General features: G+C 39.5%; 4 protein-coding genes across 4 annotated transcripts; 1 reads left to right on the top strand and 3 right to left on the bottom strand.

Annotated features, from left to right (window-relative positions):
• The first annotated feature begins 18,497 nt into the window (after positions 1 to 18,497).
• On the top strand, positions 18,498 to 22,228 carry LOC109167006 (UPF0415 protein C7orf25 homolog). The gene is made up of 3 exons (XM_019315900.1): positions 18,498 to 19,552; positions 19,951 to 20,117; positions 21,828 to 22,228. Exons 1-3 carry the CDS (start codon positions 18,578 to 18,580, stop codon positions 22,033 to 22,035), a joined length of 1,350 nt encoding a protein of 449 aa, XP_019171445.1. The 5' UTR covers positions 18,498 to 18,577; the 3' UTR covers positions 22,036 to 22,228.
• Positions 22,229 to 24,362: 2,134 nt separating this feature from the next.
• On the bottom strand, positions 24,363 to 27,607 carry LOC109167005. Its single transcript, XM_019315899.1, has 3 exons — positions 27,442 to 27,607; positions 26,927 to 27,286; positions 24,363 to 26,841 (listed from the first exon to the last, which is right to left on the bottom strand). Exons 2-3 carry the CDS (start codon positions 27,271 to 27,273, stop codon positions 24,567 to 24,569), a joined length of 2,622 nt encoding a protein of 873 aa, XP_019171444.1. The 5' UTR covers positions 27,274 to 27,286; positions 27,442 to 27,607; the 3' UTR covers positions 24,363 to 24,566.
• A 733-nt stretch (positions 27,608 to 28,340) lies between these two features.
• LOC109166972 lies at positions 28,341 to 32,556 on the bottom strand. Its single transcript, XM_019315872.1, has 6 exons — positions 32,375 to 32,556; positions 32,016 to 32,290; positions 31,365 to 31,541; positions 30,417 to 31,254; positions 30,036 to 30,256; positions 28,341 to 29,950 (listed from the first exon to the last, which is right to left on the bottom strand). Exons 1-6 carry the CDS (start codon positions 32,554 to 32,556, stop codon positions 28,341 to 28,343), a joined length of 3,303 nt encoding a protein of 1,100 aa, XP_019171417.1.
• An 18,351-nt stretch (positions 32,557 to 50,907) lies between these two features.
• Positions 50,908 to 58,606, bottom strand: LOC109167007 (phytochrome-associated serine/threonine-protein phosphatase 3-like). Its single transcript, XM_019315901.1, has 10 exons — positions 58,282 to 58,606; positions 57,101 to 57,247; positions 56,919 to 56,986; positions 56,347 to 56,404; positions 53,290 to 53,400; positions 53,134 to 53,184; positions 52,755 to 52,898; positions 52,587 to 52,682; positions 52,423 to 52,494; positions 50,908 to 51,414 (listed from the first exon to the last, which is right to left on the bottom strand). The coding sequence occupies exons 1-10, from the start codon at positions 58,360 to 58,362 to the stop codon at positions 51,331 to 51,333; spliced, it is 912 nt and encodes a 303-aa protein (XP_019171446.1). The 5' UTR covers positions 58,363 to 58,606; the 3' UTR covers positions 50,908 to 51,330.
• Between the last annotated feature and the right edge of the window lie 13,483 nt (positions 58,607 to 72,089).

Consider the following 72,089-nt stretch of genomic DNA (forward strand, 5'->3'; position numbering starts at 1 on the left):
CTGCCCGGAACAGTAAAAACCGGCGGGCAGCCGGCGGGTGGCCCACCACCCACCGGCTACCCGCTGGAAATTCGTCCCACTTGGGACCCCGGCTTCCCGGTTTGACGTTCCCCGTTCCCCGTGGTGTCCCAACGGACCCCGTTTATCGTGCCTATGTCTAGTTTGATGTTTCGGGTACCGTTCGTAGGTTTATGAGTCTATTATATTGCATGCTAGTTGAATTGGTATCTCGTTGACCTAGGTGGAAGAAGTATGAACCCCTTAGGACTATTCTTAGTATGTGATGGATCACGCATAGGTTTGTTATACGCTTCATCCCCCTTCCCGATGTGTAACGTGGGTTGCATGTGCTTGCTATGTGTTATGTGTGTGTGTTACCCCAATTCGGTTGCGATCGGATTGGTTATCCTGAGCTGCGGTCAGATGACATTCTCTTGGGCTGCGGTCCACCGTTTGGTTGCGATCAAACGTTTCTATACGAGCTGCGGTTCGTCCTTTATCCTGGCTGCGGTCAGATGACATTCTCTTGGGCTGCGGTCCACTGTTTGGTTGCGATCAAACATTATGATGAGCTGCGGTTCATCGGTCGGTTGCGATCGACCTCCCCGTGTTGCGATACGGGCATGGTGCTGCGGGGCCGTGTCAGAGCTATATGCGCTGACCCTCATGTATGGGCATGCGATTGGTCCTGTGGCGCCAACAAAGTGTGTTATGTGTTGTGATATGGATGAGTTGTGATTAAAAGTATCTTAGGGGATGTGACCAAGGGATTTACATTGGGGATCGTTCATGTTGGGTTATGATTATTGTTTATGCTTTGCCTCATCTGCCTTATCTGTTGTGAACTGCATATGCTCGTTATAACTGTTACTTGTGTCTGGCCTTATCTGTCGAGTCATTCCCGGTTTTAAAAGCTAGAGTTCGTAGGATATATCTTCATGCTCATAATGGTTTTCGTATATCTATATATATCTCTATATGTATTGTATTTCAACGCGTTGGAGTGGGTTACCAGCATCTCTCGCTGAACAGATATATTTGGCTTTCAGGCACAGAGGACTAGAGCACTGGAGCGCGCTAGAACTGGAGCGTAGAAGTAGAGTAGCTTCCCTTTCGGCCTGCGTGCCATATTATGCATTGTGTTTCAATGGATATTAGTTAGACAGCCTGTGCACCTGGGTTCTCTAGCCCAGGTGTGGCATAGCACCCCGTACACTTATGATATACTTTGGGATGTAATGAGATATTACCTTTATTATATAAGCTTAAAATGTCTTGAAAATCTGGGGTGTTACAGTTGGTATCAGAGCCTAAGTTTGACCCTAGGAAAAGACTCTTAAGACCGGACTTTAGGACATTAGGCTTGAACTCTAAGTACCTAGGAACATAGGACTCAGGAATCTTAGGACGCGCGGTGAGATTGTGAAACCTACACATAACTTCCCTACACGTTGCCCTTCCCCATTCTAAAACCCTTCCCCACTTATCACTTCACTAGAAGTGCGTCGAACTCTAACTTAACATTCTTATAAACACTGACTAGAAAGACGATAGCATGGCACCGAACAGAAGGCAATCAAGGACTCCGGAACCCGCCACCAACGACCCCTTGACCCAAACCCTACAGCAACTAACACAAGTCGCGCAGGCGTTAAGCGACGCGGCCCTTCGCAACGCCAGGCCCCCACCGCCTCCGGTGAATACGAACTCTGACGTCGCTCGACAAGTCTCGAATCACCGACCACCCACGTTCTTCGGAGAGGAGGACCCCGCAGTCCTGGAGGAATGGATTCGGACTCTTGACAAGATTCTAGGGGTAGTAGAATGCCCAGAGGAGCGTCGTGTAGAAATAGCTTCGTTCTACTTCGGACACGAGGCCGACCTCTGGTGGATCCACGAAGGACCCACCCACCAACAAGAACCAGGGTTCGACTGGGAAAGCCTCAAGGCACGATTACGTGAACGGTTCTACCGAACCCACATAAAAGCATCCATGTATGAAGAGTTCCTTCATCTAAGGCAAGGGACGGCCACCGTCGTGGAGTACCATAAACGATTCCTCGAACTGGCGCGCTTCGCACCCGAACTTGTCCCCACCGAGGTGACCAAGGTAGAAAGATTCGTATCGGGCCTCAACTTCGAAGCCCGGAAGGCACTAGTAGTAAGTAGGCCCCGGACCCTCAACGAGGCTTACGTCAGTGCCGCGAACCTCTATCGGATCCAACTACTTCAACGCGGAGCTCAGGAACAAATGCAAAGAAGGAACACCGGAAGTGGGGCACCACCGATGAAAAGAACAAGGAACGACATCGGCACGAGATCAAACAACCCGACTAACCCAAGACCGCCCCCGGGAAGCAACGAAGCGAACCCAAGAAACTTTCCTTGCCCGAGATGCAACAAAAGTCACAGAGGCAAGGACTGCGCAGGCAACCCCTGGCGATGCTTCAACTGCGGAGAGGAAGGACACAAGGCCTTCCAATGCACTCGGCCCCAAAGACCGCGTCCCACCACCACGGGCCAACACGGGGGTACCGGTCACCAAGGGGACTACGGCGCTCCCGAAAAAGTATTCGTCATGAGCCAAACGCAAGCCGACCTCGGAAACGAAGAAGGCCTAGGAGGGGAAAACCCAATCCCTGAAGACGAGGACCATACGGACCCCGCCGAAGAAAACCCCGAAAGCGAATTCTGTCTAGGATAAGCCATCACCCCCTTGTAACCACCCCCTGTATCGTATAGACCACTTATTTAGTTTAATTACTTCGGGAGCATTATGTCTACTTAGCTTAGCTACTTAGAAAGTATTATGAATAAAGACTCCTTTTCATTCAAATTCTGATCCCACTACGAGAGTAAAACACAAGTTATGCCATCCACCCAACCCTTCCTCACTAAAAGACGAAACAAGGAAAAGGACAAAAAAAAACCACACCATAAAGAAATGCCTAATGTCACCATTAAGAATTGAACCTTAGACCTCCTATTTACAAGTCCAAGCCCCTAACCACTAAGCCATGAGTGTTTCTTGAAACCTCAAGGGGACACTCCCTTGATAAACCCCTCTAAATCCCTAAAACCCACAAAATCCCCAAATCAAAAACCCTTCTTCTTCCTCTTCTTCTCCCACACTCCCTCTTCCTCACCCTTCCTACGCATCTCACCACCCCGTCGCCCCATCACCGGTCCCACGAAACCACCGCCGCCAGCAGCCGAGCCACCACCGACCGCCCAGGCTGCACCCCACCGCACGCCGCCATCACCGCCGGAGAGGACCCGCGACACCGGCACTGCCCGCCACTCGCCTGGGGCCACCCGCTGCCACGCACTGCCCAACTCCACTCCAAAGCCGCCACCTCCCCTCGCCGAGCCATCACCGGAGCCCAGCTCGCCGCCGCCTTCCTTGCCCACGAAGAAGAACGCGCTGCCGGAAAACACGCCGGAGCGCTGCCCACCTCGCCGGAAACCTCGCCGGAAAATCCACCGGAAAAGTACCACCTATCGCGATGCCAAAGAAACCCCTCGGAATCCGCACCCCGGAGTGGAACAATGCCGATTACACCGTGATCGGAGGTAAAGCACTTGAACCCGACCAATTCTCTCCGGAATTGGTTGATATGCTTAAACACCAAGGACTTTTAGATACGTATCTCACCATCAAAGGGGATACGTACCCCGAATTGGTGAAGGAGTTCTATCAACACCTTGTAGCCACCAAACGGGGTGACAAGGTAGAAATCACCACCAAAGTCCGCAGCAAGGAAATTGTGCTTTCCGAAGGCCGTTTGACCAAGCTCTTGAAATTGACCACCACGGGTGTGTCCGACTATGACCGGAAGGGGTGGATTGGCACCCAAACTACGGGATACAAGGACTATCTCGGGTACTTACTCGGGAAAGAGGATGGGTTCACCTCGGCCACCCGACCAAACCGGAAATGGCTATCGGCGGAGCAAAAGATATTGGTTATGATTGTAACTGATAGCCTCTTGCCCACCAATAACAAGAGCAAGGATGTGGGAAGCTTGGAGTGCACCTTTGCGTATCTCCTAAAACATAAAATCAAGTTCAACCTGCCGGCACTCATGCTAAAGCACATAGAGTTCTGCAAAACAAACAACCGGCTTAGCCTACCTTACGGGATGATCCTAAGTTGGATCATGGAGAAAAAGGGGGTAGACCTAACCCACACCGAGGTCAAAACCGCCAATGGCATGGTTTTCAATGCCCAAAACCTCCGCCGCAACGACATCTACTTCATCGAAGGAGGACACTATCTCACCCTCGAAGAAATCTGCCACAAACCCGATGAGGAGCGTAAGGAATTGGTTGATCGGTTGGACATCTCCAACAAAAAGCTCAAGCGGGCCATGCAAGATTGCGGAGGCACGGAAGAAAATGAAGGACAAGAGGAGGAAGACGGGCCTAACCCGTCAGTACACCCACAGCCAGGAGGGAACCCGAGGGGGCAAGACGAGGGTTCGGTCAACGAACGCATACTCGCACAGCTCGACCGACAGAATCAGATCATGGAAGAAGGGTTCTCATCCCTGATCCGCACCACACACGCACTCGATCAAAGGGTAGCAGCGATCGAGGCCGCCTTGGGCACTCGCGGTGCACCCAGTTCCAGCGCAGGAAACCGAGGTACAACCGAAAACTTCCCTATCACAACACCATCAAAAGTTCAGCCTACCCCAAGCCAAGACAAACGTAAGGCCGCAACCCTAAACAGGAGGCCGAGCTACGAGGTGTCTAGGGGTGAAAGGGTGGACTATAACACCGGGCTTCGGGGACGAAGCCCCTTGTAAAGGGGGGAAGAGTGTAACACCCCGTGTTACGGCCCCTAAAACCATTTAATTAATCAATCAATAAACCCAAGAGAAGGAATAAATCATAATGATCAATTAGGGAAAAAGGCCCACCATAGTCCATGGGCCCTCATATATAAACCCAACCCCTAAACCCAATCCTTAGTTCCGCGAGAAATAGAATTAGCAAGCCTATAGTATTAGTTCCTAATTAGGACTCCTAAATATATAAATAAGGGACTTAGGTGACACCTAGAACTTCCCACACGCCTAAACGCCCCACCTCCCCAAGAGAGCTCCAAGAATTCCCTTAGAAGAAAGCAAGAAAGCTTAAAGAAAGACCCTTCATAGCCAAGGAACTAATTAAGGCTAAGAGGTAACCCATGTCTCAACAAAACCTATTTTCATAGCTATGATTTCCCCCTTAGGGTTTCCCCATATTATTGTGTATTAATGACTTGTGATAATTATTGTTGATGATTGATGTGATGATCCCATGGGGGATCTTGATAATCTTGATATGGAGAGATTCTTGATAATTATGATACTCTTGATAATTATATGGGGTTCTTGATGATTATGTGTTGTTCTTGATAATGGTGTGATGTTCTTGATGTTTATGTGTTATTCTTACCGAATCTTGCAATTAGAAGACGAACCGTATTCTTGTTGATATAAAAGTGATTAGAACCCTAGGTTGTATCGTATGATCTTATTCTTGGATTATCGGGTGGGGAAATCGCATGTTTGGGTGTTGATTATACTTAGAAAAGCATGATAGGTTATGTGCCGTTAGTTCCTTGTATTTGATTCGTTAATTGTCTACGGGTTGTCGTTAATTGTGTTGTAAAGTGTCTAAGCATGGTTTCGGGTTCCATAACGGTTCCCGGGGCGTAAAGTGTGTGAAAAGAATCAGTGGGGGGTAGGTGGGGGGTAGGGGACCCGCCACCTACCCATAGCCGTAAACCACCGCCTGGCAGCGGGTGGCCGGCGGGCGGGCAGCTGCCCGCCGGCGACCCGCTGCCCGGAACAGTAAAAACCGGCGGGCAGCCGGCGGGTGGCCCACCACCCACCGGCTACCCGCTGGAAATTCGTCCCACTTGGGACCCCGGCTTCCCGGTTTGACGTTCCCCGTTCCCCGTGGTGTCCCAACGGACCCCGTTTATCGTGCCTATGTCTAGTTTGATGTTTCGGGTACCGTTCGTAGGTTTATGAGTCTATTATATTGCATGCTAGTTGAATTGGTATCCCGTTGACCTAGGTGGAAGAAGTATGAACCCCTTAGGACTATTCTTAGTATGTGATGGATCACGCATAGGTTTGTTATACGCTTCATCCCCCTTCCCGATGTGTAACGTGGGTTGCATGTGCTTGCTATGTGTTATGTGTGTTTTTTACCCCAATTCGGTTGCGATCGGATTGGTTATCCTGAGCTGCGGTCAGATGACATTCTCTTGGGCTGCGGTCCACCGTTTGGTTGCGATCAAACGTTTCTATACGAGCTGCGGTTCGTCCTTTATCCTGGCTGCGGTCAGATGACATTCTCTTGGGCTGCGGTCCACTGTTTGGTTGCGATCAAACATTATGATGAGCTGCGGTTCATCGGTCGGTTGCGATCGACCTCCCCGTGTTGCGATACGGGCATGGTGCTGCGGGGCCGTGTCAGAGCTATATGCGCTGACCCTCATGTATGGGCATGCGATTGGTCCTGTGGCGCCAACAAAGTGTGTTATGTGTTGTGATATGGATGAGTTGTGATTAAAAGTGTCTTGGGGGATGTGACCAAGGGATTTACATTGGGGATCGTTCATGTTGGGTTATGATTATTGTTTATGCTTTGCCTCATCTGCCTTATCTGTTGTGAACTGCATATGCTCGTTATAACTGTTACTTGTGTCTGGCCTTATCTGTCGAGTCATTCCCGGTTTTAAAAGCTAGAGTTCGTAGGATATATCTTCATGCTCATAATGGTTTTCGTATATCTATATATATCTCTATATGTATTGTATTTCAACGCGTTGGAGTGGGTTACCAGCATCTCTCGCTGAACAGATATATTTGGCTTTCAGGCACAGAGGACTAGAGCACTGGAGCGCGCTAGAACTGGAGCGTAGAAGTAGAGTAGCTTCCCTTTCGGCCTGCGTGCCATATTATGCATTGTGTTTCAATGGATATTAGTTAGACAGCTTGTGCACCTGGGTTCTCTAGCCCAGGTGTGGCATAGCACCCCGTACACTTATGATATACTTTGGGATGTAATGAGATATTACCTTTATTATATAAGCTTAAAATGTCTTGAAAATCTGGGGTATTACAACAAACTCGCCCCAATGCCTATCTACTCAACACACAGGCCGTGCCCACCCTCTTCGAGGAAATCAAATCGGGACAACAACAGGAACTGGAACTAGATAAAATCCGCCACGACCTAACTCGAGGGAAAGAGGGCCCATTCGAAGCACACCCAGACGGCAGCCTCCGCTACAAAGGGAGGTGGTGTGTACCCTCAACGCACCCCCACTTGAAACAGCGGATCTTGGAGGAAGGACACAATTCCCCTTACTCCGTCCACCCAGGCGGTGACAAATTATACCAAGACGTAAAGAAATCGTTTTGGTGGCCGAATATGAAAAAGGAAATCGCAGACTTTGTGGCCAAGTGTCTGAATTGCCAAAGGGTAAAAGCCGAACGATGCAAACCCAAGGGACTCGTACAACCCCTTGAAATACCACAAGGAAAATGGGATTCCATATCCATGGACTTCGTCGGAGGGCTGCCCCCAACGAAAATCGGTAAGGATAAAATCTGGGTCATAGTGGATCGACTAACCAAGACAGCGCGATTCATTGCCATGAAAGAAACATGGACAATGACGCAACTAGCCCAAGCTTACGTAAACCGGGTAGTGAAATGCCACGGAGTTCCCTGAAACATTGTGTCCGACCGAGATTCCAGGTTCCTCTCGCAATTCTGGAAATCACTACAAGCGGCGTTGGGGACGCAACTAAAGCTAAGCACAGCCTTTCACCCCACCACAGACGGCCAAACCGAAAGAACCATCCAAACCCTCGAAGACATGCTAAGAGCCTGCACGCTCGACTTCCGAGGGACGTGGGAAGAACACCTAGACCTCATCGAGTTCTCATACAACAACAGCTACCACGCGAGCATTCGCATGGCACCCTACGAAGCACTATACGGTCAGAAATGTAGAACCCCCTTGTGTTGGGAGGAAATGGTCAACCCGGTAACACTGGGCCCCCAATACCTACAAGACACCATAGCCAAGGTTAAACACATCCGGGAAAGGATGAAGGCCGCCCAAGACCGCCAGAAGTCTTACGCCGACCTAAAGAGGAAGCAAGCCGAATTCAACCTCGGGGACAAGGTCTGGCTAAGGATCTCGCCCACACGAGGAGTAATGAGGTTCGGAAGAAAAGGAAAACTCAGCCCCCGATTCATCGGACCTTACGAAATCGTGGAGAGAATCGGAGAATTGGCCTACCGCCTCGCCTTACCCGTCGAGCTAGAACGAGTCCACAACGTGTTCCACGTATCTCAGCTAAAGAAATACATACACGATCCAAGCCACGTACTCCAACACGAGACCGTAGATCTCGACGAGTCACTAGTGTACGAAGAGAAACCCGTAAGAATCCTGGACACCAAAACAAGAAATACCCGGAACCGAGTCATAGAAATGGTGAAGGTCCTCTGGACCAACCACGGGACCGAGGAAGCAACATGGGAACTTAAAGACACGATGAAGGAACAGTATCCCGAGCTGTTCACTCCAGGTAACTAAGAGAAAACTTTTTTTCTTCTCACCCGGGGCCAAGCTTCGGGGACGAAGCTTCCTGTTAAGGGGGGGAGAGTGTAACACCCCGTGTTACGAATCCTAAAACCAATTGATTAATTAATTAATTAATAGCCCAGGAGAAAGAATAAATTATAATGATTAATTAGGGAAAAAGGCCACCGTAGCCCATGGGCCCAAATATATAAACCCAACCCCTAAACCCAATAGGATTAAACTCTAAATAAACCCTTGGATCTATAAATAGAGAACTTAGGGAGCACCTAGAACCCCCACACGCGCCTAGACGCCCCACCACCCCAGGAGAGCTCCAAGAATTCCCTTAGAAGAAATCAAGAAAGCAAGAAAGCTTAAAGAAAGATCCTTCATAGCCAAGGAATTAATTAAGGCTAAGAGGTAACCCATGTCTCAACAAAACCTATTTTCATAGCTATGATTTCCCCTTAGGGTTTCCCCCATATTGTTGTAAAGTGGCGAATCATGATGATTATTATTGATGTTGATATAATGATTCCATGAGGAATCTTGATAATCTTGATATTGGGAGTTTCTTGATAAATATGATGTTCTTGATAATTAATTGGGATTCTTGATGATTATGTATTGTTCTTGGTAATCATGGTGTTCTTGATGATTAATTGGTATCCTTGGTGATTATGTATTGTTCTTACCGAATCTTGCAATTAGAAGACGAATCGTATTCTTGTTGATATAGAAGTGATTAGAACCCTAGGTTGTATCGTATGATATTATTCTTGGATTATCGGGTGGGGAAATCGCATGTTTGGGTGTTGATTATGTTTAGAAAAGCATGATAGGCCATGTGCCGTTCGTTTCCCGTATTTGATCCGTTAATTGTCTACTTGTTGTTGTTAATTGCATTGTAAAGTGTCTAAGCATGGTTTCGGGTTCCACAACGGTTCCCGGGGCGAAAAGTGATGAAAAGAGTCAGTGGGGGGTAGGTGGGGGTAGGGGACCCGCCACCTACCCGCGGCATTCTCGGGCAGCTCCGGCAGCGGGCAGCTGCCCGCCGAGCACCCGCTGCCCGGAACAGTGGCAGCCAGCGGGCAGCCGGCGGGTGGACCCCCACCCACCGGCTACCCGCTGGAAATTACACTACCTCGGGCTCCCGGTTTCCCCGTTCCCCGTGGTGTCCCAACGGACTCCGTTTATCGTGCCTATGTCTAGTTTGATGTTTCGGGTACCGTTCGTAGGTTTATGGGTCTATTATATTGCATGCTAGTTGAATTGGTATCCCGTTGACCTAGGTGGAAGAAGTATGAACCCCTTAGGACTATTCTTAGTAAGTGATGGATCACGCATAGGTTTTGTTATACGTTCTCTCCCCCTTCCTAATGTGTAATGTGGGTTGCATGTGCTTGCTATGTGTTATGTGTGTGTTACCCCAATTCGGTTGCGATCGGATTGGTTATCCTGAGCTGCGGTTCAGAAGCTGGCTGCGGTCAGATTGATACTCTTGGGCTGCGGTCCACCGTTTGGTTACGATCAAACGTTTCTATACGAGCTGCGGTTCGTCCTTTTTCCTGGCTGCGGTCAGATGACATTCTCTTGGGCTGCGGTCCACTGTTTGGTTGCGATCAAACACTATGATGAGCTGCGGTTCATCGGTCGGTTGCGATCGACCCCTCCGTGTTGCGATACGGGGCATGGTGTTGCGGGGCCGTGTCAGAGCTATATGCGCTGACCCTCATGTATAGGCATGCGATTGGTCCTGTGGCGCCAACAATGTGCATTACGTGTTGCGATATGGATGAGTTATGACTATGAGTGCCTTGGGATGTGACTATGGGTTTCATATTGGGGATTGTTTATGATGGGATTATGATTACTGTTTATGCCTTGTCGTAACTGCTTTATCTATTGTGAAATGCATATGCTTGCTATATCTACTGCTGGTGTCTAGCCTTAACTATTGAGTCATTCCCGGTTCTAAAGCTAGAGTTCGTAGGACATATCTTCATGCTCAAAAGGGTTTTCGTATATTTATATATATTGCTATATGTATTGTATTTCAACGCGTTGGAGTGGGTTACCAGCATCTCTCGCTGAACAGATATATTTGGCTTTCAGGCACAGAGGACTAGAGCACTGGAGCGCGCTAGAACTGGAGCGTAGAAGTAGAGTAGTTTCCCTTTCGGCCTGCGTGCCATGTTATGCATTGTGTTCAATGGATATTAGTTAGACAGCCTGTGCACCGGGGTTCTCTAGCCCAGGTGTGGCATAGCACCCCGTACACTTATGATATACTTTGGGATGTAATGAGATATTACCTTTATTATATAAGCTTAAAATGTCTTGAAAATCTGGGGTGTTACACCTGCATTCTTATTTTCCAGTCATCAAATTTAGCAAGACTAAAAGCAAGCTGTTTGGAGCGGTTAGCATGATCCTTTTCCATTTTGCAAAAATTCGTGCAAAGCTGAAAATGTGCAGATTCTCAGAATTTTGATAGGGGATCTACCAGGCAGTAAATGCAAAGCCTTTACCGTTCAAGTTATTTGGCTCTGATACCACTTGTTGGTCCCGATAGAGTTGTAGGAGAGTCTAGGGGGGGGGGGGTGAATAGACTCTTTTCGTGTTTTGCCCTAAAAACGACCTTTCGGTGTTTTTGACGCAGTGGAAATGTTAACTTCGTTTATTTACTTTGCACGTTTTTGGTTATAACGAGAGTTTTGGTGATGATGCGAAAGACGAGATAATGCAGAAATTGAAAGCAAAAGTAAAGCGATAGGGAGACGATATTTTTATAGTGGTTCGGCCAACTTTGCCTACTCCACTCTTCTTCCACAACTTATGGAAGGATTGCACTATCACTCGTTAGTACAATTACACAAAGACTTCCTTGATCACTAAGCCGGACAGCCTTCGTAGGTTTTTCAACTCCTCGAGTTTACTCCGCCTCTATCAACTTCTTCTTCAGAGTTGAGGTTGGTAGAAAATGATTTCTGATTTCTCCAACGTGATGAAGTCTTGACTAAGAGGAATCATTGCTTCGTTCAAATGGCAAGACTTCCTTAAGGTGTAAGATGAGGATCAATGAGCTTCTTCAAGTATCTTTCCACCTTAACACTGGTTTAGAAAAGCTTGAGAGAGCTGAGAGCGTTTAAGAGCTTTTGCGTATGGATAGATCGAGTGATGAGAACCAGCACCTTCTTAATTGGTGAAGGTGGGTTTATATAGGTGATGAAAATTCATCCGTTGGAGGGAGATGAAATTTTCGAACCTTTTATCCAGTGGATAAGGACCGGGGAGCTTCATGCATTAAATGCTCCATTAATGAGGTTGTACCATGTAGCCGTTGAAGGTATGGAGAGCATTAGGGTTTTGTCCTTTAGCTCCAGGAGATGGTACATCTTCATTAAATGCTCCTTGTAAACGTGTCCCACAAGTTGAGGTCCTTATGTTCCTAGGATGTTGTCAAATCAGACAGACAAAACATTCTTCTCGTTGTTGAGGAGAAAGAATGCTTGGTGAGATTTGTCTTTAATAAATCTGTCCTTTCGAGGTAGTTGACAACTCCTGATGAATTCTCGTTGCTGTTTATCATGCCTTGTGTCTTCTTTCGTCTTGGAGACCCTATCAACTAGACATAACTCATTTTCGTGTGTTTGTCTAGCTTAACACGAATTACAGGGGAGTTATGGCAACTTTCGTCTAGGACGAAAGTAGCGATCGAAAAAGATAATAGTATATGTGTGTGTGTGTGTGTGTGTATATATATATATATATATATATATATATATATATATATATATATATATATATATATATATATATATATATATATAAATTATTATTAATGTATCAAGAGGTTGAATTAATTAGCTTAACTGGAAAGAACTTAAATTAAGAGCAAACTTAATTTAAAAGTCTTTTATAAATTTTAATTTATCAATCTAACAAAATTTAGTGTGTAAAAACTCAAATGAAATTTATAAACTATAATACATTTTATAATATTTATAAGTTATCAAATAATATTAACTCTCATATAAATTGGATACTAGTACAAGACTACAAGTTTAAATGATGTTAAAGTCATTTATAAATTTTAATTTAGTAGAAAATTGTGTTAATTTTTAATTTTGAGATTAATTAATTAAAATCTTATTTTTAACAAATATATCAATTTTGAAAAAGTGTGTACTACTATAGTGTGTAATTGTGTGTGTGTGTGTGTATATATATATATATATATATATATTAACAATTATTAATATATCAAGAGGTTGAATTAGTTTAATTGGAAAGAATTTAATTTGACAACACTAAGATTAAGGGTTCAAATTTCATTTCAAACAAAAACATCTCAATTTATAACAATTTATATATTTAAAAATATATATATAAAATTTCGGGCCTAACCCGAGATCGGCCCACAAGAGGCCCGGGGCAGGCCCGGCACGGGACCAGCCCTGAACATTATGGGCCGGTCCCGAGCTATGCTAACCGAGGCCCCGGCACGGGACCGGCCCAGGCCCGGGTTTTGGCCACCTCTAGCTCACAATGTACTCGGACGATAATTGTTCCAACTGTGCACTCCGGAAAACCACGAACATGTGCCGACAGACCAAGCCCATTCTTCGGAACAAGTTGCAGTTGCTTGACGTTCCAAGACCACCCGCCTTGTAGTGCACGGTCGAAATAAAGTTGCAGTCACCCTCAATGTCGTAATGAGTGTTATCTCCTTCGTGGTGTACGCCGACCACAAAGCAATAAAAACAAGTTGTTTCTATTTCTTTCTATAACTCGTAAAAATTAGTGATGTTGAATACCTGTGCAATATGGCGCTCGAGTGCTAATGGCGTTTTAAACTCTGGCAGGTTACCTTCGCACTCTGCATTCAATTTATCTTGCCGGTAGCGCTGCGTTCCCAACACGCTCTGGAATTGCATGTAGAACTCTACCAGACTGGAATGGGGGCTTGTGAATTTTCCGTATACACCGTTTTCTGCTTCTGACCGCGATGTGGTTCGCACAACCCACTCATGGGCAAATTTGTAAAAAAAAGTTGGGATCCAACTCTCACGTTCAACAAATATTTTGCAGAACCATTGATGGTTGGATAGCTTGTATTCATCCATTGATAGTTGCCATTGCGCCTCAAACTCAACACTGCAGATTCCCTCGTTCCAGACGATAGCATTTAGTTTCTTGCGAAACTCATTGTCCTTAGCTAACGCACTACCGAGCTTTTCATTAACCTTTGTCGTGATGTGCCACATACAGTATCGATGGTGTCACTCTGGTAATACTCGTTGGATTGCAATTCGCATAGCTGGGTCTTGGTCCGTCACAACGCACATTGGACTCTTGCCCATTCCACATGTAAATTTCTCCAACAGCCAGTTGTATGAGTCAACGTCTTCCTTAGTGAGCAAACCGGCCCTAAAACTGATGCATCGCTTGTGGTTGTCCACACCAGTGAATGGCACAAACACCATACTATACCTACACAATAAAAAAGGAATGCGTGATTTGCTAGGCGGCTAATACTACCATCAGTTGGTGTATAGCTACAAGGCAGGGGGGAAAATTAGATGGTGCACATGTGCCCTCATAGCCAATTCGTATGTACCACCCGTGTGCATGCAATACAAAAAACTGTGCAACAAAGCACTTTTCTTTCAAAGGAATGCAAAAATGAAATAAGATGTACGAGTCATGATTCAACTTAACCTATAAAGAGCTCAATCTGAATGAATTTGGCCCATACTATTTCATTGAAAGGCCCCATTGTGGGCTGGAGGCTTCACGACCGTCTAATAGAATACAAAGAAAGGAAGCAACCACCCCGCACAACAAAGGTCTGGAATAGGTCTGATTAAAGTACACAAAGGAAATGGGAAAAACGTGAATTCATTAATTCCAGTCTGGTTATTTTTATTCGGAAAAAAATTGAATTCATTACTTTTAAAAAAAAAAAAATCATAACTTTTGAAAGGAAATATAAAAAAAATTGAATTCGCATGTACTCTATATGAATATACTAATATACTCTGTGTCATAACTTTCAAAACAATGTTGCGAATATACTAATAATTACAAGGGGGTTGGGAATCGAATTGCAACTACATACCTCTTTGTTCCATAGGTTGCATCGAAGGAAATATTATCGTCATAGCAAGAAAATATCCGCCTACCGAGGGGGTCAGCCCAGAACAGACGTGATAGCCGGTTTTCCTCATTCAAATGGTAATAAAAAAAAAAAAAAAAAGGTCACTACAGACTTCTTGCTTGGCTTTGAACGTTGCAATAATCATCTCGCCATCAGCTACATCAACATACGTTTGGACGTCTCGTTTAAAATTGTGGAATTCCACGTCCGTTGCACCAACATTTGCATACGATCCAGTGGCCTCCTTGCAAAACCGCAGCCCGGTTGAAGCACCAATGTTAGCCTTAACACAATTACCTAAAAACACTTGTTGGACTAGATTGAGCCATCGATTAATCCGCATAAAAATTTTAGACTGCTCAGACCACAGCTTGTGGGTATGTTCCTCAACAAAAACAGTCACAACGAATTCCCCAGAGCTTTTTTTCTTAAATCCGATCCTGACTTTGCAGTTAACTCTATTAGAAAGCCGACGGCAGCGCTCTCGCTTATCTCCTGCATCTACACCCCGGTCATAAACACGGGGTATCCTACCATCACCTTTGACCCCTTGCCGACTGCACACCAAATAACGCAAGTAGATTTCTCCGTCTCGGTCGCGCTTCACGGAGCTGCAGCGAACATCAAACCCGACGGTTCGAGCGTAGTTGATGCAGCATTGGATACCTTCGTTTAGTGTTTTAAATACACGCCCCGCTACCGGCAGTACGGGAACATCTACAGCGGGGGGCAATTGTTGTTGGTCAGTCGGCGGTAACCTCATTGCATAGCTGGTGGCGGACTCTGCTTCCGGGATCAGCACTCGCTCTTCTACACAAACACAGGTTAGATGTTAGGGAAAAAATTAAAACCACACCGTACAGCCATGCAGCGCGAAACAATTTAGGGGGGGGGGGGGGGGGGACCTGTGAATCCACCGTCGTTGGATTCGCTCATCATCACCTCTCGTCGGTATGGCCTCACTTGTGTTACGGATGAGACTCCAGCAGCGTAAACGACCAAACAAATAAGTGGTGTATGCACTCTCAAACTCTTTTCAAATAATATGGAGAGCTAACTTTGGAGCGTACGATCCAATAGACCAATGCACCGGATTGTTCCGCTAGTTCGCACATTAATAATGATTTGCACCTGAAAAATAGCTTTTATATATATATATATATATATATATATATATATATATATATATATATATATAATAAAGCTATATGGTCTTGTGAAAATTAAATGGTGATAATCAACATTTAATTTTCACAAGACCATAATAATATTGTTATTGTGAAAATTAAATGTTGATAATCAACATTTAATTTTCAAAAAATCATAATAATATTGTTAATTATAATAACAATACTAACAATAATAATAATAATAATAATAATAATAATAATAATAATAATAATAATAATAATAATAATAATTGCAATAATAATAATAATGATAATAATTTTCACGGACAGTTTCTAATATATATATATATATATATATATATATATATATATATATATATATATATATATATATATATATATATATATATTTATATTTATTTATTTATTTATTTATTTATTTATTTATTTATTTATTTATTTATTTATTTATTTATATTTCAATTTCTACTGGCAAATTATTGTGTGAACGATGGTCCACATAATTGTATGGATCATGAATATCAAATACATTTTTAATATATTAAAAATACATTATTTTTATATTGAAAGTACCTTACATATATATATAATGTACCCTTAGTATATTTAAAATATACTTTTTATTGCATGCAACCCCAAAGTTCATAAGTTTGAAATTAATATATGGCATAGCTAGGCGGCCTAATATTTAAGATTGTTGATGTGCATATTGAGGACTACGGAGACAAAGATGCGTTATTCGTGGATTCATCGGATACTATCCAACAACACTCTCCAACTTAATTGACGTGAAGTGGCTTAGTAACATTAAGATTATATTCTCGAATTATTAGTTCTCATCTTTTATTGATTACACGCTAATTTGATAGTATTTGGAAGAAAAAATCAATGTTCGAACTAAGATTGTGATTTTGGTCCTTAAAGGTCAATTGTATGTTGCTACATCTAGAGTTAGAAATCTCAAAGGTCTAAAAAATTTGATCCGTGGTGATTCTAAAATTGTAATTCAATTACTATTGTAGTTTACTAAGTTCTTAAAAATTTGTAATATTAAATACTATGTACTAAATTTTTAATATAGTTTAAGATTTGTAGTAATCACCCACCTTAAATATTATTTTAATTGTAAATATATTTATGTTCATAATTTGATTATAGGAATTCACACATAATAATTATTAAATAACAAAAAATTTATATATGAATAAACCTCATATAGAGTATATTTTTATAACATATTTTCCGTGCATCGCACGGGACAAATACTAGTATATATATATATATATATATATATATATATATATATATATATATATATATATATATATATATATATATATATATATATATATATATATATATATATATATATATTAGCGCTCAAATGCGGCAGTGGCTTTAGGTGCGGCGGTGCGGCTATATCAACATCGTCAATTTTACTTAATCTAACGGCAACGGCTAATTTCTGAAGATTTAAAGATTTAAGCGCGTCCTGATAAGTGGGGGGTGTTATGGTAATTGTAGTGGTCATTTATATCGGCCGCTTCTCAGAATACACCAACAGTGTTAACAAAAGACACCAATAGTGTTAGGAAAAAGCACCACAATGAAATGCACAAATACACCAAAAAACACACAACACACTCAAAAAATACACCATATAACTCACCACCCCAATGGTGTATTTCTGAACACTGTGTGGTGCTTTTATTCATACTTAATGGTGTGTTCTGGTGATGCATATCTAATTTGTGACGTTTTTTTGGTGTGCATTTCTAACATGGATGGTGTATATTTGTATAACTATTAGTGCACCCGCACTGACCGCATGGGAAGGCGCCGGCGCACCTAAACTTGGCACCAACACGAATCCTCAAATACACCACAGTAAGGTTAATAATGCACCAATAACGAACATAAAACACACAACACTATGATTTGATCTATTCAGGTGCCCAATGACGACTTTAACCTTGCAGTTCGCGTAGTGTGAGAATGTGCGCGAAAATATCGGAAAAGCCTGGATGAATGTGATTCGTTGAATTTATCTAATCTAATGGCCTACATTTAACCGCACCGCCGCACCTAAGCGCACTGCCGCACTTGAACCTTCCTCTATATATATATATATATATATATATATATATATATATATATATATATATATAGAGAGAGAGAGAGAGAGAGAGAGAGAAAGAGAATTATTTCCAGCAATAGTCCTCCGACTATATTGATTTTCCAAAATTAGTCATTGACTTTTAATTTGGACATTTTACATCCTTGACTTTCAATTTCTTTTCAATTGAGGTCCTTTCGTCATATTACGATAAAGTAAACTTTAAATGAAAAGGTAAATAATCATTTCATCTGCTTAATGTATAATTTTGATATTTCTTCTTTGTATACGTCACTTCAGAGATGAGATTCTTAATCTCTAATAGCATTCAATAATAATAATAATAATAATATATTTATAACAACACCAATATTTTTTGCCTAATTTTATTATCTCCTAGACTCCTAGTAGATTAGTAGATATATAATATACAAAGTTGATTGTTCATTGTTGGAACACCAAAATAAACATAATCAGTGAAGTTTAGAGTGGACCACCGGTTCGATCACGCTCGGGTCCTCTAACTGCTGCCCACAAGAGAAAATGGAGCGGAAGGGAGAAAGCGGCGGCGACAAGGTGGTGGAAGCGGCGAAGAGGAGATGCAGAGCCCTCACAAATCGAATCCAAACCTTACCCAAATCACCCTCATTGTGGAAGACCACTCTTCTGCGCCTCGTCAACTCCGAGCTCTCTTTCCTCCACCGCCTAAACCATTCCTCGGTCTCACCTCCCACCGCTCTCAGCCTCAACATCGGCCACCTCGAAGCCGTCTTCCACGTCCTCCGCCACCCATCCGTCACTGCCGTCGTGCGCGTCTGCAAACCCATTCCAACCTCTCCTCCACAAACGCAGAGAACGGGTAATTCTAGTGTATATATAGACATAGTGTGTTCTCTCAACGGAAACCCTGTTTGGATCCTTGTATCAGATCGAAATCCCAAGCACAATGACTTCAAGGAGTTACGCGGCCGGATTCTTGAAGTTCTGGTCGCCGCCCGTCAGTCGAATTTAACTGTGAGGCCCTCTTCGGTCATCCTTTCGTTCTCAAATGGCCTCCGAGACGACGTTATCGAGAAACTCCGTGATGAATTTGGGGCCATTGACTTGGCTGGGTTTGGGGATTGCCCTCCATTTGAGCACGAATTGGAGGAGGGACCTTGTAGATCTTTTGAAAGGGCCTGCATTTTGGAAATAAAGATTCAGGCCTTTCATCCCAGTATAGAAGTTTTAGATTCCAAGAGGGAAGAAGAAAAATGTGGGGATGATGTAGAGCATTTAGAAATGGATAGCAATGTTGTTGGGAATTTAGGTGAATCATTTTGTTCTCTTGTGTCTAAAATGAAGAGGTGGTCTGATTGGGATGTTGAAGATAATGCTGAATTAGTTAACTTTGATACCACAGCTCTGATTGCTGCTGTGTCGGGGATCAGTAATGGGGTTACCGGGAAACTTTTGGATACTCCGGAGAGTGATTTGAGGGCTCGGTTCAAGGGAAATTATGAGTTCGTGATAAATCAGGTTGGGAGTCTAAGAATCCTCTGTTTACTTGCCAAAGTTTCTACATTTCTGATATAACTTATGGTCCTTTTAATTGACTGGAAACCTGCATAGGACTAGGCCAATTACTGTGATAAAGTTCTGAATAAGTAAACTGACTTAGCTTTGAATCTATTAAATCCACTGCCAAACTGGAATGTGTTATTTTACGAATATTTGCAGGTCACTTCGGTGCCTACAAATCTAATTATGCTTATGTTAGTGCTCCTGAAGTTTTAGCGGCTGGAAAATTCTTTGCCATTAATTAGTGCCCAACAAAAGGCACTTTCTTGTATGCTTGTAGTCATGTATTAACATTGCCCAGAAATTCCTGATCTCCAAAGTTATGGGATTAATGTTTTTATCTTTATACCCAACAGGTGAATTCTGAAATTACACACCCAATCCATGAGGATATGGCTGGCGTAATATCTGGGAAGAGAGGAATTATTTGTAAAAGCGTTTACTCAGAGTTCCAGGAGCTAGTATCAATGTGTGGTGGGTCGAGGGAAAAGTTAAGAGCACAGCACTTTCTGAAGCGACTTAAGTGAGTTCCATGCTAATTTTATGCCCTCTTTGTCTTGCAATTAGTTTAAATGATCTCAAACATGATTGCAATAATGTTCACACATTCAAGTTGACATGTCAGGTAGACAGCATTCCAACCCTCCTTTGATACTAAAGGAAGAAGAATGAAATAAAAGCAAAACCATAGCAGAAAGATAAATTGTAGAATTGCATGTAACTTGTGTGTGTGTTGCTTTTGAGGTGTTTTTTGGATGCTGGAGATTAGAGGAGAAGGATTTTGCATTTGTGAATTGTTACAACTTACATCATTGTGGCCATTCCAAGTACCTTGTGATTTGATGGCATTACTATGGTCATTCTAAACGAAAGCTCACAGGTTCGAGTCCCATCCCAATCAAGGATGTTGGCATAATCATGTTGAGCAAATACTACGGATATGTTAGATCTCGAATTAAGTTTGAGCTTTAAAACGATCAGGATTATTATTATATTAGTTATTTTCTTTTTCCTAAAAGGCTAGACAAGCAATCGAATCCTAGACTTATTAAACGTACTCACTGTTACTTTACGTATATTCATTTGCATGGTATAAAGTGTAACGCAGATCATGATATTTAACTTCCTAGGAATTTTTATGTTTTTACCATTCAGATATCTATCATTGTCCATATGAATGCTGACTGTCTTAAAAGACGAGCCTTTCTCGTAGCTTTGATGGATATTGGCATCAAGGGAATGCCAGACAGCCAGAGTTTAGACTTTTCAATGTCTTCTAGCATACTGCTTGACATTTTTAGCCGTATTTCTTGTAGCTTATGTCTAGGGTACAAAATTCTTTAATAATCCCGCCAATTTTATCTTTAGCTAGATATCAATTATTAAGTCTGCTATGGTTCTTTAAACTGCAGGTGGGAGCTGGTGTCATGTGTGATTGTTCTTGTAGTTGTGTTGTCTGTCCCATAGTAACATTTTGTCTTAGAAAGGAAGCTTGTTAAGATTTGATATGTGAATATTCCACTTGAATCGTATGGTTGTAACCACTGTTGCAAAAATCGGTCTAGGCGCTAGGCGCCCGCCTAGACGACCGGCCGACTTGACCGCCTAGACAGCCGCCTAGCGTCTAACGTGGTCGAGTTAACTCGTCCATTTTGGTCGAGTTAACCCGGTCAGCTCGGCCTTGCCAATTTTTTTTCATTATATATATATATATATATATGACATATACATATATATATATAATATGACATATACACCTGTAGACTAGTTTGATACTTTGAATCTTTGGATGATTGAAGTATTTGAGTATTTTTAATTTTTAATATTGTTTTGATGTTATGACTTATGAATTATCATTATTTCATTTATTTGAAGGTGTTATTTGATTTATTGTTGAAAACATCTTCATTAAAATTGTCAAACTGCAAGTCTGCCACTGTTTTTTTGGCTCCCGCCTAGCGCTGCCTAGATTCTGCCTAGGCGCTGCCCGGGCGCCCGACTAGCGCCTAGCGCCTACTGCAACCATGGTTGTAACAACCACAAAAATGCCCTTGCAAAGTATTAGTTGCTTTTGTGATTGAATTTCTCAAAGTTAGGATTAGGAATTGTGCTTGTATGCAAGTGTAAGTAGTCTTGATTTTCGTTCCGAATGCATACATAATTATGTCTTGAGAAGCTTTGAATTTGTAATCTAAAATTTTGAACTCTCATTATCATTATTCATACGATACAGGGTTGTTCCCGACTGCCCATCGGAACGCACGATGAGCCTTCCAACCACCAGAAAGCTGGCCTTAAAAAACAAAGTTGTATTCGGGACTGGTGATCACTGGCACGCTCCGACCATAACTGCAAACATGGCTTTTGTAAGAGCTGTTTTGCAGGCAGGGATGTCCCTTTTTACGGTCGAGCACAGGCCGCGGGCACTAGTTGGTCACTAATTAAGCCAGGGGATATGTTGTAAACTCCCATTGTCATGTACAATGTTACATTGCTGCTTATAGAATGACCTTATACTATTCAGATTTTGCACTTCCATTATGGATTAGATATGTAAATGAAAAATGTGAGATTTTGCCATTTTACATTTGCAGGCTAAATATTTTATAATAGTGATCTCAGAATGTTGCCCTTGTTGGTTCACGGAATTTTGGAATATTTCAAAGTAATTTTAGATTATCTAAGGGCATTCACATTTGTAATTTTTTCTCTGACAAAACTAACGTGCGGAGTTTTTAACAAATGGAAAGGGAGGTTTTCTGAGGATTTTTTTTTTAAACTACAAAATCAAGTTTTTATCAATTCGCGCATAAGCAGACGTTTTAAAATTTTTTTTTTTTTTTTTCTAATTCTTGTCGGATTTGCTCTTTTTTGTTTCTATTTTCTTTTTCTCCTATTTTTCTCTCTCCGCTCTTCTAGTTAGGATGACACAAAATCTAAAAATCATGACAAATGAAATTGCTCTAACAGGACGTTTGGTTGAAGGGGGAAAATTATGTATGGGAGTTGAATTACTGGGAATAAAGTGAGAATTTAAATTCCAGTGTTTGGTTGACAGGAATAGAATTACTGAAAATTTTAATTCCAATGTTTGGTATACATGGAATTAAGTTAAAAAGGGAAGGGGTAATTTTGACTCATCACTATCTTTTTTTTCCCAAGAATTAAAATTTCAGGGGGGACATGGGATTTTAATTCCATGAAAATGAGGGAATTGCAATTCCCTCCAACCAAACTACGAAATTTAATGGTCTTTGGAATTATGTGGGAATTAAGTGGGAAGGGAATTTAAAATCCCTTCAACCAAACGCCCTGTAAGGGTTTGTTTGGAAACTTGAAAAATGATTTTTTAAGTTTTTGATGTTTGGTTAGGCGGGAAAATGAGGGGTCAAAGAAAAATAAGATCTGGTCAATGGAAAATGACTTTCTCTTTTTTTTTTGGGAAAGTCATTTTCCATCCTTTACTAGACACGCTGCTTCAACTCCGCCTCCCCCTTCAACATTTAGCCGAGAAAATTCTACAACACCTCCTCCCCCAAGAATCCCACAACCACAAAAGCTTCACCAACAAATCTCTACCAACACTAGAAAAACTATAGAGGTATGTTTCATACTTTTTCAGTTTGAATTTTTTTTCTCTGAATTTCATAGATGTAAAAAAGTGTAGTTATTTTCCGGTTGTGCGGAGAAAAACCCACAGCCGGAAGAATGTTATGGTGTTCGTCACTGGTTTTCAAAACTGGAGTCTTGTTTGCAGGATTTTATTTGTGGTCGTAAGCGAAAGTCAGTTAACTTGAAGGTGGATGAAATTGCTGAACAACTCAGTAGTATTGCCATGAAAATTAAGTCTTTGAATACCGATGTTGATGAAAATCAGTTGTTTAAGGATGTGATGAGCATAAGTGATGGCTTTCATGAAGATGACATATGTAAAGCATTTGAATACTTGATGACAAATAAGGATTCAGGCACGGATTTTCAAGGCCAAGAATGTAAGTTTGAAGAGGAAATAGATTGAGAAATTTATTTCTTCTTCGGATTAAATTATGTATGTCTTTTTTGTTGGTTAACATGGATGTTAAGACTTGGACTGTAATCTTTAAGACTTATTTTTATATGTATGTTTTGTAGTTAGTTATATTGAATCCTAATACTTGGTTATATTGGATCCTAAGACTTTGTAGACTTTATTTTTTGTTGATTCCTTTATGTTGTTTCTAGCATGTAATTGTGGTTTCAAATTTTCATATTGTGATAATGGTTTTAGTAATAGAAAGATAGATTGAGAGCAAAGGCATTATGATTAAATACAACCAAAATTTACGTTGCATGGAATTTGAAATAAAAATTGTTATATTCTAAAAAAAAAAAAAAACAACAATAAAAATATATTTTTGAGTATATAACAATTAAAATGTTGAAGTATACCATTCTGTTAATTGCTGTTCATTTTCTGGAAAATGAACCAAACACAAAAAGACAATTTTCTATTGTGCAGCCAAGCCAAACACAGGAAAGGAAAATGTCTCATTTTCCAAAAAATATTTTCCAGAAATCATTTTTCTACTTTCCAAACGGACCCTAAAAAAATGGAAGTAATCAAATTACCTTAAAATATTACCGCCATGTCAACTTTAAGATAATATACCATTATCAGGTAATCTCATAATTTGAACTAAACAAAGTAATATAACATTATCATGCTCACATTACCTCTGTAATCTAAGATTACCTGAACCAAATGTCCCCTAGCAGTATTCTGACAGTATTTGACTAAAAGGCAACAATTGCTTTCATTAACTAATGAGGGTTAAAAGAAGTTTCGATTACATTACACAGGGAGAATTACTGCTTTTTGCAAAGGCAATCTAAGTTATTTCCTCATCATAACTATCAATAACAGCACAAGCAAGCTAACACTATAAACTATGAAAGCTGTACATGATGCACGAACTACTAGTATGGCTATGAACTATAAACTCACCTTGCATGAAGCCTTATTATGTCCTGGTTCCTTGCACTTGCTGCACATAACCGTCCTCTTATTTGGGTCTATTGTCTTGGTCTCTTCTTCCTTTTCTTGAACTGGAAACCGAGAAGGAGAAGGAGAAGGAGGGAGCACATCTGCACTTTCAGAATCCACTTCGTCCTCGACAGGCTTCCCAATACCAGGAATAGGATTAATGGGCTCAGAATATGCAGAACGAAAACTTTCAACAGTGAACCATTGTGGACAGTAGTCATACACACTCTTGGAAGATGAGAGGAAAACAGCAACAGCATGGCAACAAGGCAGCCCACTCAATTTCCACTCCAGGCATGTACAATCCTGATTTTCAATGTTCACAACATGTGTCAAGTCATCATGAACTTCAAAAATGACTTCAGACGAGAACAAAACTTTCAAGCTTTGTGCTTTAATAGCTTTTTCTCGTAGCTGTTTCTCTTTTGATGGAGCAAGTTTGGTAAAGCAATTGCTAGACTCTTCCCTACGATGATTTATCTGGTCACTCAACATACATATCAGGGCATTTATCTTCTGCATTATGGTCGATCCCCTCATCTCCTCAATCAACTTGGAGTACGTTTCTGCTGCATTATGTGTAATATAATTATAGGGTACACCCTTAAACAATACCGTTGTCCAATGCTCTGGCTCAATCTGGATAACCCAGTCATAGGTGGTTGAGGAGATCTGTTTAATTTGCTCAATGAAGATTTGAAAAGCATCTAGTCGGACAGCATGAGCAGCAGCCAGAAAAATACCAGGTATAACTCCTCGGCCGTCACCTTGAAATGGGCCCTTCATGTTTTTCTTCAAGCTCTCCATGAGGTGAAAAATTGAATAGCCATGATAACCATTCTCAAACACCTCATGTACATGGTTCTTCAAATTCTTCTCTCGGTCTGAAATAAATGTCACAGGTTGCAAAGTTGAAATTGCTGTTTTCAGTTGTTCCAAAAACCACCGCCAACTATCATCATTTTCAATATCTACTATGGCAAAAGAAACTGGAAAGAATCTATCATCTGCATCAACTGCACTTGCAGTCAGCAGAGTCTCTTTGTACTTTGATCTCAGAGATGAAGCTTCAAGAAAAATAAGTGGTCGGCAGCCATTTTGAAAGCCATGTACTGCAGCACTGAATGAGAAAAAAAGGCGTTCAAACCTTTTCTCCTCATTAACCATGAGCTTAGTGACACTACCAGGATTTGTCTCTTGTACTTTTTCACAGAACCAAGGCAACCGATTGTACGACTTCCTATACGAACCTTGAAGTTGTTCCTTCGCATCCTCAATTCCTCGCCAAACTTGTGTGTACTTCAGTTTAATTCCAAAGTCACGCAAGATGCCTTTAGCAACATCCCTCGGTTTTTCATTTGGAGAATCTCGTATCCTTTCCTTAATGATGCTCACCAACCAATTCCTTCCCGGATGAGCAGACTTCCAAGATTCCCCTCCACATGTATGTTCATCATTGAACTTCCTGATCCTAAATGCTTGATCAGCATGAACCCAGGACGCATGTATCCTCCAAGAACAGCCTTCAATCACACACCTACCACTTGCACGGTTAGTATCATTCTTCTTCAATCTGTACACAAAACGATTTGCAATGGCATACTTTTGCAATGCCTCCCGGAACTCCTTGACACTTTGGAAATCCTGACCAACACCAGTAATGCCTTTCTTCCAAGATGCCACTAGCTTTTCAGGCAAATCTTCTTCACCATTCAGATCTTCATCTGACAGCATAACAAATGCCCTGCTCTCTTCCAGGTCATCCTCTATAACAACATTAGTCAAAGACCCATCATTGCTTTTCTTGCGCGACCTTTTCTTCCCAGAACCAGCCAAAACTTTGTTTGAACCAGTAGTGCGTCTCCTCTTCTTAACCCTTTCAGCAGGGGTACCACAATCATTGAAGTCACAATCGCTATCCGCTTTTGCCCCAGACATGGCCTGTCTGCGTGGAGCATAGTCCGAATCTTCACCTGAACCATGGTCAGAAGACTGGGCACTCGATTCAGTGCAGGAATTTTCTTCTTCTGCAGAATCAGCAGGAGGGACTGACAACAGTTTCCGGCCACCACTCTTCTTCCTTGTCTTCCTAGCACCACCAGCAGCAGCAGGAGGGTGTGACGCATAATTCACAGCAACTTCAAACATATTATTCACGGCAGCAGCAGGTTCTGCAGGCGAATCATTATGATTTACAGTCTCAGCCAGTTTTACGCCCATTGCCCTGAGAAGCTAACACCGTATAATCGAAACATTGAAACGAAAGGAGAAAACAACAAATGCAAACATACTCCATGAATAAGAAATACCTAATGGGGGAGGCGCTGAGGACACTGCGATCAAACCCCGGATTGCCACTGACGAAAACCTCGGCGGTAACGGAGTTGGCATGAAAATCGAGCATTCTCTTCAGGTCCCTATCGGACTTCAAGTTGATGAGAGTCCGATTATTCCCGGGGAGGAAGTACTTGACTGAGACGGACAATAGGTCAAGGTCGCACACCTCGGCCAGCTTAAGCTTGAGATCATCGAAAACAGTCTCCTGTGTAATGTTCATGGCATTGGCCTCACCGCCGGCGTAGGTCAGGCTGCCGTCGCCGTTAGTCGCGAAGCTCCCGCCGGACTGGCAGATAAGTATCAGCTTCCCCTTCACCATAGCATCCACCAATCTTCCTTCGAATTGAAAGAACAAAAAAAAAGTAAATAATAAATAAAATTGCAGTAAATATTAAATACACACGCACTGAAACATGGATGAATGAATGAATATATGTGATGTGAAGCGTTGACTGGAGAGAAAAGAAGAAGAAGAAGAAGTGCTTACCTGGAAAGAGAAATTGGATGGGTGTGAGGGGACTGGGGAGGAGAAAACCCTAGAAATGGATGGGTGTGTTTTAATATTTGGGGAAAAATGGACGAGGGCTTCTTCGAAAGGACTTCTGGGAATCGGGGAAATAGGGCTTGGGAAAGAGAATCGGGGAAGGGATCTGATCATAAATTTATAACCATTCTTGGGGAGTCATTTCGAAAGTTTGATAAATGCAGGACCACTCAATAATTTTTTCACTTAGGAATACAATAACTATTTTTTTTTTAACTAAATATGTGTAGACTAAAATAGCATCTCAACAAATAATTAGTCTTCCCCAAAAGGTTCACTAAGCATTTGAGGATATACGGTGACTCAATGGCTCAGTGGAATGTTTCCACATTGTTGTGGGGTTAGCTCAGTGGTGTGTTTCCACACTGTCACGGGGTTGGTTCAGTGGTGTGTTCTCACACTGTCACCGAACATTGGTCTCTTCTTTTAAATACTGTATACTGAACCATTGAGTTAAGTCTGTGCGAGCAAAAAATTAGTCTAGTATGTTGTAGGTAGAGTGTGATGCTTCTTAGCTTAAGGTTACGGAGTTTGATTCTTTCTAACATTTTTTTAGTTGAGTTTGTCCCACATGATTCTTTCAATACAGTTTAGAGGTTCCTATGTGATTTATGGTCGCTATTATACAAGAATGAAGTTATTGGGTACACTTTGTAATATTGTTCGTTGCACTTATAGATTTTAAAAGTTTCAAATATTTATCAAACTAGTAGTTGCACCCATGCGGTGCACGGCAATATGTATACATAATTATAAAAAACTAAATGGATAGCGAAGTTGTTGAAATTTTATTAAACATTATTGAATACTTCTTTGTATACTACATTTGTAGTGGTTTTTTTTTATTTTACATTTTCATCCCAAATAAGAATTTTTAATCCCTTCGGATTACTCACTCTTGACACTGCTACATACAATTGACCATGATTAAAAACCGGTCTCTTCAAAAACAAACCCACGTTGGAGAGTGTCTGGCCTTGGCTTTTATTTATTGTCATTGCATATGACAACATTAGTGGGAATTGCTTCCTTTGGAACTTAAAAGGCAATCTTGGATCAGAAGGTGTTAAGGACATTCTTGGAATTAGGACTTTTGTACCGGCACTTGCACCGCATAGTATTTGAGCTTCTAACACATGATCTGCCAACTTTGTAATTATCATTCTTGTACCATTGCACAACCCCAATGAGTGATCAATATTCCTCAGAAGCATAACTGGAGACCCAACTTTTAGAGTCAATGAGTGATTTGGCACTCCTGAACACCTTAATCCATTTAAAAATTCAGGAGTGTGCAAATCAGCAAGCATGTCAACATTTGAATCTGATTTACAGACCGAGTCACAACTGAGATACGTCCTTCCTTCTGAATTATTGTAGTTATTCATGTATTCATTTACTGCATCCACAATATCCAGTGTTGGTGCCAAAATAGCACGATCTTTTAGATATTGAATATCACTATGACCTCTGCGAAACATAGGGAATATGCTATCAACCATTGTAGAAATTGGATCCTCAGCACAAGTTAGCACAAATTCTTCAGGAATATTTATCTCACATTCTCCATGTAAAGACTCACCAATTGTTCCATCACCGATATTAGCAATCCACTTTGCAAATTTTTCAATCTGTTGAACATCAGTTTCTGATTGCAATGACCTTAGCCTGAGATTCTTTGTTAGCCTAAATACTTTACAGCTTCTCCAAAGATATGATGCATTGACACTTGCTCCAACAATATCTTGCCTGGTGCCCTTTGGAATGGCTGGTAGAATCTGTCTGAAGTCTCCACCTAACACCACGGTTTTCCCACCAAAAGTCATATCCAAGCTATTTGGATTTTTGGCACGCATGATATCTCTCATACTACGGTCTAAAGCTTCAAAGCAAAACTTATGCATCATCGGTGCCTCATCCCAAATGATCAACTTACATTGCATTAACAATTTTGCCAAAAGACTGCTTTGACTGATGTTGCATGTTGAATCTTCATTAACAGCAATTGGTATTGAAAATCTAGAATGCGCAGTTCTACCTCCTGGTAATAGAAGCGATGCTACACCACTTGATGCCACATTTAAAACTATATCACCATTTGACCTTAAAGCAGACGACAATGCTCTCCATAAGAACGTTTTCCCAGTTCCACCGTATCCATAAACAAAAAACAGCCCTCCAAGATCGTTCTCGGCATCTTGCAAAACATTTGCATATATAGCCCTTTGCTCTTCGGTGAGTTGATGCACCAATTTTTCATTCTCTTCCTTCATGACATTAATATCATATGCTAATTCCTCTTGTATCATACGATTGGTGGTTCTATCATGAATCTCTAAATCCGGCATTAGCATCAACGGAAAGTCTTTCAAACTCTTTCCGATAGCAGAAAGCATTATTTCTATCTCGCGAAGTGCGAAATTCTTTTTCTCATCTTCAGATAAAATCAAATCTGTGATAATATAATCAATCGCATATTTTAAGTATGTGTATACAATAAATCTGTACAAAGTGAAATTACAAATATAAAATTTTACCTGTAATCCCCAATTGAGCTCTAATTTTGAATTGTGCATCCTCAGCCAAATAGTGCCACGCAGCTTCCCACACAATTTCAGGTTTAGCCATTGAGTTTGACATTAATAGTGTGACAAACAATCTTCTCAAATTAACACCGGTCGCCCATTGACTTGCTTCTACTATAGCATGAACATACTCCTTGTCGTCGTCTACTAATCCCCTGGCAGAACACGCATCCCTAAAAGAATCATATTGCACACCATCTACTTTTTTTTATGTCCAAAAAACTCGTGGACCCTTTTACTTTATTCAAAAGACATCTCAAATAAAATATCTCCCCTGTACCAGGTGGCACATAGAAAAGTCTACCGATGATAAATCCTCTTTTCATTGGTTGCCATTTCCTAACATCTTTCTTCCATACAAATTTAGTGGGCATCTCGGCATATGTAAGTTGTTTTGCATCTGGGTAGGTTTTATTAGCCTCAAACCATTCTAAGAACATGCTCTGCAAAATTGTTGGACGGCTGAGAATGTTATCAACAGGATCGTCATCTGCGAATATAACACTTTGTTGATTGGGCAAGTGAAAGCTCAATCGCTCAACAGATGGTGTCCTTAATTGTATATCAAATCCAAACAATCGCCAAGCTACTTCACACGGAGAAATATACCGACAGTCATAGAACATATTGATTTCATCGATCACTTTTGGACTTTCATCATCGCTGTTGGATTTGTAAAACTCTGCGGTAACCCTATCATGGCCCTTGTTTACGTACTTGAACAAATACTTGATTGACCGTGATTGATTACACCATTCCACATTAATATGAGCCCTATACTTCAGTAACAAATGTCTGCTGTGTGGTACTACGTACCTATTATCCAACTCAATACCATTGCGCATGACAGACCTGCCATTGTCTCTTCTGCGGTATATAGGATACCCATCCTCGTCCACAGTTGATGTATTAACAAACTTCTTGGGAAAGTGTTTAGTACACTTACCATTTGCCATACATGGAGAAGTCATCCGTGCTTTCCCGCAAGGTCCATGCATCATAAACTCCTCAACAACTTTGAAGTATTCTGGATCTCTTTCTTGGTCAGGTAATTCAGCTGAAATGATGTTGTCCAGATTTATCCCACTTTCTGCTCGATTGTTTTTATCCAGAAACAAAAGTATATGAGCATGCGGTAGTCCTCTTTTTTGAAACTCTATAGTATAGATCACTGTTAACAAAGAAATTGCAACATTCATCATATAATATATGGGTAAAATTGTGAAATTTGTATGGATTAAAAACTACAACATTAAAATAGTATATTATTTTGACACGTACCTCCAATGACTGGGCCAAATAACTTGTTCTTTCGGCATTCTGATAGTAGAGCATCCAACTTCAATTTGAATATTCTACATATTATGTCTGGACGATCTTCTGCCCTGAGATTTCTTGAACTCAAGAACCGTTGTATCTCAGGCCACTTGGGGTTGCAAGTAAACGTGATGAACAAATCTGGATATCCAACCCATCAGCAAATCACCATTGCGTCCTGGTAATTTTGTATCATGTATCTAGCACCACCGGTAAAACTCGAAGGCAATATTATTCGTTTTCCTTGAGCAGTGGGGTCAAGTTCACCTCTTGTTAATGCATCATTCAAGCAATTATATGATTCGCATCTCAAACTTTTTTGATGCGTCCGTATATATATCAACCTTCCGGACTCAACCATCGTATAGGCATCAACCAGGAATTGCTGGAATAGCCTTCTTGCATGCAACAATGTTGAAACTTCTGTTGTCCTAGACTGGATACGGTAAGAAAAATATTCTCGAGGGCTTATCCTTTAACGACCACCAGATGTGTTCCCCTTTATCGTTGAGAATGGAATGTCCTCCCTATAACCGTCTTCACCATAAGGAAACAATAAAGGATATTGCATTGGTAGGTAAGCTGGATTTAACTCAGTGATTCATTGCAAGAGACCGCTCTTTGTTTCAACCAGAATGTCGCGTTCACCAATATTAGTATCGATATCACCAACAATCAACGCAGCAACCTCTGAGACCTGTGGCAAGTTGTATGTCCTAGCATCCCTTGATCTCTTACCAAGCAATTTTATCTTAACCTCAGCGGTTGGATTATTTTGTAGTTCATCTCGTGCCATGCGAAAGGTTTTGACCAACACATTGTGTTCATCCAAAACAGATTGAATCACATTGACAATCTCAACATGAATGTCGTTTCGCTTACCATCTTGCCTAAAATATAAAACGGTGAACAATTAGATTTGTAATAAAACTACATCATAACAACATTTATAACATAAAATGCAACAGACTTACCTAACAGAATTGACACGGTTGTCCATTTCATTGTTGGTATCATAGATATACAGCTGCGCGAAATGCGGTTTCATGCCATCTACCGGCAATAGACTGCCAATGTAATGGAAGTTCTGGCCACTTATACGGAAGATTGGGGGACCACCGTTTCTGTTGACGTTTCGGTCTATTTTCCCACCCATCGAAGTGAAGCAGAACATACTATTATATGTTCTAATGTTGTGTAGAAATTCCTTGTTCTTTTCTGATTCTCCAAAAAAAAAGATCATATATCGGTTGTGGGGGCATCAGCATGTATGACAATTGAATCTTACCATTGTTGCAACACAAGTTATATTTTGGGTGGCCGCGATTATCTGTTTTGTGTGTCCTTTCTTCGTACCAAAACAGCGCTCCACAGTGCTGACATGTTATAGTTGCATCACCAAGATCTTGGTATTCCACTAAGTAGATAATTAAAATAAAATAAATCCAACTGCACTAAGTTTATTAAAACACCGTAATATAGCAAACATTCCAGTATTGTAAGCAGTTGGTTATGTACCTTGATAGCTATTTGTTGGCTCATCACCGACGTGGCTACCATTTGAAGTCCCAACTGTCGATTCAATTCGTACTGTGACTTGGTTTGTGCATGTAGTCTCAAAAAATGGATTTGTACCTACCATGTACATAATTAATTTTTTTTTTTTGAAATGTGTACAAACCTCCACAAAATATGGTAATGACATTGTTACCATTTACAAAATAATTACTTACCATTTTCACCTAATTGGATATGTTGTTGTGTAATTGGTGACAATGCTAAGCATAATATATGAAATTAGTTTCATATGACTTAAACCAAGAATAACAGGCATAAACATTTGGAAATTACTACTATTTAACATTATACGTACCATGATGTACTTTCGCGGTTTTTGAAATAGTGTCCATATTGGAAACTTCTTCAAAATCTTGAAACAAATCCCGGTTGACAACATTACACTGGATAATAGTTTTACCCTTATCCATGCATTTTCTTTTGTTGCAATTTGTGTTACCTAAAAAATATATACTTTACAACTTAGCTAGCATAATTTAATAAACAGTTATTAATTTGTATAAAATGACGTAATAAATACTTACCATTGGATATATCGTTTAGAGGTGGGCGTTTGTTCTCAGAAATTGTGTGGGTACCTTTTATATAACCAATTAAACATGGAATTTAAAAGAAATTTTTTATAGCATGTAACTGGAATACAAACAATTAAGTAATTGTGGTATAAAATGTAAAAACTCACCGTTAAGTATATCGCTTTTTGCACTCGAAGAGAATGTATTTCGGGATCCTAAAACAAAATGCCTTGATTTACTGTTGCTGGTTGTATATTCCGTACTACGCGTACTAATTTGTATATCCAAGGATTCTATATTAACTGAAAAAACATAACACGTTTGTCATATGTTATCTACTGTAAAGAAATTTTGTAAAAACTTTAAATAGTTTACCTGTTGTGAGAGCACTTTTTGGCCTCTCACTTGAATTACAATACATTTGTGGTGTGTATTCCATTTGCAGATCATTAATATTTTCTTGTAGCATGGTATTGTTGTTCTCAACATTTTCTGCAAAGGCAAACATTAGACAATAAATAACTAACATATATAACTTGAATTATAAGCTATATATTATAAGAATTAGTGCACTTTTAAAAACATAAATACATTAACCATGGCCCACACAGTACCGTGATACATAATTAAAAACAAATTTTAAAAGTGCAAAATAGAAAGTCAAAGTGGAAACATTTTTGAAAAATTTTACAACGTATGTATTATAGTGATTTAAAATAGTTAATTAAAACTATTAGAAGCTAAGTATTATATGAAATAAGTCATGAATTAGCATCGTCAATACATTGACCGTGGTCCACACATTAACGTGAACCATAATCAAAACTACAATAAAAAAAAAAAAAAAAAAAAAAAAGGCAAATGCAAATAATGTACATCCATTAAAAAAGTAATGTACCTTATATACGGAGAAACTTAAAACAATTAATCTGAATTCATAATCACCTATTTTTATTTTCGTTAGTTATTATTGAAGGATGGCTTGTATAATAATAGATGCATTAATAAAAATTGAGAATACATTAACCATGGTCCAATAAATATACCGTGTAAATTACAAGCAAAAAATAAGTGCTCTTAATGGTAAGAAATTTAAACACTATTAGAAGTTAAGTATTATATGAAATAAGTCATGAATTAACATCGTCAATACATTAACCGTGGTCCACGTAGTAACGTGAACCATAATCAAAACTAAAATAAAAAATTTCTAAATGCAAATAATGTACATCCATTAAAAAAGTAATGTACCTTATATACAAAAATACTTTAAAAAATTAATCTGAATTTATAATCAACTATTTTTTTGTACAAACTTATTATTGAAGTATGGGTTTAAAATCTGCAAATCTCTATAATTAAACATTCCCCTAATCAAACCCAATATATAATGATTTTAATACATAGCCCAAACCATTCCCCATGTTTGATAACCCATACCCGGCCCACTTCTTACCCATAACACTCCCCTCACACTCTCCTTCCTCCCAGCTACCTCTCATCCATATCCGAATGCGGACATCCCTATTTCTTTCTTCGCTCTTGAGCTTTGTACAATTTCAGGCAATAAGCTTCATGTCCTAAAGATCTTCATGACCTTTAACATCCGATGAGGATGGATTTTCAAAACCCTATCTTCATTTCAATATTTATCAGGCGATCTTCGTTCTCATTCGAAGATCATGGATTTGAGTGCCCGATCTTCGTTTGTTAATCGAAGATTTTATTATTTTGTGGGCGATTTCGTTTTCACTCTTCCAATCTGAAATTGTGTTGCCAGATCGTCGTTGTTTACTCGGAGATCTTCGATTTGAGTGTCGGATCTTCGATTTTGTTCATGTCGCTTCGTTTTTAGTAGGCGATCTTCAGATTAATCGGAAGATTTGGGTTTTGATTAGTCCATCTTCGTTTACAATCGTATTTTGAAGATTCTCAGGTTGATGTCACGATCTAGATACAAAGCACTGTAATCTTTCAATCCAGTCGCTATGAGATAAGTTACCTACAAACTGTATTGTAATCTTTCAATCCAGTCCCTTCGTTTACAATCGTATTTTGCTTGTAATTAACATTTTTTTTAAAAAAAAAAAATTTGCAGATCTGTGTACAAATGTGGTACAGTGTTCATCACCGTAGAAAGACATTCCAGGAATTTTTCGACCATTCGTCGCTCAGATAAGTGGAATTGAAACAAATATTAGCATAAAATCGTAGATTAGTATAGAGATTCATCATATTATTTCTTAGGGTTTCAACTAACTTAAATACTCTTATCTTTTAGGGGAGCAGTGTTCATAATTGGTTGCATAAGAGAAAGATGGGAAGATCAGGATGCATAATAGGCTGTGGTCATTGAAGTAAAAGCAGAAACTGGTAAACTTAAATTAAGAGTTTTAATAGTGTAGAATATACCTTGATTGTTGATTATGTGCTTCCTTTGGCTCCTTATTAGTGTAGATGAATTAAGTTTCCTCATGTCTGATGTTGTTTTGGATCTTTCAATAATGATTTGTGAGTGTAGTTTGAGCATGCATATTTGCTATATTTTGAATGCTTTAGTGGCTGATAATCATTAATGTTTACACATGTACTGAAATGATTATGACTGTTCAGTTTTTTTGGGAAAACCAAAATTCAATAGTGTAATGCTGTCATTGAATACACATGTTTCCCCTATCACTAATGCACTTATTCTTTTTACAAATATACTAACACTGTTTTTAGTATTGGGCAAATGATGAACTTATAATTCTGATGCAGTTATATGAAATTTTTAGAATCTGTCTGTATATTTCTAACATTTTTATTTACAAATTACAAATTATGTGGTTTTTAAAGCCAAAGAGCATTGTGTTTCCAATTTTATATTGAGATTCATTACATTTTTAATGATAGATTACATACTAAGTACTTGAATACTTTGTTGTCACATTTGTTACTTATATTGTTAAAGTTGTTATAATAAAATCAGTTAAAATCATTTTGTTCGTTCTTGATTCTTTGGCAAATGATTAAACTTTGTTTGTGATGCATATGTTAAATGACTAAATTACATTTACTATTTGTAGTCCTATTTTTTTTTTGACATTTTTTTGGCACAGCAGTTGAATACTTGGCAGTGCTGACAGATTCTTATATATCACAGATTCTACATTTTCAGATTACAAATTAGTATATTATATTGTATGTATTAGGGGATGAGTATTTACTCTCCAAGTTTATAAAACTTTACTTCTGTAAATTGTAGATTTTAAATGTTTAAATCTTAGATCCGTTGAGATCAGAAACAGTACTGTATAGTGTACTTTTTAGACAAATTGACATGGAAAATATTTGGTCAATTACAATTTTTACGGTTTGATTTTGTAATGTGCTAAAAAGCGTTGTTAGCTTTTTCTGGTACTTTATAGGCTCAAAGATGTATCACATTTTGTAAAACATGTATAAAAGTTTCATTCCTACATTTTTCTTACTTTTTAATCGTATATTACTAATGATAAGGTTCCCTAATCGTATATTACTTGTCAAACAATCACAGACCAAAACTTCTCATATGATAAGGTTTTGTATTTATTTACAACAATCACAATTATATAGGATTTTCAGAAAGCGAAAATATAATCATTTTTGAATTGACGAAGTCAAAGTTCATTTTTGAAGTACATATGATTGTTTAATTACATTGTTCACAGCTACTTCCAACACTATATTTTTAAGTTTGTAAATGTTTTTTTCTACTGTTAGCCTTTTGTCTACTGTTAACCTTAATAAATTAGACTTTATTCAAAACAATTTACTCTACATATTCTATTATATAGTAATATGTAATTATACTGTGATCATTTGAATAATTTTTATACAATTTTGACCTTAAAGTCTAATTTATATTTAACTTAACCAAAGATAATGATAATGATAATTGAAATTCACCAAAGCTATATCTGGATTTATTTTAGTTGATATATTTGGGTTTAATTGATTTAGTGCTATCATTGACTATTTGCTTTTTGAATTGACAAAGTCAAATCAAATTTGTATACACTTTTCACTTTCAAAGTGTAGAATATAGGATTATCTAACTAATCTGTTAAATGTATTATTTTGATTAGAACCTAATTTATGTAGGACTATCCTTTCACTCAATGTATATGTGATTAATTTCAATTTTTTTTTTTATTAACATTATTAGTGTGTTTGATTGAATACATGTTTTCCAAGTTACTTTCTGGTTAGTTTGGTAATGATTCTATTGAAATTCTTTTGAGTTTGAAAGTAATATAGAAAAATGTATATAGTGCAAAATAAATAGTTTTATTACAATCTATATTACAATAAATTACAGAATCAGTACATGACTATAGATTTATCACATAGGTAGAAGTAAATTAGTTTAAAAGCTTTTCTGGTACAGTGGTTTATTGTGCTTCATTCTTGACCTGATTGGGACTGTGTTTGCTTCCTTGTCTTTAGTTGCTTGTTAGATTGCTTGCTTGGTAACTTAATTCTTCCCCTGCATACAGTTTCATATATCTAACCAAATAAAGAAATAAACAGTGTAATCAAATTAAGCATAGATTTAAGCATAGATAAACCAAAAAGAAAAATAGTCAAACTGACTACAAATGTTCATATGGAAACAAACTGACATTGTTTTAGAAATGAAAATAGATAGTGTGCAGGCCAAAACATTAGTTTGAAAACAGTAAAACCACAAAACATGTGGTAACAGTCTGTATTATCCAAGATCTTAAACTTTTTCCTTCTTAACAATAACATTTTTCCCCTTCTTCCTTGAGGAGGAAAATTGATCCAGAAGCGATCTCTTCACACCATTAGAATCATCAGTCTCAAGGTCTACACTTTGAGAGTGCTGTATACTCAAGGGGCTGTTGACCTCATTCTCTCCATTTGAAGCCTCCTATATACATGAAAAGTTTATTTAGTCAAACACATGTCATAAGAAGACTTAAAAATGTAAGTATAGTGTATACTTTATTAAAAATAAGAACCTGATCAGATTCATCATCTTCTTCCTCGTCCTCATCTATCATTTTTGTCATCAAGTCCTTCTCTTGGTCTTCAATAAGGTTAGAACAATAGGCAGAGACTAACACTTCATCCCTTAGTACTCTCATCACAGTGTAGGCTGAATTAGCTCCCTTCATGAACTCCATCTTTAATGATATCTTAAATATCATTCGCATACCAACTAAGGATTCCAATTCTGCTGGAATGTCTGAAACCTAAAATAAACAAAATAGCATACTTAGAGGTGAAATAGATTAACACAGCTGCTATTAAGGTATTAAATTATAGTGTTGTATGACTTTACCTTATTATACTTGAGGTACAAACTGTGTGCTGGGATACCAACTAATTCAGAACACTCCCTATCCCACAAAAGGAAGGGAGCATCTTTTTGACCTTTATCAAGAACAAACACTTTCACTCTATACCTTGCCATGCCTCCTTGATACTTCTTATTACAGTGTGTACAACTGAAATCACCTACTTGGCCAGACAGTTTTCTGTTACATCCTGGTGACATGCATGAGATGTACATCCATCCAAATGACCCTTCAATTCCCACTATTTCAGCAGGCACATAGAATTCCCCATTCTGTCATAGGAAATGTAACTTGGTTAGTATGTATTATAATGACAAATAATTACTGATCTTACTTGACTGTATTAATGATATCAACAATTTAAGAGTATAACCTGTTTCTTTTTCAACAGATCAGCAACTGGAGTTACAGTCAAAGCACCACTGGTGAAGTCATCAATTCCTTGGGATTGAGAAAACACAGTTGCAGTGCTGATACTGCGTAAAGGGCTGTGTGATGCACTTAACCTACAGGTAACAAAAACAGTCAATTATATGAGTCCATTGCATGTTATGAATAAGTGTTATAAATAATAGATACAGTAGATTCATTGTTGTCTCATGCATTGTTATGTGTTGAGTTGTAAAATGTAGACAATAGATAACATCTAAAAACTGAAAAGGAACTTACTGAAATTTGAAATGCATGCTATTTAAAATGTATACAGTAGACAGTAGATAACATACTCAAATCCATGCTATTTAAAATCCAGACAGTAGATAAAGTTTAAAATCAAAAAAGGCACTGACATGGTATTTAAAATATAGACAGTAAACAGTATAACACATTATAAAGCAACATGCTATTTAAGGCACTTACTGAGATTTAAAATCAGCAAATTCCTGATAAGGTCCATTCAAATGAAGTTGGGTAGCATCATAGCAGCTAGTAATTCTGATTTCACCTATTAGAATCATACATGTTAATGATTGTTGGAAAACCTAGATAAAAATCAAAAGAATAATGCAATGACATAACTTACCATTCACCACTTTTGCCCGACAAAGTTGAAGAACCAAAATTAGGGGTTCTTGAAGACCAGAATCATAATATGGTACCATAGAAGCAACATGACTGTCCCAAACAGTGCACGGTAATGTATTTCCCCTATAGGGAATTATGTTAGAAATAATCTAATGATTAAAAATATAGGCACATAGTTGTTAGTAGAAAACTTACTGATTATCCGCCATTTTGAAATCAAGAAGTTTTGCTGGTCTGCCTCCTATTATTTTGTCCACAGGAGCATGGATCTCGACAACCCTGCCTATTAAATCTGTAAAATAACAAAAAAAAAAATGAATAGTAGACAAAATACAGGAATAGAAAACTTAAAAATAGCAAAAGCATGAACTATATACTTACCAAACAACATGTAACACCCCGTGTTACGGCCTTCAATCCCGGATTAATTATTTAATTAATCCCGTTAATAATAATTAAATATGATTTAATTATGTTAGGGTTACCTTTAATTAATTAGTGAGGTCCACCATGAACCGTGGACCCTTGCCCGAATAAGAGTCTTAAGCCTATTAGGAATAAAAGAAGTAGGCCTTTTACTATTCAGATTAGGATTAGGATTCTCTTTAATTAATATGGTCCACTATGGACCATGGACCCTTATCCCTAAAACAAGCCCTAGCCCTATAAGGAATAGAATTAGTAAACCCATACCATTCAGGCCCTAACTAGGAGTCTTAAATATATAAATAGGGAACTTATGAGGCACCTAGAATCCCCACCACATTAATCTCTCACCACCCAAAGAGTTCCAAGAATTCCCCTAGGAGAAATCAAGAAATCAAGAAAACTTAAAGAAAGATTCTTCATAGCCAAGGAATTAATTAAGGCTAAGAGGTAACCCATGTCTCAACAAAACCTATTTTCATAGTTATAATTCCCCCTTAGGGTTTCCCCATATTATTGTGTATTGGCAAGTTATGATGATTATTATTAGCAATTGATGTGATGATCCCATGGGGGATCTTGATAATCTTGATATTGGGAGATTCTTGATAATTATGGTGTTCTTGATAATTATATGGAGTTCTTGGTGATTATGTGTTGTTCTTGATAATTATGTGATGCTCTTGATGTTTATGTGTTATTCTTACCGAATCTTGCAATTAGAAGACGAACCGTATTCTTGTTGATATAAAAGTGATTAGAACCCTAGGTTGTATCGTATGATCTTATTCTTGGATTATCGGGTGGGGAAATCGCATGTTTGGGTGTTGATTATATTTAGAAAAGCATGATAGGCTATGTGCCGTTCGTTTCTTGTATTGATTCGTCAATTGTCTACGTGTTGTCGTTAATTGCGTTGAAAAGTGTCTAAGCATGGTTTCGGGTTCCACAACGGTTCCCGGGGCGTAAAGTGTGTGAAAAGAGTCAGTGGGGGTAGGTGGGGGGTAGGGGACCCGCCACCTACCCACGGCCGTGAAACACCGCCCGGCAGCGGGTAGCCAGCGGGCGGGCAGCTGCCCGCCGGCGACCCACTGCCCGGAACAGTAATTCCGGCGGGCAGTCGGCGGGTGGCCCCCCACCCACCGGCTACCCGCTGGAAATTCCCCCATCCCGGGATCCCGGCTTCCCCGTTTGATGTTCCCCCGATCCCCGTGGTGTCCCAACGGACTCCGTTCATCGTGCCTATGTCTAGTTTGATATTTCGGGTGCCATTCGTAGGTTTACGAGTCTATTATTTTGCATGCTAGTTGAATTGGTATCCCGTTGACCTAGGTGGTAGAAGTATGAACCCCTTAGGACTATTCTTAGTATGTGATGGATCACGCATAGGTTTTGTTATACGTTTTCTCCCCCTTCCTAATGTGTAATGTGGGTTGCATGTGCTTGCTATGTGTTATGTGTGTGTGTTACCCCAATTCGGTTGCGATCAGATTGGTTATCCTGAGCTGCGGTTCAGAAGCTGGCTGCGGTCAGATTGATACTCTTGGGCTGCGGTCCACCGTTTGGTTGCGATCAAACGTTTCTATACGAGCTGCGGTTCGTCCTTTTTCCTGGCTGCGGTCAGATGACATTCTCTTGGGCTGCGGTCCACTGTTTGGTTGCGATCAAACACTATGATGAGCTACGGTTCATCGGTCGGTTGCGATCGACCCCTCCGTATTGCGATACGGGGTAGGGTGCTGCGGGGCCGTGTCAGAGCTATATGCGCTGACCCTCATGTATGGGCATGCGATTGGTCCTGTGGCGCCAACAAAGTGTGTTATGTGTGGTGACATGGACGAGTTGTGATTACGAGTGTCTTGGGGGATGTGACTATGGGATTTATATTGGGGATTGTTCATGTTGGGTTATGATCATTGTTTATGCTTTGCCTTATCTGCCTTATCTGTTGTGAACTGCATATGCTTGTTATAACTGTTGCTCGTGTCTGGCCTTATCTGTCGAGTCATTCCCGGTTTTAAAAGCTAGAGTTCGTAGGATATATCTTCAGGCTCAAAATGGTTTTCGTATATCTATATATATCTCTATATGTATTGTATTTCAACGCGTTGGAGTGGGTTACCAGCATATCTCGCTGAACAGATATATTTGGCTTTCAGGCACAGAAGATTAAGTCACTGGAGTGCGCTAGAACTTAGAAGTAGATAGTTTCTCTTTTGGCCTGCGTGCCACGTTTACGTATTCACGCTTTGAGGATATTAGTTAGTTAGCCTGTGCACTTGGGTTCTCTAGCCCAGGTGTGGCATAGCACCCCGAACGCTTGTATTTATATCTTGGGATTTAATAAGATTCTACCTTTATTATAAGTTTTAAATGTCTTGAAAATCTGGGGTGTTACACAACACCTTGTCATTCACTTGAGTAGGGTCTTTCAAAGAGTCATAGTTTTTGAGCTGAAACATCTTATTAGGAAAACCTTTCGATTTGATGGCCTTTACTTGAGTCTTATAGTTTAACCTAATCATATATTCGTGATCACAAGTTTTGAAAGTATAATAGTGGGTGAAAACCAAAAAGTTTTTTACAGAATAGAGCTTCCCTTCTATGAACACATTCTTATATTTCTGGACATCACTGTTTTGCATATTCAAATGTATGAAAGTACCCTGCAAGTAGGATTAGTGAAATAAATAAGACATGTGTATTGCATTGGAATGATTATAAAGCCTAAAGCTTAAACAGTTAAATAAAATCATAAGAATGACACGAAAATACCTCTTTATCACAGACCAAAACTTCTCGACTCTTGATCTCGGTGGACCCTCTGTTCTCGGCTATTTCGTAGCATCTAACACACTTCACTCTGATTGCTTTCTCCCTATCAAGCGGGCCAATGTCTTTTACTGGAACATACATTGGCATTGTTTAGTTGCTAAAAGTTTGGGTGTATTTTTTGTAAAATGTAGGTGATACGAACTGAATATATTCTGAAGTTTGGAGGGAAATTCTCCATCGACACAGGCTTATATATAGAGTATAAATCAATGGATTTCAAAATCTGGGAAGACTAAAGGGGGCTGCCGACCTTTCAATTTTCAAGAGCAAGTTGCGGCTACATTTAAATGTTTATGGAGAAATCGATTTTCAAAGCATCTATCATTATAATTAACACTCTCGTTAGAAGTCTGTAATAATTAGAATTCTATTTAAGATTTTTTTTTTTTGGTATTGCAAAAAAGTAGCCGGCTGTATTTAATTGCACGCGATTAATAACAATTTTTTCTCAGGCCATCAAACGGCGTCGTTTTCATTGGGCGGGATTTTGGCATAGGCAGAAACTTAGTGCTTTATTATAATGATAGATTGTCACGCATATTTTCCTTACTTGAGAGTTGATCTTTTCAATCACAGACTGTCCAAGTTCTTGTGGATTTAATCCACTCAAAGAGGCCATTGCTTCTTTTTTCTTTTTTCTTTTTTAAAGAAACATGAGGAGATAACCCAAAATCAATAGTTGATTCTCAATATGCTGCTATGACCCAAGAGGCTAAGTTCGTCCTCTCACACAAATCTTTCCATTAAACTAGTGACATTTTCATAGTATCTCGCCACTTCGTCGTCATCCTAGACATGTTTAGCTCATTGCTTCTTTTTTCAATGAACATGTTTGGAGAAGCAAAAAACCTCCTTTATTATAGCTTCTAAGAGTGATTACTTGCCTTTGATGTTTTGGTTAGTTCCCATGGTTAGGGTATAATCATTGAAAGAAATTCAAATTTGAGAACATTTGGTTGAGGGAGGCTAATTGCAGAGAGAGATTGTGGCACAAAGTTGGGAGACTACTAGAGGTCTTAACCTCATTTCCCGATTAAACCAATGTGGGAAGGCTCTTTAAAGGTGTGGGAGAAAATTCAATGTTAGGAACAAGTGCAAATTAGATTTTGATGATACCAAAAGAATTAGAAAATTTAGTCCCCGAATTTGTTTTACTCTGATCTTTTAGACTTGGGAAGTTTTATTCAGTTCGAATAGTTTTGAAGAGTTCGAGTTCTAGCTCGAAGAGTTACACTTCAAATGTTAAACTTAAACTCTCAAACGAGGAATTAAGAGGACGAAGAGCTACGAAGAGTGGAAGCAACGAAGAGTAGAAGACATAATTAAAGACCATATGGTTGCAATAGGCGAAGAGTGGAAGAGCGAACCTTATCGATTAGTGGGAATTCGAAGAGTTAAGTTAAAGAATAGTTAACTCATTTGAGTAGTATACGTAGGGGTGACCACGGCTCCGGTTCTGATTCGGTTCCGATTCGGAATCGCCGGTTCCGATTCTGCAAATGGACAAACCAGAACCGGAACCGCAAAGTACGGTTCCAGTTCCGATTTATGAACCGGCGGTTCTAACCGGATTTTTTTTAAAAAAAATGAAGCCTAAAGAGGCAAAGACAAAAGTTTGGTCATTGCCTCTTTGTGCCACTGCCCACTGCCCAATGCGGCAGTGAGGAAGTATGCTGCAGGCCGTAGGCCTGCAGCCAACAATAATTTTTTTTTTTTTTTACGGTTTCGAACCGGAACCGCCGGTTCCTTTATTCCACAAACCTTAACCGGAACCTTATTGGTTCCGGTTACGATTCGAACCGAAGGTTCAAATCGAACCGTGGTCACCCCTAAGTATACGTAGGAATGACTATTCAATAGTCATCTCCGAAAGGTTACAAGAGACTATGATACGAAGAGTTAACTTGAATGATAAGTTGACCTCTTAGATCTACTGTTCGAGGCATTCTCAGCGAACAATTCGAAGCTTTAAAAGTCAGAATCTTTATGCAAAATGTTACCAAGGCAATTGGAGTCCTAGGTACACATCCCAAGGAGAATTTTCCTTAAAAGCCTAAACAAAAGGTGCAATACAAAAAGTAAAGTGCAGTAAGTAAAGGCGTGGCAAACAACTGAAAAATTGGACAAAAAGTAACCTTTCACAATATCCACTGGTCATTACCCAAGAGATAAGAGGTGTTTGAAATTTCTCCTTCTAATTATTGGATTTATTTCAAATGCTCTTATAAATACCTTCAATCAAGACTAAAGAAGCTTATGGTCTTATTATTGAACAATATCAAGTGATTAAAAGCATTCTAAGTGCCAATAAAATTGACCAGTGAGAGAAGAGAAGAAGAGCTAAATGTTTCCAGATCAAGCTCAGACTTTGGCCTACGAGAAGTGAAGATTCAAGTGCTAAGTCTACACCAAGTTGGAAGATTGGTCAAAGTACCTATGAGATCCATGTACTATAGTGTTTTGTTCAATTTAGTTCTTGTACTTTTATTTGTTCTATTTAGTCCCTGTACTTTATAAAGTGGTGCAATTAAGGACAATAGTTAACGGTGTTAATATTACAATTAACTTAGCTTATATGGTGTTGAAATCGTCACTGTCAAATCATTATGTTTATATTCCAACTCATGTATTACTTTATAAATATTTAAAATTAATTATTTTTACAACTAATATATTACATTAATATGTCAAAAATAAATAATTACAACTATACTCCCATTGGGAGTTAGAATGAAAAGATTTGACATAATCTTTCCATCCCAGCTAGGGCCATTTATGAGAGTGTAAAATTCTCTTTGAGTGACTAAAGGAGAGCTACTGGGAATGAGGAACAACAAAACCAACAACAGTTTTACGTAGAAAAATGGAGCAAGCCACTAGCGGGATGGTGGAAGAGTAATGTTGATTGATGCATCAATAGATAAAGATAGAGGAAGAATGTTTTTTTGTCAATGCCATCCGAATTGATCAAGGAATGTTTGTAGCTGCAGTTGGAATCCCCTGGCAACAGATAATGATGATTCCTCATTTGCGTTGATATTAAAGAAATGTTAGGTAATTTTTCTCATGCATTTGTATCTTTTGCAAAACAAATTGCAAATTGCACTATTCATCGTTTGGCTCGAGAGTCGATTTCTTTGTCTATTTGTCGAAAATGATTATCTTTTTCTCCTTTGTTTATTTGTGATACATTGTATTCAGATTAGGGATGGTAATTCTATCGGCACCCAATAGATTCTCCGTATTCTCGCCTCTACGTGTTTTAAAATACCTGCACAATTTGGATAATGAGAGCGGATATGGAGAAAATTTTGTATACCTGCGCGAGTATGGGGGCGGGTACGGGGGAGGTATCCCCGCCCCGCACTTATATATATTGTTATTAGTATTCTTTTATTATATACGTTTATGTATATTTTTATAATTAAAAATGCATAATGAATTAAACTTCTTTGTTTTTTGTTAATGAAAATTGAATAGGAACAACACAAATAACATAATGAGTAAACACTTAATACAATTTATACTACCAAGGCAATTTTAGTTCCAATTAACGATTAACTTTATTAACTCTTATTAAATTTTAGAGTTATGTTCAAACTTATAAAAAAATCCGTGTGATAATTACAATTGTAGTATAAAATTTTTATTAGATTTGAGTGTAATATTAATAATTAGAGTTGCGAGTTGGATATTACCTGCACCCTCAAAATCCCCGCGGAAGCAGGTATGCGATAGGAATTTCATTACACGTGTGGGTGCGAGTGCGAGTGCGAGAAGTGAATTGAGAATGCAGGTGCGAGGCCGGGGGATATATCCCCCACACCCACCCCGTCCCATTGCCATCCATAATTCAGATCTTAATTAATGATATTACATTTTTAAAAACACAAAGCTTAGTAAATGAAAGTGAAATTTTAGTGAAACTACCTCAAGTTGTTATGGTCACTGACTCACTGGTCAAGTACTACTCCGTTGTCTAGTTGTGTTGCTTGCCTCAAAACTTGAAGAATGTCCTAGAAAAGCCGGGCAAGTCGTCATTGTTTTCCATTGAATGGGATGTGAGAGGGAGAATTTACCCACACAATATTTGGATACCTCTTCAAAGAAATACGTTCATATGAAGGAAGATTTGATCAGAACGAAAGCCATCTTCTGATAGAGATAGGTTTCATATGGCATGTTGAACCACCCCACAAATTTATGTTGGAAAAATAGCATAAAATATTATTTTAAGTGGCTATTTTGTGCTACAAATATTAATGGGGTCCACTTTTGATTTGTGTCGGGTCAATATGGATTCGGGTTCTTCGTAGTGAAATGAAGAGATTGATATATTGTACGCTCTCAAAACGGTTAATGAGTGAATGAGAAATTGATTCTCAAAGTAGACTTATTTGAGTTGAAAAAATGTAGGGAAAAGACTTTAAAGTAGCATTTTGTCTCATATTGGTTTGGGAAGTAGGTTTGCACCACTATTCATACAAGAGCTTTTCTAAGATTTATTGAATTGTATAGCATAGAGGTTTTCTCTTGCGCGCAAATCAAATTCCAAAATGAGTTTAGAAAGGCTTGACTTGTGTACGCTGACACTTTTGCGGGTATGAATGTCGTTCGGAAAATTGGCTTAAGTTATGTCAATTTTCCGCCAATCATAGAGGTTCTCTCTTGCGCGCAGGAGGAGAATCAAATTCCAAAATGAAATGAGTTTAGAAAGGCTCGACTCGTGTACGCTGACACTTGCGGGTATGAATGTCGTCCGGAAAATTGGCTTAAGTTATGTTAATTTTCGGCCAATCGGAGCAGTTAGGTCAATTCTGGTAACTAGAATCAAATTGGCTTAAGTTATGTCAATTTTTGGCCAATCGAAGCAGTTAGGTCAATTCTGGTAACTAGAATCGTTAGCGAACGCCATTCGGGCAGAATTGACAATTGAGATCCTAGACTTTTTCTGCTCGAAATTAAACCCTACGCCATTCAGGCAGAATTGACAATTGAGATCCTAGGCTTTTTGTTCCTGGTAACTAGAATCGTTAGCGAACGCCATTCGGGCAGAATTGACAATTGAGATCCTAGACTTCTCCTTCTCGAAACCCTGCGCCATTCGGGCAGAATTAACAATTGAGATCGTAGGCTTTTTCTTCTCGAAACCCTTATCTTCTTCTTTCTTGTCATCTATGCTCTTCCCACGCTTTTGTTCGTCGAGTTCTAAATTTGAGTGCTCATAACTTATAACCGTAGTACGTTTTATCCTAGGAAACCTAGGCCGCATGCTCTTAGCACCTTTGGGAGGCGACAAATAAGGTTTTAAGGAGAGAGTGCTTTGCTCGGCTCGTACTAACAACCTACTCGCAATATCCTTTCGTCCCTGTGATTGTAGGTTCGACTTGGATCCTTCTTTTCTTATCAAGTAAGTGGGATTATGTTTTAAACAAATAAATCTCTTATCTATATATTTGTATATATAAGCTGGTTATAATTATAATCTTCGAGATTATAAAATCCATTATTTTGTTTTATATATATATATATATATATATATATATATATATATATATATATATATATATATATATATATGGTCGCGTTCAGGTGCGAATAGGTGCCCAGGAGAGAAGTGCGAACCAATCAGCGCGCGTCACGTGTCAGCATTCATTGATCGGGTGCACCTACTTTTGCCTGCAAGTGCATGTAATTTTTGCCTGCATTCAATGATCGGGTGAACCTACTTTCACCTACAAGTGCACCTATTTTCGCCTGCAAGTGCATGTAATTTTGCCTTGTTAACATTCATTGATCTGAGTTCATTCTGTTTGGCATTGTTTTTGTTCTTGCGGGTAGTAGTACCCGTGAAAACCACCGCGCAAACATTCATGCACCTAGGTGCAACTACTTAAAACGATAGGTGCAGCTATTTATAACTATAGGTGCATTTAGTATTGATGCTCAGTGTAAATTTTACTTGCACCTATAATACATTTTACGTGCACTTGTAATACATTTTACTTGCACTTCGATGTTCAATTATTTACAAAAATGTCGCCGCGTTTTTTTTAAAAATCAGTGTTTCTCATCCATTAGATCTGGACACGTGGACGGATATCAGGCATTCACATATTCGCACCTGGATGCTCTATTCGCACCAGAGTGCAATTCTATATATATATATATATATATATATATATATATATATATATATATATATATATATATATATATATATATATATATATATATATTATATTATATTTTCTATAAAATCGAATTAGTGATCCCAACAATTTATACAAATTACATTGCAATTCTTGGAATGAGGAAAGGGCTAGTTCTATCTTCTCTATTCATAGAGGATCAAACTTAATGTTTGTTTTCATTGCCTATAAAATAAAAATTAAAAAAATTGTTTTCATTGTCTAACAAATTGTAAAGACAATATTATCCTCACATGTCTTTGTTATTTCATCTTTTTTTTTTTAATAATAATTTCTAATAAATATCACAAATATATATATATATATATATATATATATATATATATATATATATATATATATATATATATTAAAATCAAAGATTTAATACAAGAAGGAATAGAATCAAATAATGTATATACCATAATATACATTTAGTACATTAAAAAGGAAAAATGTTTAAATAAGTTCTCAAAATTTTACTCAAAAGTGCAATTAGTCCTCCAACATTGAAAAAATTCAATTAAACACTCAAACTAGTCATTTCGATACATTTAAACCCAAATGACCGGTTGTTCACCTGAAACAACCGGTTATTAAGTTTCCGTCCAACATTTCAACGGTCGTCGAACGTCATGCTACCGGCGTCCGGTTGTCTTCTCCAATGGAGAATACAAATTGTATTGGTCGTCTTCTCCAATGGGGAAGATGAACAGATGGTCGCCTTCTTCATTGGGAAAGACAACCGTCTGGTCGTCTTCTTCATTGGAGAAGAGCGACCAGCAATGGAGAAGAACGATCAACGAAGGTGACGGTCGTCTTTCCGACGAGGGTGGCCTTAAGCTAAGCTTTCTAGTCAGTGAATAACTGATAATCTATTGGTTACTAATAAACATGATTTATTTGATCTATTTTGGCAAATTTGGGTGTTTAATTGAACTTTTTTAATGTTGGAGAACTTAATTGCACTTTTAGGTAAAATTTGAAGGTTGATTTGACGTTTTTTCCCATTAAAAATGTACTATTTATTTCTAATCCATAAAGCTATGTGAACCATGATCCATCAAATAATGATTGCAAGGCATAGCAACCAATTAGATAATACGGACTAACAAGAAACAACTGTATCAAGCACACACTACTCTTAGGCAACAAAAGTCCAATTAGATAATCTATACATAGGTACCAACGCAATTGTTATATCATAGACTAGAGTCCACCTTACATTGTGAATTTTAATTCAAAACACATTTAAATTATGTACATACAATTAACATATTGTATATACTTTCAATTAAAAAATTATATGCATATTGCAATTAACATATTATACACCTACAATTAATATATTACATACATGTAATTAATAAATTATGTTCCGTATGTACAATTAATCAATTATGTATCTATTACAATTAACATATTATGTACCTTTAATTTATTTGCAAGTACATAATCTAAATATCAATTGTTTTTTTTTTAAAAAAAATAAAACAAGATTTACATTGCAAGGTGGACTCTTGTCCATTGTATAATTGGTACCAACAGCATCAAGAAATCAAATCTCTTCAATACATCACATAGCTCAAAATGGACAAAACCAAACACCAAAAATGCATTATTGTTTATAACGGATAAATAAACTATCCAAGAAATCAAAAACTGCTATATTTAGTCAAAAGTCAAAACTAAAATAAACTGAGGCCATACCAAATGACTGCAGGTAATCTCAAGTGTTTACACTGATAACAATGAGAACCAAAATATAGCACGCTACATAGAACTATGAAACAGAAGGGAAACAAATATTTGACACTATCTTTGCTACACCCTACAGGGGCACAAACTATTCAGACATGGCAAGGTTACCGCATCGAGCTTTGGTGCATTAACCATCTTGTTAGAACACCAAGCCACATATATTCAAGTTTCCTCAACCTGACAAATATCTCATTCCAGACGAGTGGAATTAGGTGCAGAAATATATTGCAATAACCAATGTAAGAAAATTAACTCATAAGAAATAAGGAACTCCCGTTCTGGGTCCTCTCATTTGGTTGTTTTCTTCAGTTTCGGTGAAGAACTTCACCTCACGCTCCTGAGAGAATAAACAAGCATTAGAGGAAAGATACAAAAGTGCATTTCAAAGTCAATTCCATGGCTAACATTGATGCAGGAAGATGAAACCTATGAAAAAAGAACACACATTTTGGAGGTATATTCAGGCATAAATTTCTAAAATTAATCATTACAAGGGCTTCCCAAAATTTCTAATGTTTGCAACCCCCTTTCTTTCTCTTTCTCCAAACTCTCAACTTTCCACTGTATATATAGCAGTGCCAATAAAAAGGGGAAAATCTGTCAGCTAAATAAGTCTGGTAACCCTGACTATAACTAAAATAAAGTGATTAACAAATTTTATATAGGACAATGTTTAAACATTCACCCAATGTCCAATTCCAGGATGTTGTGGTATGGCAAAATTTACCATACAAAATAAGCCAGAAGTTTCACTCACATAGTGCCACGAGGAAATATCAACAACCCTCTAATTTCCTATCCAGTATTGTGACATGGCATAATTTATGGTGTAGACATCAAAATTAGAAATGTCACTCTACTAATGCTGCAAGGAGTATTAGTGGAGGTATGTAAGAACTATACATGACGAATATAAAAAAAATTGTAATTCACGAAATATTTGTGTCAATACAGTACAGAGACATTGAAACTTTGCAAAGAACTATTAGAAATGAAACTAAGAGCCTCATTTAGAACTCCACATCTCATAAAGCTGTGTCATCTAAATCAATGAGCCAGTTATGGGTAGATCAATTATTAAATTACAAATATGCAATCCTTTTTCCAGCTAGGTATATTCCTAAGCATTTAACCATATGAGCTGTTTAGGGTGGATATGGGACAAATTCCCAATAATGTCAAAGGTGAAAGAAAATGAGAAGTAAATGATTCCTAGAAGTGAGCTTGACCTATTGAAGTACGTGTTCACAACGATGCTAGACTGAAAACATAATGCTATCTGCAAGTAGTCCCTCAACAGATAAAAGTTCATTGGTTTAACTTTTAAAATATCACGAGTCAATACCATATTCTCATTGAAGCTCAAAATGGAAGCTACATTTCCACACCGATAGCAATAATTAGGGGCTGACCACACCTGCATGGAACATAAGAAAATAAGAAATTGATCATGCTACAGAGTAGGAATGCCATCTTTAAAGGTAAACCAAAGTAGAAAAGACAACTCACAGTTACAAGTCCTTTGTCCTGAAACATGTACTTTAGACCTTCCTGGACAAGTTGGTGAGCCCGACAAACTAGATCCAGCTTGTTGATATGATTAAACTGCAAAAGAGGAAAATATTATTTCTAGAAACAGGGGATGCAACACAATTTACATGTCATAATCTGTCATACCTCAGATGTAACCCTGGACCCAAAAAGCCATCCTGCTCCACGAGGACTTACTGCCCATGTTTCAATATCTTCAGGGTCACTCCACATAAGATCACAGAAGGGCCCTTCATGAGGTATCTCACAATTACGTTCAATGATCCTGATCTGCAACAGAAGGCGCAAACTCATAAGTGCGGAGAGAATTACAACTCTACAAGTGGCACATTAAGCACCTTGGGACAAAAAGAATAACACAGGTATGTAACTATGTAAGCCATATAGAAGCCCATTTACATACCGAGGTTACATCATAGAAAGTTGCATGAAAAAAAAAATCAAAAACACATTATCACAATGAACAGAGTGGTTAAAATGCAAGAATATTTAACACAAAAGGTACCTGATCAATAGTTCTAACATCAGGAGAAAGCCCACCATGGACACATAGTACCTGAAAATTAAAGAAAATGTATTAAATATAATAGATAGGTAGATCTTTAAAGCCAAACATAGATGAAAAAAAGGTGCAAGAAGGGAGAGAAGTGGTAGCACATACTGTTCCATCTATAATCGCAGAGAGAGTAAGATAGTCAAATACATCGGTGCAATACCGCCAAGCATTGGCATTTCCATACTTTCTTTGGCATTCATCATAGAAACCATAAACCTATTTTAGAAAGGATAAAATCAAAGACAACACTCATTTTCATTTGATAAGTGGTAAAAGATAATGCACACTCAACACTAGCACATCAATTGCATGACCATTTTAAGCAAAGTAGACAAAGAAATCAATGTACCACCAATTAGATATTAAATGACAAGAGCAAAACACAGTAGTAAAGCAAAGGGATAAGGGCCAAATAGGCCTCCTACTACCCTAAAAAAAATGCAATTAGCCACCTGAACTAAAAAAAATTACTCCAATTAGCTATCATAACTGCAAAAAACAAAAATGCAAGTTCCTTTTCTTTTTAGGTTACTCCCGGTAAACAAGCCTGGCTGGTGATATGTACATTTCTTTTTCCTTCTTAAGCTTATATGGAGGTATTCCTTAATGACTAGGTTACTGAAATAGAAATCCCCTCTCTAATGTTTCTTTCCCTCTAAAGCTCCCGGATAAGCTCTAATTAGGTGAAGTTGTGATTGCAAATAACAGCTATAAAGAGATTGAATTGAGATTGGGTTGAGGATACAGTTGGATGATCATCAGAGGTGCCTCCAAAGCAGCAATCGAAACCCAAATCAGCAAAGAAGCAGAAGAAACTTAAAGACAAGACCTCCAGTCTCAAGAACTTAGAATAGCAACAGATGTATGGAGGAATTCTTCAAGTGAAGTAGTTGTCGGCAAACTTTTCAAAGCAAAAAAGCGCACTGAAGAGACAAGCTCGGGCTTAGCTTTAAAGCGAAAGCGCAAAGCAAAGCGTCACTCTTTCAAATAAAGCAACGCTATTTAAAAAATTAATATATATACTCAAATAGTAATGCAAAATAACATAAATAATGATAAACTGATAATCTCATAAACTTATAAACTCATAAAGTCACAATATCATAATAATACAAAGTTACAAATACTTAGTCATTAACATAAAATCATTCAAGTCATTTAATTATCACAATTTCAAAACTTAATTTAAAAAAAAAAAAACAAAACAAAAACAAACAAAACAAAATGTGTACTCTGAACTGTGAAGTGTAAACTACTACTGTCAAGTGTCCAACCAAGACTCCAACTCTATTCCTATTAAACATTTTAACTTCAGACCTCAATCGTCTTCTTCAACGTAAGATGAGAAACAAAAAAGAAAGAAAGAAAATAAAACAGAGCGAGAAGCAAGGCAATTTATCTTGAGACTCTAAGCTTGGCTCTCAGGGAGGAGGCAGCAGCAAGGCAGCGAGGAGGCAGCGTCAGCAGTGATGATGGTAGATGCAGAAAGCAGTGAGGGACGAAGGGTTGAGCAGAGCAGAGCAGAGGACAGAGTTCTAGGTGTGAGCAGGGTTGTAAAAATCCCGCCTAGGCACCGAGTAATCGGCGCCTAGGCGCTAGGCGCCCCTAGGCCGTGGCGATTTTCCCCCTAGGCTCCCCGCCTAGGAAATCGGCCGCCTAGGCGCCCGCCTAACGCTTAATTCGGCCGCCTAGCGCCTAACTCGGCCGATTACACCAAGTTAACTCGTCAATTTCTGTCGAGTTAGCCGAGTTAACCCGGCCGACTCGATCTTGCTAATTTTTTTCATTTATATATATATATATATATATATATATATATATATATATATATATATATATATATATATAATATAATATGACATATATGCACCTATACACGTGCACTGTTTTTTTTTTTTTTTTTTTCAGTTAGCCGCTTAGGCGACCGCCTAGGCCGCTTAGGCCCCGCCTAGGCCGTCTAGGCGCTAGGCGCTACCATACCGCCCGACTAGCATCTAGCGCCTATTGCAACCATGGGTGTGAGGCATAAGGGGTTTCTCGAGACTTAGGGTTGAGGTTAGAATTTAGTTTCGTTTTTTATTTTTGACTGTTGACTTGTGCGTTATATGGTAAAGCGTGGCTTTTCGCCGCTTTGTCGCTTCGTCATCTTGCCAGAAAGCGCGCTCAGTCGTGCGCTTCTTCACACAGTTGCACCTTGCCCAAGCAAAGCAACACCTCATCGCTTCGCCTCGCGCTTTTCACAAGTTTGGTTGTTGGAAAAGTCAAGCACCCAAAACGGACTATTGTGAGTTCTACAATAGTGAGAATGGATGAACTATGAGGTGCCGCAAGGTTTGTTTTTCTCCCAGGAAGATGGGTTTGATTATAATTATTATTATTTTAATGCTGCCACATAAGTTTTAAAAGGAAAATGGAAAAGAAAAAATTACAGGTCACTGGCCACATCATGTTACCAGAAAGTTATCTGAGAAAAAAGGAAATTGCATTTTTTTTATTGCAATTATGGTAGTCAATTGGATCTTTATTTTAGTTTAGGTGGCTAATTGCATTTTTTTATAGTAGGAGGGCTTATTTGACCCTTATTCCTAAAGCAAATGAATATTTGTCCTATTTTAGCACTTATAACTTGGTGTAATCCCTAAGGTTGTGAAACTTAAATAAGCAAGATGCATTAGTAAAGTACAAGAAACAAAGAATTAAAAAATCTGAAAATAACCTCAAAAAGCATGATAGTTATTGAGCAAAGCGCCAAAACCAAATAGCAATTGCAAAACCAACCTTGGCAGAAACAAGGATAGATGTCTTTTTATAAGTTACACAGAGCACTGACAACTCAAGCATTGCCTGAATGCTACACCATTTTTCTCTAGGAAGCACTGTGTGTCATGTACTGAGGCATGTTTCTCTAGGAAGCACTGTGTGACTGTGTGTCATGTACTGAGGCATGTATGTGTGCGAGAGACAATGGTGGAAAATTGCATCATACAGTTAAAAACAAAAATACACGTAACTGATTTAAAAAATTCAAGGCCATGCAGTGTAAGGAAAAGTGTGCAAGGTTTGTTTCCTTTAATCCAATTTGTGAATATTGCATATAGTAAACAAATTTCATAGAATTATTTATCCTGAAACCAAAGTTGAGTGACAAACAATGTCAATTACCTGAGTCAGTTGCCTGCTTTCATGGTTTCCACGTAAAAGAGTAATATTAGCTGGATATCTGGAAGTAAATAAAACCAGGAAAATTAGATAGCATTGAATATTTTTTTACAGCAATCCAGAATAGTAAGTTTAACGACATAAAAGCATCAAGGTTATAATTGTTCAAGCAAACAAAACACCAGTTAAATAAAGTCACTAAACAATCTCTAAACAAAATTATGATGGAAGAAATAATTGAGCTGAAAGAAATAACAACCATAAACTGCAGTACACCCAATTAATCCTTCACAATTCAATGTCAGACCAAACTAAAAGTTCACCAATCATAGTAGCCAAAATATCAACTAATATTTCAATTTCTAAACAACCTTCAGCAGGTACCTACAATCAAGTTTGGTTACATTCCAGGCTAACAATTCATAGAAAATGCAATAAGTATAGTACACATATAGATTATCATATACTAAGAAGTGACATTACAAGTACATTGCATTTTAATAGAAGGGTAGAAAGAAGCATGCACTTATGTATATCCTTGAGGTAAAATTTACAGCTATGAGCTTAGAATATACCTTGCTTTAAGGAGCAAAAGAATAGTGAAAACTTCTAGACTATTATATCCACGGTCAACAAAATCTCCCTATCGAGAAATCAGAAGTTAATCAATAAAACTATGAAACTGACAGCATCAATAATTAAGCAAATAATATACAAACCAACCATTGCTTTAAGAGAATAGAACGAAAGATTTTACCATAAAAATATAATTCTTTTCTGGAACATGACCTCCAGTCTGGAAGAGTTTCATTAAGTCATGAAACTGGCCATGTATGTCACCACAAACAGTAACTGGGCTGTTAACAGGCTGCACATTTGACTCCTCGATTAGGATCTCTTTCACCTGCAATAACGAATTATGAGCATAAAGTACAACTGAAATTACAGTACAATGGACTACATCTAACCAGAATAGTGAAGATGCATTAGATCAAACCAGATCCTGTCCTTGGAAGTTCCAAAGATGAGAGCAAAGAGCATCACTTTCTAGTAAAAATATCAATGTGTTAAGTTATTCACCATCTAATGTCTAATTAACATGACTATCTCAAATAATTCATATATTTCACTCTAGCAAGTATCCCAACAGAATGGCAAAACCCCACTTTTACAAGAACAGACAAGATATCCAATTTAAAAGTAGAGAAACAACAAAGTCATCTAGTGTAATGACCCAGCTGATATGGTTGTGCATTGTCTTGCTGTAAGAAGTTGTACACACAAGAAAAATGATATCATTTTGATTAGAAAAAGGGTGGATGATCAAGGAGTTAAACAACATCATTTAAGGTGAGTATATTTCCAGGTTAATTACAAGATTGCCACCCAGGCTGAGAGCATTGAATTTGTGGCATAATTCCAGCTAGATAGTTACATTTCAATTGATTTAGCTAGAGCTAACTGCTCGCAATTAAGTTGTATCTGAACATTACAATTAAAAAAAAAAAACATATCCTTCTTGGTCTCTATATTCTTTCTTTTCCTCTCCTCTCTGCAAATCAGTCTGTTCTTCCTGCACTCACTTCATCCTTCTATTAACTCAACTCTGGCAATATGAGGCTCAGGATTCAAAGGTCGTTACATCTTGTAACCAAGAAGCACAGAAATTAGAGAATTGAAAGAAAATTGAGTGATATTCTTCTTATCGTCTCAAACTACCAACTACCCTTAAACCATCAGTTACTTTCCAGCAATCATTTGGGTACCTTGCAAGAAGTATAATTTTAAAAAGCAAGAATAAACAGACAAAGTAAATGAACAAACAAAAATTGCTCAAAACGAAAAAGAAAATAATGGCAATGAATGAGAAATGAAAAGTTAGTCTTTCAAAAAAAAAAAAAAAATGAAAGGTTAGGGTTTTAAATGGAAGAAACGTACATATTCACATAGAAGCTGAAGCTCATCCTCGGATAAGTGCTGACCGTCCTTCACCTTCACTATCCACTGGTCCAAATCCATTTTATCAAAATGCACCCTCCCACTTCTGCGATCTCTGTGTATATCAATATATAGATGTATACGTATATATATTGAAAGGAGGAGATCGATCGTCTATTCGTCTGGTCGCTCTCTCACTCTTGGAGCCTCAAGCCTTTCTATCTCTATCTTCTCTCTTTAAGCAGCCGGAAGTGAACGAAGAGAAGAAAGACGAGGAAAATTTTTGAAGACTCCGGCTGTTCTCTCTCTTTCGATGATTTCTTAGATGCAACATCTATTTGGGGTTTTTCTTATCAGTACCCCTAATTTCTCATGTAATTTCAGTTTCTACCATGAAATTTGAGATATTCGCATAAGGGAAGCATAAAGTTTTTTTTATTTTTATTATTATTTTTTTTTTTTTTATAAATCCCGCCTTGTATTTTTTTTTTTTTTGGGTCATACCATGAGGCAGTCGTTATATCGTGGACCGCGGTGCACGTGCACCACGGTCAAAACAGCGTGCCGTTACTATTAATGGAGCGTGCATTTTTTGATGTGTTAATTACCAACTGATATTACAGTGTATCTAAACCGACATTGCCTCACGTATTATTTTATATATTATCAAATGAAACTGCAGTTATATCAAAACGATACTGTAGTTGTAGTGAAATGAAACTGCAGTGTATATCAAATTAAACTGAATAACGTTTCACATATTTGAGTATATTGTGCAATGAATCTGTAGTTATATCGAAATGATCATGTAGTTGTGTTTTAATGAAACTATAGTGTATATAAAATAAAATTAAATAACATTTTCACATATTTGAGTGTATAAATATCGAATGAAACTATAGTTATATCGAAATGAAACTGTAGTTGTGTTGAACTGAAACAGCAGTGTATACAAAATGAAACTGAATAATAGAGTAACTTTTTGCAGAACGGCGCAGAACAACGAAACGGGTACCGTTTCTTTTTTATTAAACAAAACGACGTCATTTTGAAGCTCGATGCATAATCGATTATGCGCCGCGATACACGATATAATTCGTCACTATGAGGTGTCCTGAGCAGGTCCTAACTATATGAGGCACCTTTAAGCCCGTACCATACTCAGACTAATCCTCGACAAATTATGTTGTGGAAACGTGCCCACCTTGCAAGGTGGGCACGGTTTCATATCCATAATTTTTATACTGTAGATTCATAATTATAGAGTTATATGTTCATAATTTTATAAATATATGTTCATAATTATAGAGCTATATGTTCATAATTTTCAATGTTCATATCCTCAATTGTTGAATTCTATTTTCACAAATCACAGAACTATATATTCATAATTTGATAACTATACAATTTAGAAATTATGAATCTACAATACAGATATTATGAATCTGCAGTATAGAAATTATGAATCTACTGTATAGAAATTATGAATCTACGGTTTAGAAATTATGAATCTAAAGTATAGATTTTATGAATCTAAAATATAAAAATTATGAATCTGCAGTATAGAAATTATGAATATGGAACTATGTCCACCTTGGAAGGTGAGCACAATTCCACGGCATAACGTTCCCTAATCCTCATTCACACCTTTAAGGCCCGATTAATTGTAGGGTCGCCTTGTATTTGAGATATATATTTGAAGAAAGAATAAAGCATACCGTTGGGAGTTGAACTTGTAACGTTGTAGTTATTAAGTCAACCGTCTAATCAACTTGGTTGAGGTTGCGCTCAACATAAAAGTATTTCATACTTAGAAATAGCAACATGTCAAGTATTTACTAATAAGGTTATCAATCAGGACGGGGCAGTATGGAGGCAGTGGGGGCAGCTGCCCCCACTCCCCCACCCATTTATATATATGTATATATCAACATATATAGCATTAAATGTTATATAAAATTTATATTTATGTTTAACTTATTATTAGTTAGAGTAGCTTAGTTGATTGAACTTTAAATTTGATTTTTTAAAAATGTATGGTCATAGATTTGAATCTCATTAAAAACATTTTTCCTTATCTTCACTTATTTATTTTAGGGAAAATTGTAAAAAATGCCCTTCTATAATACGCTAATTATCAATATCACCCCTAAATTATGAGTGTTGTAAATGTTGCCCCTCAATTATCAAAACGGTGAACATATAGCCCCTCCCGTAATGGATATGTGGTTCCCCGTTAGTGTACGACACCGTTAAGTCGGAGTAAATATGTAATTTAGTTGTTTTTTCCCTCCCTCGATTCGAAGTACCAGCGATGGACAGCGGTGGGGAACCACAAGTGCGTTATGGGAGGGGCTATATGTGCACCATTTTGATAATTGAGGGGCAACATTTACACCACTCATAATTCAGGGGTGACATTGATAATTGACATATTATAGAGGGGGATTTTTTACAATTTTCCCTTTATTTTATATCTTTCATGCTTTCCCAAGATAAATATTTTTTAGCATATTTTTATGAATCATTTAATTAACAAATTAAATGCTCTTTTAGTCTACTTTTTACTTTTTATGAATCATTTAATTAATATAGTATACAAGTTTATATTATGCTTCATTTTATTCAAATTATTTTTTCTAATTGATTATGTTTCATATTTTGTCATATATATTTTTACATTTTCACCTCACTCAAGTATATTTTTTGCTCTGACTCTAACTATCATTTAATCTATCAAAAATATTCTATTGTAATTTATAATATATGTTGTATTTTAACCTTATTATTACTGTTTGATATTTCGTAATTGATATTTCTAACTGTCATTTAAACTTCACCCCCACTCAAGTATTTTTCTGGCTCCGTCCCTGCTATCTATACTCTTGGAATGTTCTTTCACTTTCAAAACTAGACTCTACTTTCATATTATCATCTTATCTTATCGTATCTTATCTTATATCTTGTCTTATCTTATCGTATCTTATCTTATACCTTATCTTATCTTATATTCTTATCTTATCTTATCTTATATCTTATATCTATATCTATATATATAATAATAAAGGTCAAATAGGTCATCAAACTGCACACAATAATGCAATTAGGTCAACTTAAAAAAGCAACAATTGGGTATTTAAAAATAATTGTTAGTGTTTTTATGTTCAAAAACCCCATATTATAATTGGCAATATTATTATGGCATACTAAGATAGGTTTAGAGTCTGTCCGGTTGGGTCTACAGTTTACTGATCAAGCAGAAGCAACGACAGAAGAACTGACACTGAAGATCTGCTTTAGGAAAGCTGTTTCCTTAAGAGTCTTATGCGGTATTATCAGCTCAGTATGGAAAGACGATCAGCGTATCTTCAAAGAAGGTAATGGACCTAATCTGCTGAGATTACATTCCTCTTTTATAGTCCTACCTTCTACAATCAAAGATCTTTTATGGAGAGTGTTTATAGAAGGATCTATAAGTACCAGTTCTTTAAGGGAACTAGGGTAACGCCAAATAAGAAGAAGAAACACTCCATATCAGCTTGATGAGTCTAGATCTTTGATGGTTATGCACCTTCTCAATACAACTTGTTCATGGTGATTAAGATGATGAACTTGAGAAGAGTTACTGCTGCTTAAACGAAAGGACACTAAGATCACACTGTTGTGGGAACAACCTTATAGAGCGTCACTGAAGTGCACTGCATCAGAGCTGGCTCTCCAAGTGAAGGGATTTCATTGGACTTCTGTATGCATGGCTCTCCATCTTCAACAATCCACTAAACCTGTGTAGACTGGGTATGTACCTTGTGTGGGGCACTTGGGTAAGATTATTGTATATCTACCTTTGTACATTGGATTATGACTTAGTGGATTGGACGCCTATGTGATCGTCCCCCAGACGTAGATACACACCGTATCGAACTGGGTAAACATTGTGAGTGTTCGTTCTGTGTGTTTGTTTATTTTTCTCTGATGTTCTCTTCATGATCTATTATTACTAAGTAGGTGCTTAACTGAATCTATCAGTATTCTAAGTCAGCAAACTATTTCTGATAATTTTTGTAAAATGAGGAAATGCAAAATTACATGTGGTATCAGAGCTTTTAAGTCTACATAGTGACTTGATCCGAAGGGCTATCTTATTTTTGCATTCTCTCTGTTTTTGTGGAAGTCTGTCTGTGTGTTCGTTGGCTGGTTGTTGGTTTCAGGATGGACTGTAACACCCCTGATTTTCAAGACATTTAAAACTTAATAATAAAGGTAACATCTCCTTAAATCCCAAAGCGTAACATAAGTGTTCGGGGTGCTATGCCACACCTGGGCTAGAGAACCCAGGTGCACAGGCTGTCTAACTACTATCCTCCGAAATATAAATGCATAACATGGCACGCAGGCCGAAAGGGAAACTATACTACTTCTACGCTCCAGTTCTAGCGCGCTCCAGTGCTCTAATCCTCTGTGCCTGAAAGCCAAATATATCTGTTCAGCGAGAGATGCTGGTAACCCACTCCAACGCGTTGAAATACAATACATATAGCAATATATATATAGATATACGAAAACCATTTTGAGCATGAGAATATATCCTACGAACTCTAGCTTTAAAACCGGGAATGACTCGACAGATAAGGTCAGACACAAGCAACAGTTATAACGAGCATATGCAGTTCACAACAGATAAGGCAGATAAGGCAGAGCATAAACAATGATCATAACCCATCATGAACAATCCCCAATATAAATCCCAAAGTCACATCCCCCGAGACACTCGTAATCACAACTCATCCATGTCACAACACATAACACACTTTGTTGGCGCCACAGGACCAATCGCATGCCCATACATGAGGGTCAGCGCATATAGCTCTGACACGGCCCCGCAGCACCCTGCCCCGTATCGCAACACGGAGGGGTCGATCGCAACCGACCGATGAACCGCAGCTCATAAGAATGTGTAATCTGACTGTAGCCAGGAATTCCCATCTGACTACAGCCAGCCTCCGAACCGCAGCTCGGGAAAATGTCATCTGATTGCAGCCAGGAATTCCCATCTGACTACAACTAGCTTCTGGACCGCAGCCCAGGATACCGTCATCCGACTGCAGCCAGGAATTCCCATCTGACTGTAGCCGGCTTCTGAACCGCAGCTCAGGATAACCAATCCGATCGCAACCGAATTGGGGCAAAACGCACAAGTAACACATAGCAAGCACATGCAACCCACATTACACATTGGGAAGGGGGATAAAGCGTATAACAAAACCTATGCGTGATCCATCACATACTAGGATTAGTCCTAAGGGGTTCATGCTTCTTCCACCTAGGTCAACGGGATACCAATTCAACTAGTATGCAATATAATAGACTCATAAACCTACGAACGGTACCCGAAATATCAAACTAGACATAGGCACGACAAACGGGGTCCGTTGGGACGCCACGGGGATCGGGGAAACATCAAACGGGGAAGCCGGGGTCCCGAGGGGGGGAAAATTCCAGCGGGTAGCCGGTGGGTGGGGGTCCACCCGCCGGCCATCACTGTTCCGGGCAGCGGGTGCCCGGTGGGCAGCTGCCCGCCCGCCGGCTGCCCGCTGCCGGAACTGCCCGGAGTTGCCACGGGTAGGTGGCGGGTCCCCTACCCCCACCTACCCCCCACTGACTCTTTTCATCACTTTTCGCCCCGGGAACCATTGTGGAACCCGAAACCATGCTTAGACACTTTACAACGCAATTAACGACAACACGTAGACAATTAACGGATCAAATACGAGAACGAACGGCACATAACCTATCATGCTTTCCTAAACATAATCAACACCCAAACATGCGATTTTCCCACCCGATAATCCAAGAATAATATCACACGATACAACCTAGGGTTCTAATCACTTTTATATCAACAAGAATACAATTCGTCTTCTAATTGCAAGATTCGGTAGGAACAACACATAATCGTCAAGGATACCAATTAATCATCAAGAACATCATAATCATCAAGAACAACACATAATCATCAAAACCCCAATTAATCATCAAGAACATCATAATTATCAAGAAACTCCCAATATCAAGATTATCAAGATTCCTCATGGAATCATTATATCGACATCAATAATAATCATCATCAATCGCCATTTACAACAATATGGGGGAAACCCTAAGGGGAAATCATAGCTATGAAAATAGGTTTTGTTGAGACATGGGTTACCTCTTAGCCTTAATTAATTCCTTGGCTATGAAGGATCTTTTAAGCTTTCTTGCTTTCTTGATTTCTTCTAAGGGAATTCTTGGAGCTCTCCTGGGGTGATGGGGCGTATAGGCGTGTGGGGGGTTCTGGGTGTCTCCTAAGTTCCCTATTTATATGTTTAAGACTCCTAATTAGGGCCTGAATGGTATGGGTTTACTAATTCTATTCCTTATAGGACTCAGGGACTTGCTTTAGGGATAAGGGTCCATATTAATTAAAGCGGATCCTAATCACAATCTGAATAGTAAAAGGCCTACTTCCTTTATTCCTAATAGATAACTAGGTCTAGGATTCCTAATTAGGATCTAAATAGTAAAAGGTTTACTATCTTTATTCCTAATAGGCTTAAGCCTCTAATTTAGGCAAGGGTCCACGGTTCATGGTGGACCCTATTAATTAATTAAAGGGGAACCTAACATAATTAATCATATTTAATTATTATTAGCGGGATTAATTAAATAATTAATCCAGGATTAAAGGCCGTAACACGGGGTGTTACACTCTTCCCCCTTACAAGGGGCTTCGTCCCCGAAGCCCGGTGTCATAGTCCACCCTTTCACCCCTAGACATCTCGTAGTTCGGCCTCCTGGGTAGGAGTGTGGCCCCACATTTGTCTTAGTTTGGGGTAGGCTGTACTTTTGGTGGCGTTGTGATAGAGAAGTTATGGGTGTACCTCGGTTTCCTGCGCTGGAACTGGGCGTCCCACGAGTGCCCAAGGCGGCCTCGATTGCTGCCACCCTCTGATCGAGTGCGCGTGTGGTGCGAATCAAGGATGAGAACCCTTCTTCCATGATTTGGTTTTGCCGGTTGAGCTGTGCGAGAATGCGCTCATTGATCGAGCTCTCGTTTTGATCCCTCGGGTCCCTTCCGGATCGTGGTTGCACTGTCGGGTCGGGCCTGTCATCCTCCTCCTGTTCCTCATTTCCCTCCGGGCCCCCACAGTCCTGCATGGCTCGCTTGAGCTTCTTGTTGGAGATGTCCAACCGGTCCACCAATTCCCTTCGTTCTTCCTCGGGCTTTTGGCAAATCTCTTCGAGGGTGAGGTAATGTCCTCCCTCGGTGTAGTAGATGTCGTTGCGGCGAAGGTTTTGGGCATTGAAAACCATACCATTGGGGGTCTTTACCTCGGTGTGGCTTAGATCCACCCCCTTTTTCTCCATGATCCAACTTAGGATCATCCCGTAGGGTAGGCTAAGCCGGTTGTTCGTTTTACAGAATTCCATGTGCTTGAGTATGAGGGCCGGCAAGTTGAACTTGATTTTGTGTTTTAGGAGGTACGCAAAGGCACACTCCAAGCTTCCCACATCCTTGCTCTTATTATTGGTGGGCAAGAGGCTATCGGTTACAATCATAACCAATATCTTTTGCTCCGCCGATAGCCATTTCCGGTGTGGTCGGGTGGCCGAGGTGAACCCATCCTCCTTCCCGAGTAAGTACCCGAGATAGTCCTTGTATCCCGTAGTTTGGGTGCCAATCCACCCCTTCCGGTCGTAGTCGGACACACCCGTGGTGGTCAATTTCAAGAGCTTGGCCAAACGGCCTTCGGAAAGCACAATTTCCTTGCCGCGGACTTTGGTGGTGATTTCTACCTTGTCACCCCGTTGGGTGGCTACAAGGTGTCGATAGAACTCCTTCACCAATTCGGGGTACGTATCCCCTTTGATGGTGAGATACGTATCTAAAAGTCCTTGGTGTTTAAGCATATCAACCAATTCCGGAGAGAATTGGTCGGGTTCAAGTGCTTTACCTCCGATCACGGTGTAATCGGCACTGTTCCACTCCGGGGTGCGGATTCTGAGTTTCTTTGGCATCGCGATAGGTGGTACTTTTCCGGTGGATTTTCCGGCGAGGTTTCCGGCGAGTCTCCGGCGAGGTGGGCAGTGCTCCGGTGCGTTTTTCCGGCGGGCGTTGAGGCGGCGGCGAGGCGGGGTTCACGACGAGGGGAAGGTGGCGTGGGAGTGGCGTTCGGGTGGAGGCGGCAGCGGGTCTCGGCTGGGCGAACTCCGGGCGGTTGGCGGGTGGTCTCCGGCGGCTCGGTCTGGACGGCGACGAGGCGAGCGGCGAGGCCGGGGTGCGTCCGGGCGGTGGCGGCGTCGGTGGGAGATGGTGGCTGTGGTGGGGCAGTGGGGTACGCGAGAGGGAGGAGGAGAGGGTGTGGGGAGAGAGAGAGAGAGAAGAAGAAGAAGAAGAAGGTAGAAGAAGGGTTTTTGATTTGGGGATTTTGTGGGTTTAAGGGTTTTGGAGGGGTTTATTAAGAGGGTGTTCCCTTGTGGTTTCAAGAAACATTCATGACTTAGTGGTTAAAGCTTTAGCTTGTAGATGAGAGGTCTAAGGTTCCATTCCTAATGGTAACATTAGGTATTCCTTGATGAGGTGATTTTTGTCCTTTTCCTTGTTTCGTCTTTTAGTGAGGAAGGGTTGGGTGGATGGCATAACTTGTGTTTTACTTTCGTAGCGGAATTGAAACTTGAACGAAAATGAATCTTTATTCATTATACTTTCTAAGTAGCTAGGTTAAGTAGACCTAATGCTCCCGAAGTAATTAAACTAAGTAAGTGGTCGACATGACACAGGGAACGGCTACAAGGGGGGTGATGGCTTATCCTAGACAGAATTCGCTTTCGGGATTTTCTTCGGCGGGGTCCGTATGGTCCTCGTCTTCAGGGTTTGGGTTTTCCCCTCCTAGGTCTTCTTCGTTTCCGAGGTTGGCTTGCGTTTGGCTCATGACGAATACTTTTCCGGGAGCGCCGTAGCCCCCTTGGTGACCGGTACCCCCGTGTTGTGTGGTGGTGGGACGCGGTCTTTGGGGCCGAGTGCATTGGGAGGCCTTGTGCCCTTCCTCCCCGCAGTTGAAGCATCGCCAGGGGTTGCCTGCGCAGTCCTTGCCTCTGTGGCTTTTGTTGCATCTCGGGCAAGGAAAGTTTCTTGGGTTCGCTTCGTTGCTCCCCGGGGGCGGTCTTGGGTTAGTCGGGTTGTTTGATCTCGTGCCGATGCCGTTCCTTGATCTTTTCACCGGTGGTGCCCCACTTCCGGTGTTCCTTCTTCGCATTTGTTCCTGAGCTCCGCGTTGAAGTAGTTGGATCCGATAGAGGTTCGCGGCACTGACGTAAGCCTCGTTGAGGGTCCGGGGCCTACTTACTACTAGTGCCTTGCGGGCTTCGAAGTTGAGGCCCGATACGAATCTTTCCACCTTGGTCTCCTCAGTGGGGACAAGTTCGGGTGCGAAGCGCGCCAGTTCGAGGAACCGTTTATGGTAGTCCACGACGGTGGCCGTCCCTTGCTTTAGATGAAGGAACTCTTCGTACATGGATGCTTTTATGTGGGTTGGGTAGAACCGTTCACGCAATCGTGCCTTGAGGCTTTCCCAGTTGAACCCTGGTTCTTGTCGATGGGTGGGTCCTTCGTGGATCCACCAGAGGTCGGCCTCGTGCCCGAAGTAGAACGAGGCTATTTCTACACGACGCTCTTCCGGGCATTCTACTACCCCTAGAATCTTGTCAAGGGTCCGAATCTATTCCTCCAGGACCGCGGGGTCCTCTTCTCCGAAGAACGTGGGTGGTCGGTGATTCGAGACTTGTCGAGCGACGTCAGAGTTTGCATTCACCGGAGGCGGTGGGGGTCTGGTGTCGCGAAGGGCCGCGTCGCTTAACGCCTGCGCGACTTGTGTTAGTTGCTGTAGGGTTTGAGTCAAGGGGTCGCTGGTGGCGGGTTCCGGAGTCCTTGATTGCCTTCTGTTCGGTGCCATGCTATCGTTTTTCTGGTCGGTGTTTACAAGAATATTAAGTTAGGGTTCGACGCACTTCTGGTGAAGTGATAAGTGGGGAAGGGTTTTAGAATGGGAAAGGGCAACGCGTAGGGAAGTTATGTGTAGGTTTCACAATCTCACCGCGCGTCCTAAGGTTCCTGAGTCCTATGTTCCTAGGTACTTAGAGTTTAAGCCCAACGTCCTAAAGTCCGGTCTTAAGAGTCCTTTCCTAGGGTTAAACTTAGGCTCTGATACCAACTGTAACACCCCTGATTTTCAAGACATTTAAAACTTAATAATAAAGGTAACATCTCCTTAAATCCCAAAGCGTAACATAAGTGTTCGGGGTGCTATGCCACACCTGGGCTAGAGAACCCAGGTGCACAGGCTGTCTAACTACTATCCTCCGAAATATAAATGCATAACATGGCACGCGGGCCGAAAGGGAAAAACTATACTACTTCTACGCTCCAGTTCTAGCGCGCTCCAGTGCTCTAATCCTCTGTGCCTGAAAGCCAAATATATCTGTTCAGCGAGAGATGCTGGTAACCCACTCCAACGCGTTGAAATACAATACATATAGCAATATATATATAGATATACGAAAACCATTTTGAGCATGAGAATATATCCTACGAACTCTAGCTTTAAAACTGGGAATGACTCGACAGATAAGGTCAGACACAAGCAACAGTTATAACGAGCATATGCAGTTCACAACAGATAAGGCAGATAAGGCAGAGCATAAACAATGATCATAACCCATCATGAACAATCCCCAATATAAATCCCAAAGTCACATCCCCCGAGACACTCGTAATCACAACTCATCCATGTCACAACACATAACACACTTTGTTGGCGCCACAGGACCAATCGCATGCCCATACATGAGGGTCAGCGCATATAGCTCTGACACGGCCCCGCAGCACCCTGCCCCGTATCGCAACACGGAGGGGTCGATCGCAACCGACCGATGAACCGCAGCTCATAAGAATGTGTAATCTGACTGTAGCCAGGAATTCCCATCTGACTACAGCCAGCCTCCGAACCGCAGCTCGGGAAAATGTCATCTGATTGCAGCCAGGAATTCCCATCTGACTACAACCAGCTTCTGGACCGCAGCCCAGGATACCGTCATCCGACTGCAGCCAGGAATTCCCATCTGACTGTAGCCGACTTCTGAACCGCAGCTCAGGATAACCAATCCGATCGCAACCGAATTGGGGCAACACGCACAAGTAACACATAGCAAGCACATGCAACCCACATTACACATTGGGAAGGGGGATAAAGCGTATAACAAAACCTATGCGTGATCCATCACATACTAGGATTAGTCCTAAGGGGTTCATGCTTCTTCCACCTAGGTCAACGGGATACCAATTCAACTAGTATGCAATATAATAGACTCATAAACCTACGAACGGTACCCGAAATATCAAACTAGACATAGGCACGACAAACGGGGTCCGTTGGGACGCCACAGGGATCGGGGAATCATCAAACGGGGAAGCCGGGGTCCCGAGGGGGGAAAATTCCAGCAGGTAGCCGGTGGGTGGGGGTCCACCCGCCGGCTGCCCGCCGGCCATCACTGTTCCGGGCAGCGGGTGCCCGGCGGGCAGCTGCCCGCTGCCGGAACTGCCCGGAGTTGCCACGGGTAGGTGGCGGGTCCCCTACCCCCACCTACCCCCCACTGACTCTTTTCATCACTTTTCGCCCCGGGAACCATTGTGGAACCCGAAACCATGCTTAGACACTTTACAACGCAATTAACGACAACACGTAGACAATTAACGGATCAAATACGAGAACGAACGGCACATAACCTATCATGCTTTCCTAAACATAATCAACACCCAAACATGCGATTTTCCCACCCGATAATCCAAGAATAATATCACACGATACAACCTAGGGTTCTAATCACTTTTATATCAACAAGAATACAATTCGTCTTCTAATTGCAAGATTCGGTAGGAACAACACATAATCGTCAAGGATACCAATTAATCATCAAGAACATCATAATCATCAAGATCAACACATAATCATCAAAACCCCAATTAATCATCAAGAACATCATAATTATGAAGAAACTCCCAATATCAAGATTATCAAGATTCCTCATGGAATCATTATATCGACATCAATAATAATCATCATCAATTGCCATTTACAACAATATGGGGGAAACCTTAAGGGGAAATCATAGCTATGAAAATAGGTTTTGTTGAGACATGGGTTACCTCTTAGCCTTAATTAATTCCTTGGCTATGAAGGATCTTTTAAGCTTTCTTGCTTTCTTGATTTCTTCTAAGGGAATTCTTGGAGCTCTCCTGGGGTGATGGGGCGTCTAGGTGTGTGGGGGGTTCTGGGTGTCTCCTAAGTTCCCTATTTATATGTTTAAGACTCCTAATTAGGGCCTGAATGGTATGGGTTTACTAATTCTATTCCTTATAGGACTCAGGGACTTGCTTTAGGGATAAGGGTCCATATTAATTAAAGCGGATCCTAATCACAATCTGAATAGTAAAAGGCCTACTTCCTTTATTCCTAATAGATAACTAGGTCTAGGATTCCTAATTAGGATCTGTATAGTAAAAGGTTTACTATCTTTATTCCTAATAGGCTTAAGCCTCTAATTTAGGCAAGGGTCCACGGTTCATGGTGGACCCTATTAATTAATTAAAGGGGAACCTAACATAATTAATCATATTTAATTATTATTAGCGGGATTAATTAAATAATTAATCCAGGATTAAAGGCCGTAACACGGGGTGTTACATGGACGCAAGTATGAAACCACCAGAACTAGATGGTCACAACTACTCTTTCTGGAAGGCTCGTATGGAGATATATCTTCAAGCACAAGGAACCGGGGTTTATCGCACCATCCTAACTGGGTGGAGTCGACCTATTACTCCGAATGCACAAGGAGTTGCTGAAGAAAAACCCATAGAGACTTGGACAGAAGATGAAATGAATGCCTCTGATCTGAACAACAAAGCACTAAACTCAATTGTTGGATCGCTACATGAATCTGTTTTTACGCTTGTTACAGGGGTAAAAGAGGCTAAACGGGTATAGGAGATTCTTGAAACCATATATGAATGAAGCAGTGATGTCAAACAGTCAAAGTTGCAAATGGTTCTATCAGAATTCGAAGCTCTCAGAATGACTGAAGACGAAACCATTTCTACCTTCCACAGTAGGGTTCAGAACTTGATGAACCGAGCCTCAATTCTTGGGGAACCATTCACTGATGAGAGAGTGGTCAAAAAGATTCTCAGATCCCTACCTAAACGTTTTCGAATGAAAGTAACGGCTATTCAGGAACACACAGGTTGGGAAAAGAAGACTGTCGGAGAACTCATGGGAAGCTTGCACACGTATGAACTGGAAGTTCTTGCTGATGATGATGTTGGAAGCAACAAGAAAGGAAAGTCTGTAGCCTTTGTGGCTGAAGCTGATCGAGAATCTGACACAGACGACATAGATGATGAAACCCTAGCTCTCCTAACCAAAAACTTCAAGAAAATCTTAAAAGGGTTCAACAGAAAGGGTCAAGGTCAGTCTACAAGAACACAATACAAAGGCAACAACCCTTCATATCAAAAGGTTGAAACAACACCCTTCTCACAGAACAATCAATCTCAGACTGGGCGATCGAGACAAAACAGAAATAGTACTACAGACACAGGAAAACCCCTCAATCGGTCAGTGCAGTGTAGGGAATGTGAAGGATACGGTCACATACAGGCTGAATGTGCAACATATCTTAAAAGGAAAAAGACTATGTCTGTAGCTACTCTT

Source organism: Ipomoea nil, unplaced genomic scaffold (genome assembly GCF_001879475.1).
Source record: "Ipomoea nil cultivar Tokyo-kokei standard unplaced genomic scaffold, Asagao_1.1 scaffold3142, whole genome shotgun sequence".
Lineage (NCBI taxonomy): Eukaryota > Viridiplantae > Streptophyta > Magnoliopsida > Solanales > Convolvulaceae > Ipomoea > Ipomoea nil.

What these genes read in the sequence shown, in the direction of transcription:
- LOC109167005 (XM_019315899.1), bottom strand. Translation starts at nt 27,273, where the DNA reads ATGGTGAAGGGGAAGCTGATACTTATCTGCCAGTCCGGCGGGAGCTTC. An exon ending in CTCAGCGCCTCCCCCATTAG is followed by an intron (nt 26,842 to 26,926) that starts GTATTTCTTATT and finishes TTAGCTTCTCAG; the next exon opens with GGCAATGGGCGTAAAACTGG.
- LOC109166972 (XM_019315872.1), bottom strand. Translation starts at nt 32,556, where the DNA reads ATGGGTGGGAAAATAGACCGAAACGTCAACAGAAACGGTGGTCCCCCA. An exon ending in TCTGGTTGAAACAAAGAGCG is followed by an intron (nt 31,542 to 32,015) that starts GTCTCTTGCAAT and finishes TTGGATATCCAG; the next exon opens with ATTTGTTCATCACGTTTACT. An exon ending in ATTTGGCCCAGTCATTGGAG is followed by an intron (nt 31,255 to 31,364) that starts GTACGTGTCAAA and finishes CTTTGTTAACAG; the next exon opens with TGATCTATACTATAGAGTTT.
- LOC109167007 (XM_019315901.1), bottom strand. Translation starts at nt 58,362, where the DNA reads ATGGATTTGGACCAGTGGATAGTGAAGGTGAAGGACGGTCAGCACTTA. An exon ending in ATGTTAGAACTATTGATCAG is followed by an intron (nt 52,899 to 53,133) that starts GTACCTTTTGTG and finishes CTTCTGTTGCAG; the next exon opens with ATCAGGATCATTGAACGTAA. An exon ending in GGTCCAGGGTTACATCTGAG is followed by an intron (nt 52,683 to 52,754) that starts GTATGACAGATT and finishes CCTCTTTTGCAG; the next exon opens with TTTAATCATATCAACAAGCT.
- LOC109167006 (XM_019315900.1), top strand. Translation starts at nt 18,578, where the DNA reads ATGGAGCGGAAGGGAGAAAGCGGCGGCGACAAGGTGGTGGAAGCGGCG. An exon ending in ATGAGTTCGTGATAAATCAG is followed by an intron (nt 19,553 to 19,950) that starts GTTGGGAGTCTA and finishes TATACCCAACAG; the next exon opens with GTGAATTCTGAAATTACACA. An exon ending in CACTTTCTGAAGCGACTTAA is followed by an intron (nt 20,118 to 21,827) that starts GTGAGTTCCATG and finishes CATACGATACAG; the next exon opens with GGTTGTTCCCGACTGCCCAT.